Source organism: Oncorhynchus kisutch, linkage group LG24 (genome assembly GCF_002021735.2).
Source record: "Oncorhynchus kisutch isolate 150728-3 linkage group LG24, Okis_V2, whole genome shotgun sequence".
In the NCBI taxonomy this organism is placed as follows: domain Eukaryota; kingdom Metazoa; phylum Chordata; class Actinopteri; order Salmoniformes; family Salmonidae; genus Oncorhynchus; species Oncorhynchus kisutch.
This window is the reverse complement of record NC_034197.2, coordinates 23745822-23817910: the sequence shown is the minus strand read 5'-3', so window position 1 is coordinate 23817910 and position 72089 is coordinate 23745822. Positions and strand designations below refer to the sequence as shown.

General features: G+C 43.2%; 3 protein-coding genes and 1 long non-coding RNA gene across 5 annotated transcripts in view; 3 read left to right on the top strand and 1 right to left on the bottom strand.

Annotated features, from left to right (window-relative positions):
• LOC109869746 (voltage-dependent L-type calcium channel subunit alpha-1D) overlaps window positions 1-8913 on the top strand; it is a 103501-nt gene extending 94588 nt beyond the window's left edge. Inside the window, exons 45-49 of the mRNA XM_031804042.1 lie at window positions 2144-2304; window positions 2502-2626; window positions 2815-2949; window positions 3025-3210; window positions 3291-8913. Of these exons, the coding sequence (XP_031659902.1) occupies window positions 2144-2304; window positions 2502-2626; window positions 2815-2949; window positions 3025-3210; window positions 3291-3587 (904 nt within the window). The 3' untranslated portion in view covers window positions 3588-8913. The remainder of the gene's footprint in view (window positions 1-2143; window positions 2305-2501; window positions 2627-2814; window positions 2950-3024; window positions 3211-3290) is intronic.
• Window positions 8914-21417: 12504 nt separating this feature from the next.
• On the top strand, window positions 21418-29303 carry il17rb (interleukin 17 receptor B). Its single transcript, XM_020460091.2, has 9 exons — window positions 21418-21603; window positions 21681-21708; window positions 22031-22159; window positions 22256-22362; window positions 22523-22643; window positions 25801-25821; window positions 25913-25960; window positions 27670-27774; window positions 27868-29303. The coding sequence occupies exons 1-9, from the start codon at window positions 21541-21543 to the stop codon at window positions 28542-28544; spliced, it is 1299 nt and encodes a 432-aa protein (XP_020315680.1). The 5' UTR covers window positions 21418-21540; the 3' UTR covers window positions 28545-29303.
• Window positions 29304-38136: 8833 nt separating this feature from the next.
• Window positions 38137-40987, bottom strand: LOC109869308 (uncharacterized). Its single transcript, XR_002252013.2, has 3 exons — window positions 40861-40987; window positions 40249-40514; window positions 38137-38273 (listed from the first exon to the last, which is right to left on the bottom strand). It is a non-coding gene; the product is annotated as an uncharacterized LOC109869308 (long non-coding RNA).
• Window positions 39270-62698, top strand: actr8 (actin related protein 8). Of its 2 annotated transcripts, none has more exons than XM_020459375.2 (13): window positions 39270-39545; window positions 39902-40072; window positions 49050-49160; window positions 50201-50305; window positions 50467-50640; window positions 54713-54806; window positions 55970-56102; window positions 57810-57963; window positions 60859-60954; window positions 61099-61242; window positions 61367-61640; window positions 61885-62048; window positions 62217-62698. In XM_020459375.2, exons 1-13 carry the CDS (start codon window positions 39402-39404, stop codon window positions 62358-62360), a joined length of 1908 nt encoding a protein of 635 aa, XP_020314964.1. In that variant the 5' UTR covers window positions 39270-39401; the 3' UTR covers window positions 62361-62698. The 2 variants fall into 2 exon arrangements, with proteins under 2 accessions (XP_020314964.1, XP_020314965.1); XM_020459376.2 differs by having other exon boundaries at window positions 39273-39545; window positions 61099-61239.
• The last annotated feature ends 9391 nt before the right edge of the window (window positions 62699-72089 follow it).

The window sequence follows — 72089 nt, the reverse complement described above, 5'->3', positions numbered from 1 at the left end:
CACTGTCCTCTCCTCTCCTCTCCTCTACTGCACTGCACTGTCCTCTACTCTGCTCTCCTCTCCTCTCCTCTCCTCTCCTCTCCTCTCCTCTCCTCTCCTCTCCTCTCCTCTCCTCTCCTCTCCTCTCCTCTCCTCTCCTCTCCTCTCCTCTCCTCTCCTCTCCTCTCCTCTCCTCTCCTCTCCTCTACTCCACTGTCCTCTACTCTCCTCTACTGCACTGCACTGTCCTCTCCTCTCCTCTCCTCTCCTCTCCTCTCCTCTCCTCTCCTCTCCTCTCCTCTCCTCTCCTCTCCTCTCCTCTCCTCTCCTCTCCTCTCCTCTCCTCTCCTTTCCTCTCCTCTCCTCTCCTCTACTGCACTGTCCTCTATTCTGCTCTCCTCTACTCTAATGTCCTCTACTCTACTGTCCTCTACTCTACTACACTGTCCTCTACTCTCCTCTACTGCACTGCACTGTCCTCTACTCTGCTCTCCTCTCCTCTCCTCTACCCTACTCTACTCTACTGTCCTCTCCTCTCCTCTACTGTCCTCTACTCTACTGTCCTCTCCTCTCCTCTGCTCTCCTCTCCTCTATTCTACTGCACTGTCCTCTCCTCTCCTCTCCTCTCCTCTCCTCTCCTCTCCTCTCCTCTCCTCTCCTCTCCTCTCCTCTCCTCTACTGTCCTTTACTCTACTGTCCTCTACTCTATTCTACTCTATTCTACTCTCCTCTCCTCTACTGTCCTCTAGTACACTGTCCTCTCCTCTACTGCACTGTCCTCTACTCTGCTCTCCTCTACTCTCCTCTACTCTCCTCTACTGCACTGTCCTCTATTCTGCTCTCCTCTACTCCAATGTCATCTACTCTACTGACCTCTCCTCTACTGTCCTCTACTCTACTGTCCTCTACTGTAGTGTCCTCTACTCTCCTCTACTGTCCTCTCCTGTTCTCTCCTCTATTCTACTGTTCTCTCCTCTCCTCTATTCTCCTCTCCTGTTCTCTCCTCTACTCTACTGTACTCTCCTCTGTTCTCCTCTCCTCTATTCACCTTTCCTCTCCTCTATTCTCCTATCTTGTACTCTCATCTACTCTACTGTACTATCCATATTCTCCTCTCCTGTGCTCTCCTCTGTTCTCCTCTAATGTGCTCTCCTCTGTTCTCCTCTCCTCTATTCTCCTCTACTGTGCTCTCCTCTATTCTCCTATCTTGTACTCTCCTCTACTCTACTGTACTATCCATATTCTCCTCTATTCTCCTCTCCTGTGCTCTCCTCTAATGTGCTCTCCTCTGTTCTCCTCTCCTCTATTCTCCTCTACTGTGCTCTCCTCTATTCTCCTATCTTGTACTCTCCTCTACTCTACTGTACTATCCATATTCTCCTCTATTCTCCTCTCCTGTGCTCTCCTCTGTTCTCCTCTAATGTGCTCTCCTCTGTTCTCCTCTCCTCTATTCTCATCTACTGTGCTCTCCTCTATTCTCCTCTACTGTGCTTTCCTCTATTCTCCTCTACTGTGCTCTCCTCTATTCTCCTCTACTGTGCTCTACTCTATTCTCCTCTACTGTGCTCTCCTCTATTCTCCTCTACTGTGCTCTCCTCTATTCTCCTCTACTGAGCTCTCCTCTATTCTCCTCTACTGAGCTCTCCTCTATTCTCCTCTACTGTGCTCTCCTCTATTCTCCTCTACTGTGCTCTCCTCTATTGTGCTCTCCTCTATTCTCCTCTACTGTACTCTCCTCTATTCTCCTCTACTGTACTCTCCTCTATTCTCCTCTACTGTACTCTCCTCTATTCTCCTCTACTGAGCTCTCCTCTATTCTCCTCTACTGAGCTCTCCTCTATTCTCCTCTACTGTGCTCTCCTCTATTCTCCTCTACTGTACTCTCCTCTATTCTCCTCTACTGTACTCTCCTCTATTCTCCTCTACTGTACTCTCCTCTATTCTCCTCTACTGTACTCTCCTCTATTCTCCTCTACTGTACTCTCCTCTATTCTCCTCTACTGTACTCTCCTCTATTCTCCTCTACTGTACTCTCCTCTATTCTCCTCTACTGTACTCTCCTCTATTCTCCTCTACTGTACTCTACTCTATCAGTACCTGTCCAGATTTTGCTGCTGTTGACAAGGTGGTTGTTTACTGATGTTGTTGTCTGGTTGTTGCTCAGGATGCCCCATAGGGAGTTTCAAGACCTTCAAACTGACTTGGACACAAATGCATCGAGGGGTTACCATCAACCGGATAGTCTCTATGACGACGACCAACAACCCATTTACCAAGATGGTGGGCGGTCGCCAAAGCGATGGTTGTTCCCCTCTACACCCCAGGGTGAGGTCCCTTGGTTACCATAGTGATTCAATCAGAGGTGTCACTGATTGGCTGATAAAGATGATGATGGAACACTCAAAGGGCTTTACATTGTAATGAGATCCATAAATGTAAATGATAGGTGTCTCTCCTGTGTTTAAACCTCCAGCACCCCACAGACCCTCCTTCAACTGTCTCTCCTGTGTTTAAACCTCCAGCACCCCACAGACCCTCCTTCAACTTTGAGTGTCTGCGGAGACATAGCAGTCAGGATGATGACATCCCCTTGACCCCTTCCGTTCCCCATGGAACAGCTCTACCCCTGCATCTGATGCAGCAACAGGTGGGTACCACTGAACCAAACTGATGGCTACCCATATGCACTGAAAGACTTACACAATTAGCTTACAAAATATTGACACAACTCACTGCACATACACACAAACGTGTGAGTCTTAATTTAGGCAATGAATTAAAGGTATGTCTATGTGGTTTGACCTCCATGACCCCTCCTCTTCTCCTGTTCCCTAGGTGATGGCAGTGGCTGGCCTGGACTCCAGCAGAGTCCAGCGTCTCTCTCCATCACGCTCTCTACGTTCCTGGGCCACGCCCCCCACCTCCCCCATTAGCAGGGACCACTCCCCATACTACACCCCCCTCATCCAGGTACGTGTGTGTGTGTGCATTTCTGAATGTAAATGTGTTGATACATTTTGTGTGTGTGTGTTTGTGTGTATCCAGGTGGACTGGCGTGGTCCCGGCAGTGTGAGCAGCACCCCTGGCTCTGTGAGAAGAAGCTCCTGGTACACTGACGCCCCGGAAGCCCCTTTGAGCCTCACCTACTCCCCCTCACAGCTCCAGATCCCCCCAGAGTACCGCAGGCAGTACCACCAGAAGATAGGCAGTGCCAACAGCCTAGTAGAGGCCGTGAGTAGCCCTGACACACACACACACACAACACACACACTTTGATTGATTTAATGATTTCCCCCTTTTTCCTGTTTCAGGTGTTGATTTCAGAAGGACTGGGGAAATACGCCAAGGACCCCAAATTTGTGGCGGCGACGAAGCATGAGATCGCGGACGCCTGCGAGATGACCATCGATGAGATGGAGAGTGCCGCCAGCAACCTGCTGAATGGCAGTATGGGTAATGGAGCGGGGGCAACCGGGGCCACGGACAAAGTGACGGCCACGAACCTCAGGGACCGTAATCTCCATGACTACAGTGATGAGGAGCCGGACACAAGTGTGAAATGTGAAGAAGATCTGACTGATGAGATGATATGCATCAGCACCCTATAGCAGTCAGTCACATAGGCTGACATGGCACCCTATAGCAGTCAGTTACATAGGCTGACATGGCACCCTATAGCATTCAGTTACATAGGCTGACATGGCACCCTATAGCAGTCAGTCACATAGGCTGACATGGCACCCTATAGCAGTCAGTCACATAGGCTGACATGGCACCCTATAGCAGTCAGTCACATAGGCTGACATGGCACCCTATAGCAGTCAGTCACATAGGCTGACATGGCACCCTATAGCAGTCAGTCACATAGGCTGACATGGCACCCTATACCGTATGAAGTGCACTATATAGGGAGAGATGTGCCTTTTGGAGTGCCTTTCTTTCTATGGAATGAATAGGTGGATGGAAACACTGCCAGCTGGAGAGAACTGGAGGGATGGAGGGACACGCTAAGGCTCCAACTACAGTGGAGTGGAGGGACACACTAAGGATCCAACTACAGTGGAGTGGAGGGACACGCTAAGGATCCAACTACAGTGGATTGGAGGGATGGAGGGACACGCTAAGGATCCAACTACAGAGGAGTGGAGGGACACGCTAAGGCTCCAACTACAGTGGAGTGGAGGGATGGAGGGACACGCTAAGGATCCAACTACAGAGGAGTGGAGGGATGGAGGGACACGCTAAGGCTCCAACTACAGTGGAGTGGAGGGACACACTAAGGCTCCAACTACAGTGGAGTGGAGGGACACGCTAAGGCTCCAACTACAGTGGAGTGGAGGGACATGCTAAGGCTCCAACTACAGTGGAGTGGAGGGACACACTAAGGATCCAACTACAGTGGAGTGGAGGGATGGAGGGACATGCTAAGGATCCAACTACAGTGGAGTGGAGGGACACGCTAAGGCTCCAACTACAGTGGAGTGGAGGGATGGAGGGACACGCTAAGGCTCCAACTACAGTGGAGTGGAGGGATGGAGGGACATGCTAAGGATCCAACTACAGTGGAGTGGAGGGATGGAGGGACATGCTAAGGATCCAACTACAGTGGAGTGGAGGGATGGAGGGACACGCTAAGGATCCAACTACAGAGAACTGGAGGGATGGAGGGACACGCTAAGGCTCCAACTACAGTGGAGTGGAGGGACACACTAAGGCTCCAACTACAGTGGAGTGGAGGGACACGCTAAGGCTCCAACTACAGTGGAGTGGAGGGACATGCTAAGGCTCCAACTACAGTGGAGTGGAGGGACACACTAAGGATCCAACTACAGTGGAGTGGAGGGATGGAGGGACATGCTAAGGGTCCAACTACAGTGGAGTGGAGGGACACGCTAAGGATCCAACTACAGTGGAGTGGAGGGATGGAGGGACATGCTAAGGCTCCAACTACAGTGGAGTGGAGGGACACGCTAAGGCTCCAACTACAGTGGAGTGGAGGGACACGCTAAGGCTCCAACTACAGTGGAGTGGAGGGATGGAGGGACACGCTAAGGCTCCAACTACAGTGGAGTGGAGGGACACGCTAAGGATCCAACTACAGTGGAGTGGAGGGATGGAGGGACATGCTAAGGCTCCAACTACAGTGGAGTGGAGGGACACGCTAAGGATCCAACTACAGTGGAGTGGAGGGATGGAGGGACACGCTAAGGCTCCAACTACAGTGGAGTGGAGGGATGGAGGGAGGGACATGCTAAGGATCCAACTACAGTGGAGGGATGGAGGGACACGCTAAGGATCCAACTACAGAGGAGTGGAGGGATGGAGGGACACGCTAAGGCTCCAACTACATTGGAGTGGAGGGACACGCTAAGGATCCAACTACAGAGGAGTGGAGGGATGGAGGGACACGCTAAGAATCCAACTACAGTGGAGTGGAGGGATGGAGGGACACGCTAAGGATCCAACTACAGTGGAGTGGAGGGATGGAGGGACACGCTAAGGCTCCAACTACAGTGGAGTGGAGGGACACACTAAGGCTCCAACTACAGTGGAGTGGAGGGACACGCTAAGACTCCAACTACAGTGGAGTGGAGGGACATGCTAAGGCTCCAACTACAGTGGAGTGGAGGGACACACTAAGGATCCAACTACAGTGGAGTGGAGGGATGGAGGGACATGCTAAGGGTCCAACTACAGTGGAGTGGAGGGACACGCTAAGGATCCAACTACAGTGGAGTGGAGGGATGGAGGGACATGCTAAGGCTCCAACTACAGTGGAGTGGAGGGACACGCTAAGGATCCAACTACAGTGGAGTGGAGGGATGGAGGGACATGCTAAGGCTCCAACTACAGTGGAGTGGAGGGACACGCTAAGGCTCCAACTACAGTGGAGTGGAGGGACACGCTAAGGCTCCAACTACAGTGGAGTGGAGGGATGGAGGGACACGCTAAGGCTCCAACTACAGTGGAGTGGAGGGACACGCTAAGGATCCAACTACAGTGGAGTGGAGGGATGGAGGGACATGCTAAGGCTCCAACTACAGTGGAGTGGAGGGACACGCTAAGGATCCAACTACAGTGGAGTGGAGGGATGGAGGGACACGCTAAAGCTCCAACTACAGTGGAGTGGAGGGATGGAGGGAGGGACATGCTAAGGATCCAACTACAGTGGAGGGATGGAGGGACACGCTAAGGATCCAACTACAGAGGAGTGGAGGGATGGAGGGACACGCTAAGGCTCCAACTACAGTGGAGTGGAGGGACACGCTAAGGATCCAACTACAGTGGAGTGGAGGGACACGCTAAGGATCCAACTACAGAGGAGTGGAGGGATGGAGGGACACGCTAAGGCTACAACTACAGTGGAGTGGAGGGATGGAGGGACATGCTAAGGCTCCAACTACAGTGGAGTGGAGGGACACGCTAAGGATCCAACTACAGAGGAGTGGAGGGATGGAGGGACATGCTAAGGCTCCAACTACAGTGGAGTGGAGGGACACGCTAAGGCTACAACTACAGTGGAGTGGAGGGATGGAGGGACATGCTAAGGCTCCAACTACAGTGGAGTGGAGGGACACGCTAAGGATCCAACTACAGAGGAGTGGAGGAATGGAGGGACATGCTAAGGCTCCAACTACAGTGGAGTGGAGGGACACGCTAAGGATCCAACTACAGAGGAGTGGAGGGATGGAGGGACATGCTAAGGCTCCAACTACAGTGGAGTGGAGGGACACGCTAAGGATCCAACTACAGAGGAGTGGAGGGATGGAGGGACACGCTAAGAATCCAACTACAGTGGAGTGGAGGGATGGAGGGACACGCTAAGGATCCAACTACAGTGGAGTGGAGGGATGGAGGGACACGCTAAGGATCCAACTACAGTGGAGTGGAGGGACACGCTAAGGATCCAACTACAGAGGAGTGGAGGGATGGAGGGACACGCTAAGGATCCAACTACAGTGGAGGGACACGCTAAGGATCCAACTACAGTGGAGTGGAGGGATGGAGGGACACACTAAGGATCCAACTACAGTGGAGTGGAGGGATGGAGGGACACGCTAAGGATCCAACTACAGTGGAGTGGAGGAACACGCTAAGGATCCAACTACAGTGGAGTGGAGGGATGGAGGGACACGCTAAGGATCCAACTACAGTGGAGTGGAGGGACACGCTAAGGATCCAACTACAGTGGAGTGGAGGGATGGAGCGACACGCTAAGAATCCAACTACAGAGGAGTTTCACCCAACTTTCTTTCTCTCTGTCTGGCAACACCCAGTGAACCGAGAGATATAGGTAGGGGTTGTCCCTTAGGGGATGCAGTAATGCTAGGTTTGCAGTCCACTCAGGATGAGTAGGATTAGTGTCACCACGTCAATGACTTCATACAGAAATCACATATCAGTGACATCACGTTCCAATCCTCAGGCATATCCCCCCTGCCTCCCATTTGCCTTACCCTCTGCACAGAGATACTGAGAATAGTGAGTCATAGGTGTAGTGGTGGCCATTTTACAGAACACTTTTTGAAACTGTGAACAACCAACACACAAGAAAACAGTGTACTCAAATATCACACACTCATTCCTGCCCAACCAATCAATCTTCAGGGATGACAGGGTTCCGATCGATAGACACATATACAGGTACAGACACTAGAAGCCATGTTGTTTTAGTGAAAGGAAAAAGCTATTAAGTTGTAGATATTTTTTAAACCCTGTAAGAAAAATAAACTATAGAAAAGAGATGCTTTATATTTGGTTAATTATGAATCGTTACAGGTATAGCAATATCGTCCCCATGCCTATGTTTTATTTGTGAATTAATATGAAATTATATTTTATAATCTTGTCGCCTTTTTTTCCGCTAGAATGCATTATGTTTAAGCATAGCAGTTTAAGGAGGATAATATTGATGTAGAATGACTATGATGTCAAAAAGAGCTGCTTTCACTGAAGTGTACGTACAGTATGGCTGTACAGAAGGAGGGTTTACCATTTACCAGCTTAGCTCACTGCCAAAAGAAAGAAATAGTTTCAGGTTACATTGAGGACAACTGTTTTTCATTGTGTATTGTACAGCACTGGAGCAGTTTAACTGTTTACTGTGTTACTGTGCTTCTTCTTCAACTGGTTACTGTCATGGAAATGGGTTCATTTCCTGTTAACCTTTACAGTATGTGCAATGAAAGGGCTCCTTCAAAAAAATAAAAAATAAAAATAAAAGGGAAAATCTATGCTTTGAAGACACATAGCTGTGGCCAATAAGGCTGTATGACTAATATGCATTTTCCAAACGAGTAAAGTCAAGTTCAATATAAACGCATGTCATGTCAGGGATCTTTGTGAAATGGCGTCACGAAATGTAAATTCCTTAACAATGGAATATAGTGTTTACAACTACTAGGTTTTCCTCAGCATAACTACCATCTTTCTCTCGACACCAAACAATTCAACACATGAATGATGGCATAGTGATGGCATAGTGATGGCATAGTGATGGCCACTTTTATCTAGAAGGGATAATACAGCTTTGGTCCAAATGTACTTTTCATATAGCAGGTTAGGAGAAATAGGTTAAGGTTAGGAAAAGCGTTAAGGTTAGCTAAAAATAATTTTCAAAATTACTTTTGACGTCAATTTGACAAAAGTTGTATCCCATCTAGAAATGACCACTCAGTGAATGTTTCGAGAGTGGGGTTCAAATCCTGACATAATGGTATGCATGCATGCCTTCCAGGACCGGTAATGATAACTACTGCACCAGAGGTTATATCACTGGCTCACAATGTCTTTGAGATGGTGAGACTATACTTTTCCTGGGGCTATGTACAGTTGAACTCGGAAGTTTATATACACTTAGGTTGGAGTCATTAAAACTCATTTTTCAACCAATCCACAAATTTCTTGTTAACAAACTATAGTTTTGGCAAGTCGGTTATGCATGACACAAGTAATTTTTCCAACAATTGTTTACAAACAGAATATTTCACTTAATTCACTGTATCACAATTCCAGTGGGTTAGAAGTTTACAAACACTAAGTTGACTGTGCCTTTAAACAGCTTGAAAAATTCAAGAAAAATATGTAATGGCTTTAGAAGCTTCTGATAGGGTAATTGACATAATTTGCGTCAATTGGAGGTGTACTTGTGGATGTATTTCAAGTCCTACCTTCAAACTCAGTGCCTCTTTGCTTGACATCATGGGAAAATCTAAAGAAATCAGCCAAGACCTCAGAAAAATTATTGTAGACCTCCACAATTCTGGTTCATTCTTGGGAGCAATTTCCAAATACCTGAAGGTACCACGTTCATCTGTACAAACAATAGTACACAAGTATAAACACCATGGGACCAAGCAGCTGTCATACCGCTCAGGAAGGAGACACGTTCTGTCTCCTAGAGATTAACATGCTTTGGTGCGAAAAGTGCAAATCAATCCCAGAACAACAGCAAAGGACTTTGTGAAGATGCAGGTACAAAAGTATCTATATCCACAGTAAAACGAGTCCTATATCGGCATAACCTGAAAGGCCGCTCAGCAAGGAAGAAGCCACTGCTCCAAAACCACCATAAAAAGCCAGACTATGGTTTGCAACTGCACATGGGGACAAAGATCGTAATTTTTGGAGAAATGTCCTTTGGTCTGATGAAACAAAAATATAACTGTTTGGCCATAATGACCATTGTTATGTTTGGAGGGAAAAGGGGGAGGTTTGCAAGCCGAAGAACACTATCCCAACCGTGAAGCACAGGGGTGGCAGCATCATGTTGTGGGGGTGCTTTGCTACAGGAGGGACTGGTGCACTTCACAATATAGATCAAATGATGAAGAAGGATTATTATGTGGATATATTGAAGCAACATCTCAAGACATCAGTCAGGAAGTTAAAGCTTGGTCGCAAATGGGTCTTCCAAATGTACAATGACACCAAGCATACTTCCAAAGTTGTGGCAAAATGGCTTAAGGACAACAAAGTCAAGGTATTGGAGTGGCCATCACAAAGCCCTGACCTCAATCCTATAGAAAATGTGTGGGCAGAACTGAACAAGTCTGCGAGCAAGGAGGTCTACAAACCTGACCAGCTCTGTCAGGAGGAATGGGCCAAAATTCACCCAATTTATTGTGGGGAGCTTGTGGAAGGCTACCTGAAACATTTGAATCAAGTTAAACAATTTAAAGGCAATGCTACCAAATACTAATTGAGTATATGTAAACTTTTGACCCACTGGGAATGTGATGAAAGAAATCAAAACTGAAATAAATAATTCTCTCTACTATTATTCTGGCATTTCACATTCTTAAAATAATGTGCCGATCCTAACTGACCTAACACAGGGAAATTTTACTCTGATTAAATGTCAGGAATTGTGAAAAACTGAGTTTAAATGTATTTGGCTAAGGTGTATGTAAACTTCCGACTTCAACTGTATGTGATTACAGAGACCTTTGAGTCAGAGATCTGCCAAGTGATATGTGAAGGTAACTCCCACTAATTGAATCATCTTTATTTATACTGTTTGCAAGTGATAAAAACAAAAACTACTTTGAGAAACAAAAGGTTTGATATGCAGCTTGTGCAATTCACAGCTTAATTGTGTGTACTGCTTCTGTTGTGTAAGAAACTGTGCAGAATGTGAAGGTTAAAGTGATTCACTGTACTTGAAGAATCCTGCTTTCTACCCACTAACGTTACAGATGATTCCACTTTGTAGCAGATTAGTTTTACCTTCAGATTTTATACTGTTGAAACCCCTTTTTTTTGTACAGTTCCTTTATTCTTTTGAACATTTGCCTGGAATGCTGATGATTTTGTAACGATCACAACTGAATAAACTCTCTCCAAGTCACTCAAAGGCTCCAGATGACAGTATCTGTGTTATATGTACTCGGCGGCAGGAATTTGCCAAACAAAACATATGGACTCTACATATGATTAAAACAATTACCATCACAGCTGTTGGTGAGTGTGTAAAACGCAGGGTGCAAAGTGATGATGTAACATTCTTAATTTAAAACGTAGTCAGAAGCACTAACATGGTGGTTAATAATGCTGTACACGTGACTGTGAACGTGTAGAAACTAGAGGGTACGTTTGTGTGGGATCATTATGTCTTATCTAGGCTCAGCTGTACAGCTACAGGGAATTTCTTTAGAAATGTCATAAATGTGACTGGAACATTGCCCATTGCGACAGTTGGCTAGCTGGCAGCTGTTGATTAAGTACCAACATTTCCATAGAAATCATGGAGCTATAGATCCCGAGGAATTGAGATAGGCAAACAATGTGTTACCCCGATTCAAAACAATGGATTGGATTAGGAACAAAGACAGATAGAAAAGGTTCAGTAAAATGTAAGTGCTGGTGATATGCAGTACCAGTCAAAGGTTTGGACACACCTACTCATTCAAGGGTTTTTCTTTATTTTTACTATTTTTACCCTAAAACACTTCTGCGAGCAGGCCTTTCTAATCGACCTGGCCCGGGTATCCTGGAAGGATATTGACCTCATCCCGTCAGGAGAGGATGCCTGGTCTTCCTTTAAAAGTGCCTTCCACACCATCTTAAATAAGCATGCCCCTTTCAAAAAATGTAGAACCAGGAATAGATATAGCCCTTGGTTCTCTCCAGACCTAACTGCCCTTGACCAGCACAAAAACATCCTGTGGCGTTCTGCATTAGCATCGAATAGCCCCCGTGATATGCAGCTTTTCAGGGAAGTTAGGAACCAATATACACAGGCACATGCAGTAAGGAAAGCTAAGGCTAGCTTTTTCAAACAGAAATTTGCATCCTGTAGTACTAACTCAAAAAAGTTCTGGGACACTGTAAAGTCCATGGAGAATAAGAACACCTCCTCCCAGCTGCTCACTGCACTGAGGATAGGAAACACTGTCACCACCAATAAATCCACTATAATTGAGAATTTCAATAATAATTTTTCTGCGGCTGGCCATGATTTCCACCTAGCTACCCCTTCCCCGGTCAACAGCCCTGCACTCCCCACAACAACTCGCACAACCCTCCCCCATTTCTCCTTCACCCAAATCCAGATAGCTGATGTTCTGAAAGAGCTGCAAAATGTGGACCCCTACAAATCAGCCGGGCTAGACAATCTAGACCCTCTCTTTCTAAAATGATCTGCCGAAATTGTTGCAACCCCTATCACTCACCTGTTCAACCTTTGTTTCGTATCGTCTAAGATTCACAAAGATTGGAAAGCTGACGCAATCATCCCCCTCTTCAAGGGGGAGACACTCTAGACCCAAACTGCTACAGACCTATCTATCCTACCCTGCCTCTCTAAGGTCTTCGAAAGCCAAGTTAACAAACAGATTACTGTCCATTTACAATCCCACCGTACCTTCTCCGATATGCAATCTGGTTTCCGAGCTGGTCATGGGTGCACCTCAGCCACTCTCAAGGTCCTAAATGATATCATAACCGCCATCGATAAGAGACATTACTGTGCAGCTGTATTCATCGACCTGGCCAAGGCTTTTGACTCTGTCAATCACCACATTCTTATTGGCAGCCTCAACGGCCTTGGTTTCTCAAATGATTGCCTCGCCTGGTTATCCAACTACTTCTCTGATAGAGTTCAGTGTGTTAAATCGGAGGGCCTGTTATCCGGACCTCTGGCAGTCTCTATGGGGGTGCCACAGGGTTCAATTCTCGGGCCGACTCTTCTCTGTATACACCAAGGATGTCGCTCTTGCCTGGTGATTCTCTGATCCACCTCTACGCAGACGACACCATTCTGTATACTTCTGACCCTTCTTTTGACACCGTGTTAACTAACCTCCAGGTGAGTTTCTATGCCATACAACTCTCCTTCCGTGGCCTCCAACTGCTCTTAAATGCAAGTGAAACTAAATGCATGCTCTTCAACCGATCACTGCCCGCACCTGCCTACCTGTCCAGCATCACTACTCTGGACGGTTAGGACTTAGAATACGTGGACAACTACAAATACCTAGGTGTCTGGTTAGACTGTAAACTCTCCTTCCAGACTCACATAAGCATCTCCAATCCAAAATTAAATCTAGAATCAGCTTCCTATTTCGCAACAAAGCATCCTTCCCTCATGCTGCCAAACATACCCTCGTAAAACTGACCATCCTACCGATCCTCGACTTCTGCAATGTCATTTATAAAATAGCCTCCAACACTCTACTCAACAAATTGGATGCAGTCTATCACGGTGCTATCCGTTTTGTCACCAAAGCCCCATATACTACCCACCGCTGTGACCTGTACGCTCTTGTTGGCTGGCCCTCGCTTCATACTCGTCGCCAAACCCACTGGCTCCAGGTCATCTACAAGTCTCTGCTAGGTAAAGCCCCACCTTATCTCAGCTCACTGGTCACCATAGCAGCACCCACTCGTAGCACGTGCTCCAGCAGGTATATTTCACTGGTTACCCCCAAAGCCAATTCCTCCTTTGGCCGCCTTTCCTTTCCTGCCAATGACTGGAACGAACTGCAAAAATCACTGAAGCTGGAGACTCATATCTCCCTCACTAGCTTTAAGCACCAGCTGTCTGAGCAGCTCACAGATCACTGCACCTGTTCATAGCCCATCTGTAAACAGCCTATCCAACTACCTCATCCCCATACTGTATTTATTTATCTTGCTCCTTTGCACCCCAGTCTCTACTTGCACATTCATCTTCTGCACATCTACCATTTCAATGTTTAATTGCTATATTGTAATTTACTTCGCCACCATGGCCTATTTATTGCCTAGACTTTTTGTTCTCTTTTTTTCTACTGTATTATTGACTGTATGTTGTGTTTATTCCATGTGTAACTCTGTGTTGTTGTATGTGTCGAAATGCTATGCTTTATCTTGGCCAGGTCACTGTTGTAAATGATAACTTGTTCTCAGCTAGCCTCCCTGGTTAAATAAAGATGAAATAAAAAATCTCTGCTTGAAGCGTCACTACAGCCACCCTGGTTCAAATCCAGGCTGTATCACAACCGGCCGTTGGAAGTCCCATAGTGTGGCGCACAATTGGCCCACCGTCGTTCGGTTTTGGCCGGTGTAGGCCGTCATTGTAAATAATAATGTGTTCTTAACTCAAATTGAACACTATATTTATTTATTTTGTGTGTCGTTGAGCTTTGCTACAGCTGCTTTAATTTATTTCACTTGCTCACCTTTGTCGGCAGGTTTTATTTGTGAGCTTTTTTATAGCTTGCCCTTTATATTCCTTTTCTACTGAATAGTAAACTAGTGTTTGGGTTAAACTCGTAGCCCTTTACACTCCAGCCTGTATACGGTTGCGAATAGCAGATTTGGACACTGATAAGCACCTAAATTTGAACGCAGTGGCTGTATAGTAAAATGCTATACATGACATCAGAGCGTAGGGTCTCCGCTTTACAGCGCTGTATGGGATGGGATTCAACTGACAGTAGTTCTAAATGTGAGGACCAACCGCCAAAGGAAGCCTCATGTTTGTCGTATTGTGAAGAAAATGTGCTGCAGAACATGCACCTGAATGCACTAATGACTGTTCTCTGCACTCCAAAAGTACAGTACAATCTGTTTTTCCTGAAGTGCCTTGTGAAACTCTAATACTGTAAGATTGTATTTCAAACTTAGCTAGTCATGTTGGCAATAGAATATGCTTTCAAATGATGCCTGTCTGACCCAGATTGCGATTTGTAATGGACCGTTTGGGGGTTTTGTAAACAGCAACAGTAATTGTGTGATGGTGGGGGCGGAGGGCTGTGTCCAAACAAAACAACTACAAGTGCGGGTGCTTCATTTCCTCAGCAGCACAGCTACAAGCTCAAACAAGCACCTAATAGTTGAAGGCTCTTTCCTTAAGTCCTCAAAGTGCATTAAAATGACGTACGAACTGTGCACAATTTGGAGAGGTGTGTGGTCACTTGGAGACACCAGTTAGACCTCTCAGTCAAACACTTGTCATTGTTTGGTCTGTGCACCTACGCCAAATGTTCCATTAATATTCTTATTATGACACTGAATGTATCCAGAGTATTTTCAGATATCGTTGTCAACACATGCTGTGAAAAGTACAGAAAATATCAAATGCACATAAAATCAATGTTTGGGTTCAGTCTTGTGTTAGGTGAACTGTTGTGTCCTCACCTTTGGTCTGATAATTTCCTGATAATCTCCAAACTGTTCCCTTTCAATTGTTACCATGGTTATTGTTACGAATCCCTTTTGGCCCGACAGTCTAGGGGGGGGATGGTAATGAGACCCGTAACATAACTCATGCAAATTATAATTGTGACAAAGTAAAAAAGTGTGAACGAAATAACCAGGACAACTGAAATCTACCGTCAAACTCAGTTTATTTATAAACACACGGTAATGGGGGGAGCAGGAAAAGGGGCTGAGCTGGACCCAAGGAAAGAAACAATAAATATACAAAAACACCCTTAAGCTAGACTAGCCTACTTTAACAACAGCTAACTAACCAAAAATACAGTGGGTGGTCCGCCCAGTTCGAACTAGTGTATTTAACAAAGTTCACCTACGGGTAGTGTATGCCCATGGGCGACTTGTCTTGGTTTCCCCCTTTTCCCACCAGCAACAAACAAACACCATAACCAAAACAATACTCACAGGTGATGACAAAGTGCTATGGAGGTGCTCAAACAAAAGAGAGGTTTAAGACAGAGAGTGAAACACAGAGCTCTACATACATGGCATTTACAGAGAGATTGAGCTAGCTTTAGAGCAAACAAATGATGGGGTTTTTAAACCATGGGGAAGGAACTGTGATAGGGTAGGAAACAGGAGGAGGTGTGTCTTCTGATTGATGATTGATTGTTGACTGATTGGGGAGTGATGATTTTCACCTGTGAGGGGAGAAGGAGAGAAAAGAAACACACACACAGGATACACACACAGGATAACTGTATCCGTAACAGTTATGCATGTCATCACATCATCCAAGTGCAAGTTGGCTTTTTTTTTGCAATTTTTTTTTTGTTGCTTTTTTTCACACAGGAAAATACTACTTGAGTAAAAGTCTAATAAAAGTATTTGGTTTTAAATATACTTAAGTATCAAAAGTAAATGTAAATGCAAAAATATACTTAAGTATCAAAAGTCAAATTAAAAGTGTAAATAATTTCAAATTGCTCATATTAAGCAAACCAGGTGGCATGGATGTATGTAATGTATGGATAGCCAGGGGCACACTCCAACACTCAGACATCATTTACAAACAAAGCATGTGTGTTTCATGGATCCGAGGGAGTAGGGTTGACCAGGGATGTTCTGTTGTGTGAATTGGACCATTTTCCAGTCCTGCTCAGTATTCAAAATTGAACAAGTACTTTTGGGTGTCAGGGAAAATGTATGTAGTAAAAAGTACCTTATTTTCTTTAGGAATGTAGCGAAAAAATATAAATAGTAAAGTAAAGTAAAAAATTCCCAAACAACTACTTGAAAGTATTTTTTTACTTAAGTACTTTACACCACTGGTCATTGTCTTGTTGGAAGGTGAACCTTCGCCCCAGTCTGAGGTCCTGAGTGCTCTGGAGCAGGTTTTGGAGCACGCTGGGCCAATTGTGCACCACCCTATGGGACTCCCAATCATGGCCAGTTGTGATACAGCCTGGAATCAAACCAGGGTCTGCAGTGACGCATCTAGCACTGAGATGCAGTGCCTTAGACCGCTGCGCCACTTGGGAGCCCAGGTTCCTTCCAGACATGACACTTGGCATTCAGGCCAAAGAATTCAAGTTTGGTTTCATCAGACCAGATAATCTTGTTTCTCATGGTCTGAAAGTCCTTTAGGTGCCTTTTGGCAAACTATTATGTGCCTTTTACTGAGGAGTGGCTTCCATCTGGCCACTCTACCATAAAGGCCTGATTGGTGGAGTGTTGCAGAGATGATTGTTCTTCTTGAAGTTTCTCCCATCTCCACAGAGGAACTCTGGAGCTCTGTCAAAGTGACCATTGGGTTCTTGGTCACCTCCCTGACCAAGGCCCTTCTCCTCCGATTGATCATTTTGGACGGGTGGCCAGCTGTAGGAAGAGTCTTGGTAGTTCCAAACTTCTTCAATATATTAATGATGGAGGCCACTGTGTTCTTGGCAACCTTCAATGCTACAGAAATGTTTTGGTACCCTTCCCCAAATCTGTGCCTCGACACAATCCTGTCTTGGAGCTCTACGGACAATTCCTTCAACCTCGTGGCTTGGTTTTTGCTCTGACATCCACTATCAACTGTGGGAATTTTTTATGCAGATTTTTGAATATTCACATGAAAATCTGTCCCCAATTGGATGGAAACTTAGCTATTGATGTATTTAATCATAATTTTATTTCAGCGGGTTATCTTTTTGAAAGAGCGTCTAATGACCGATGTCCACCAGATGCATATGTGTTTTGTTTTGCCGGATGTCTAGTCCGCATTTTCTGTACTTGACACACATGTGCTTAGCTTTTCAACTAGCTAAAAGCTAGCTATTGGAGTCTGTGTGTACTTCCCTTTGTACCACAGCACGTTAAAGCAACTCACAAGTTGGAAATATTGAACACATGCAGTACACAGAACACACTGCAGCCTAGTGTGGCACCCCCAACGTAGCATTGTGGACATCTCCATTGACAATAAATTACTTTTGCCGGAACGCAAAGAGTTTGATGCATCTGGTAGACATGAGGCATAACCCTACTATCTTTAAGAGTGGGCTAAACACTGGTTCTGGAATTTTGGAGATTGACTCTGAAAATGTTAGTCAAGTTTTTGCATTTCGGCAATTCACCAAAAAATATGTCCTTGATGTCTTACTTGCTATAGATACCAAGATATCTACAGGGGCTGACCAATTGTAACCGGGTACGCTTGTCTTCGATACCTGGAGGTGGTCTTGTGAAGAGCCGTCCGGGCTCTCTTCCAGGTACAATGACAGCAACGGACAAACATCTGGGCCGAGGGTATGCTGACCTCTTCCACTTGCTCTGGGAAGAGTGAGGGCTGATAACCCAGGGAAAACTCAAAGGGCAAGAGACCCGTGGCAGAGCAAGGAAGGGTGTTGCGGGCATATTCGACCCACGCTAGTTGCTGGCTCCAGGTGGTGGGGTTGGCGGAGACCAGGCATTGAAGAGTCATGTCCAGGTCTTGGTTGGCTTGCTCCTACTGGCCATTGGACTGGCGGTGGCTGGCCGACGACCCAATATGTGTGCAGAACACCTTTCACAATCTGGACGAGAATTGAGGACCCCGGTTGGAGAACATGTCCACTGGGAGTCCATGGATCCAGAAGACATGCTGCACCATGAGCTGGGCTGTCTCTTTGGCAGAGGGTAGCTTGAGGAGAGGAATGAAGTGGGTCGCTTTTGAAAACCGGTCCACTTCTGTCAGGATGGCGGTGTTGCCATCAGACGGGGGGAGACCCATGACAAAGTCCAGGGATATGTGAGACCAAGGACAGTGAGGAACAGGCAGCGGTAGAAGGAGACTAGCTGGAGCTTGCTGGGGAGTCTTGTTCTGCGCACAGATCGTGCATGCGGCGATGAACGCGGAGACATCGGGAACGATGGTAGGCCACCAAAAGCGTTGTTGCACAAAGGCCTGGGTCCGACGGGAGCCCAGGTGGCAGGCCAGCTTAGAGGAGTGGGCCCACTCCAGCACCGAGGAGCGGACAGCGTCAGGAACAAACATCTGGTTATTTGGCTCGTCCTATTCTTCCCCCGATACTCCGTGCAGGAACATGTCGAACAGCGCTTCCGGGTTCCAGGAACTCTTAGCTGCCAAAGTGCAGAAATCCACCGCATAATCTGTCACACTGCGGGAGTCTTGCCGAAGCTGGAGTAACTTCTGGGCAGCCTCTCTCCCGGACAATGGAGCATCAAACTTTCTTCACCTCCGCCAGGAGGTAAGCGGGGTAGCCAGGGAGGCGGCGTTCCTAACAGCCGGGTTACTGAGGGGCTGGGAAGTTATCGTCGTGGTAGGCTGCCAAACAGACAACCTGTGGAATTGCTCCAGCAATGTGTTCAACGCTCTGTCATGGCATTCGGCCAAGGTCTGGAACCCTTCCATAAGACCACGAAGCAAGACCTCGTGCCTTCCAATGGTGGCTCCTTGGGAGGAGATGGCGTTGCGGAACTGGTCCGAGTCTGCTGGGTCAGTCAGGAGAAGACACAGATGCAAATAGTGTCGAAGTAACAAACTTTTATTACTAGAACAGAGGGCAGAACGACAGTTCAAGGGCGGCAGAGGTCAGAAAATCCATATCAGAGTCAATCAATTAATCAAATGTATTTATAAAGCCCTTTTTACAACCGCTGATGTCACAAAGTGCTGTACAGAAACCCGGCCTAAAACACCAAGCAATGCAGATGTAGAAGCACGGGAGCCCATAAGGTACAGAACGGCAGGCAGTCCTGGTTCAGGGCAGGCAGAAGTCAATAATCCAGGGTGGTGTGATAAGGTACATAATGGCAGGCAGGCTCAGGGCAGACAGAATGGTTAAAACCGGGTAAACTAGTAAACAGGAACTAGAAATAGATAGGAGAAAGGGGGAAAACGCTGGTAGTCTTGACGAACAAAACGAACTGGTTATAAACAAACAGAGAACACAGGTATAAATACACTGGGGATAATAGGGAATATGGGCAACACCTGGAGGGGGTGGAGACAAGCACAAAGACAGGTAAAACAGATCAGGGTGTGACAGTAATAAGCAACTTTGCTCTTTTTTTATCTGTGCATGGTATTTTGACATAAATCAATCTGGATTTAGGCCAGGGCACAACATTATCACAGCAACAACATTAGTTGTTAATTATGTTGTCAATGATTTAGATGCTAAAATGAATTGTGCTGCTTTGTTTGTGCATCTGTCAAAAGTGTTTGATACTGTTGATCATGCTATTTTATTGAACAAGTTGTCCTCAATTGGCCTAGGTTCTGACGCCTGCTCATGGTTTCATTGTTATTTTAGTGACAGAACTCAGGCCATTGTGATTGAAGGGGTTAAGTACGAATTTCTTGAAGTACATAAAGGTGTTCCGCAGGGGTTGATACTAGGACCTGCTCTTTTCACTATTCATATAAATGCTATTGGTTAATCTGTTAACATTTTTAACAGTATGTACACAATTTCCCCGACAGCTGATATGGATGTGACAAGGCTACAGTCCGATTTTGCAGCTGTGCAGGAAGCTCTTAGTGATTTATAACTCGTGCGTAATACGGGCAAAACGAAATACATGTTATTTTCAAGTTCTCGTAAGATTGTCTCACATGGATTACATCTTCACTCATCGGATGGTTCTATAATCGAACGAATCCCTGCATACAAATGCCTTGGTATTTGGATTGACAATGATTTAACATTTAAAAAACATAGAATGAGCTTGTTAAGTAGCTAACATTTAAAGGAGCCTTTTTTTTACATAAACAGATTGCCTCTTTCTAATTAGCATGTAGATCACATCATTACACTATTTTGTTAACTCAACTGTTAAAATGACGAGGGTTGGTTAACTCTGGAAACCAGAATTACTTGCACCCAATGTTTGAAATAATCTCCATGCTTTGGTATCCCTAGGGCAATTCAGACAGAGGATAGGATTTTTATAATGAAGAACGTGTTTGTTTTAATTGACAGTGTTTTGTATCTTAATGTGTATTTCATGTGTATATGTTGTGTATATTTTTGTATTTAGTTTATTTAACCTTTATTTAACTAGGCAAGTTTATACTTGTCTATTGATGTGTTTGTTTTCGTATTGTGCAGGACTCATTTGCAAGAGACTAGTCTCAATAGTTCTCTGTTGAAATTAAGGTAAATAAATATAGTAGCCTATCATTCTTTTCTAATCAAGGAGAATCATGTAGCCTATATGGACTATACTGGGAGGCGGCTATAAGGAGTGTCAACCGTCAACGCTTTCATTCTCGAGTTTCAGTTTCAACATATCAAACAATTTCAACTTTTTTTGAAAGCGAGAAATGTTTGCGACATCATCTATATTTTCTGTGATATTACATTTTTTACTTTTAAATTCACCTGTATATGAAAACACAGATAATGTGTCTGTTATGATTTTTTTAAATGCAGGCATTAACACGATGTAAAACTGGAGTGGGGTCACAGCAGGCAATGCAGAAAATGGCATAGTTCTTCGAACTGTGGTTAAAATTTCGAAACAATCAACTTCGATCCGATTATGTGGTTTTAAATAGAAATGACATCTTAAAAAACGGGTTTGCTTATCGCTATTCCTGATCGCATTGACCGATCTTTGAATTCTGTCACACACTGCAGAGACGAGGATGGCATGCCACCGGGCGCTGGATTTAGTTTGCAGTGGGCGCCGGGAGCAGCAGAGTGGGAGGAGTCCTACAATGATCTGTCCCACCATGACACCCTACAATCCAGCGCGCGGGGTGCCACGCGCACGTAGCCTATCCAACCTATATAACCAAGGGGTTCACAGAGTGATCGTCAGTAGGCGGACGGATTTGGTGTTCTCAATAGTTTCTTATATAACCCTTTCACGGGATATTTAGCCATTTTGCAACTACAGATGAATATGTGATCATTGTTTTCAGTCATGAGGACCTTGCTGTTGATTATATTCTCTAAATTACTTACTGCTCAGCCGTCACCCATAATTGTAAGTTTTTATTTATCCTATAAAAGTTGTTTAGTTGGGAGATGAATATTTTTAATTGTTCATTATGTTATCCACAGAGTGTTACATGTGAGGAATCAGAAGATGGTGAGTTAGCCCAGGGATGGTTCACTCAGATTACAATATTATTTATTTGTTTTCTTACCTTGAATTATGGTGACAAGGATAGACTGTAATCCACAAGCTGTCAAATCAGTCTACTAATCCATAGACTGCTTTCAGGGTGAGGAAATAATATTTTAATGACCTGTGCAAAGGTATGCTCATTGCAATCTTCCTTAAGAGGGTTACCTTATTCCTATTAAAGCAGTGGTTAGCAAGTCTGTGTTTTGTAGACATGCTGCTGTTCGCTACATTGGTGTCAGGAGTGGGATGCTGTCATTTATTGATGGGGTATTTTTTCCCCAAGAGATACCACCGGAATGGATAGAGATTCCTCAGGCCTGTCCTTCTCTTCTGCTCGCACTCAAAGTTGCTGTTCTGCCTGAAGACTTTGGGGCTATTCAGCTGAACATAAGTTGGGCCATCAACATCGACAGTAGGGGAAGCCTTATCGGAATTAATTGCATGTTAATAGAAATAGATTTGGAAAAATAACAGTGATGCATATAATACCAACACTTTTATTTTGCAGAAAGCATTTACTATCTCACAGGAACTTGGATCGATATAGATGGTGATACATACCGCTGTCAGTATGAACCACCTTTCGAAGAAGTTGACCTCAGGGGTCTCGAACAGGTGGGCTACTGTAGCCTATTCCTTTACAACAAACTTCAAATCCCAATCAGTGGCTATATTGCTGATAATTGCCATAGTTAAAAAAGGTATATTTGCTAATGTCTAACTCTTTTTGTATTATTCAGGTAAGGCTCATTGAGATAATGTCTTTTTCATACAGCTGTGGTTCTATTACCTTGCACCTGCAAAACCAGGGATCCATAAGATCATCACTGCTTACAATCTTCCGATTCCGGCAGAGGGCGAATTTTCTAAGTTTACGACATGTAATGTACCGTATGGTAAGTACGTTTTTTAAAATGAATTGATATGTTTTTATAGGGATATTAGTTAAATAAAAAAGAAGAAGAATACTAATAATTAGCATACCTTACTGAAATTTATACTCTAGTATATAAGACTATACCTACAGTGGCGTAGCACAGATTTGTTGGGCCCCGCAAGGTCAGAGCAAGGCCCCCCAACCCTTGGGGCAGAGAGAGTTGTATAGCTAAACTCATGCTATTTTACACATTTTGACATTAGGCTGAGAGAAAATGTTGCTGTTTTAGAGAACAGTCGTAACTTATTTTTCACAAATATTTGTCTTAATATTTAAAATATATATATTTTTTTGATAGACCAAAGTATCAACTTTACCATGTAAAGGAACAACTTTTTTTGTTTTGTTTTATAGCCCTATTCAATGCTCGTTTTTATCAATATTTAGCATATAAAATAAAATTTATAAAGCAAACATTACCCCTTAGGTCCAGCAAATACTTCAATTGTTTCAGCATATTTTGCAAAACAGTGATGCAAATATTTGTTCAGAATATTGACTAAACAAATCGATCATAAGGCGGCTAACATCAGTGACAGATATTACAAACCACTGACGGAGTTGACAACAGATACTCAAAACACATATTTTAGCCTCTAAAAATAAAAGTTCAATACAAATATTTGGAAAATTTGGAAAATGATTCATTTGAAAATCCCCAATAAAAACACAACATTCTATCAGATCTGTCAGCACTCTTACGGAGTTGACGTTAGCTGATGGAGTTTATGTTTAACGGAGTTGACAAAATTGGCATTTTTCTTCTTCATTCAAGTGGTATACATGGTAGCAATTGTGTTTTTCCTCATTTGCTTTATGACTCTAAAATCTAATATAGCATATTCTATCTTCATTTATCAGGCTGGTGAAGTTTATGGTTTATGGTTTTGACCATTGTCTGTTCCTTCCTGCATGTTTCCGAACATCTAAGTTCCTGTAGATTGTGAAAACAGGATGTCACATACTGCAGTCGCACGGCTCTTATCTGTATGCCCAGACTTATGACTAAATCACACAAGACAAGCCTGTACCAGCAAAATACTAACATATAATATCGAAGTAAAAACAACAAAGTAGGTCTAATTAAACAGTATAGTATGTAATGAATATTACATTTCCACCACAGTGCTAATGGTCGTTTGGGAGGTGAACCTTCACCCTAGTCTGATGCCCAGACTGCTCTGGAGCAGGTAATCATCAAGGATATCTCTGTACTTTGCTCCGTTCATCTTTCCCTCGATCCTGACTTGTCTCCCACTCCCTGCTGCTGAAAACATCCCCACATCATGATGCTGCCACCACCATGCTTCACCATAGGGATGGTGCCAGGTTTCCTCCAGACGTGAACTTTGGCATTCAGGCCAAAGACTTCAATCTTGCTTTCATCAGACCAGAAAATCTTGTTTGTCATGGTCTAAGAGTTCTTTAGGTGCCTTTTGGCAAACTCAAAGTGGGATGTCACGTCCCTTTTATTGAGGAGTGGCTTCCTTCTGGCAACTCGACCATAAAGGCCTTATTGGAGTAGTGCTGCAGAGATGGTTGTCCTTCTGGAAGGTTCTCTCATTTCCACAGAGGAACTCTGGAGCTCTGTCAGAGTGACCATTGGGTTCTTGGTCACCTCCCTGACCAAGGCCCTTCTCCCCGATTGCTCAGTTTGGCCGGGCGGCCAACTCCAGGAAGAGTCTTGGTGGTTCCAAACTTCTTCCATTTAAGAAAGGACAATCTTGTCTCGGAGCTCTACAGACAATTCCTTCAACCTCATGGCTTGGTTTTTGCTCTGAGATGCACTGTCAACTGTGGGACCTTATATAGACAGGTGTGTGCCTTTCCAAATCATGTTCAGTCAATTGAATTTACCACAGGTGGTCTCCAATCAAGTTGTAGAAACATCTCAAGGATGATTGTTGGAAACAGGATACACCTGAGCTCAATTTCGAGTGTCATAGCAAAGTGTCTGAATACTTATTTAAGGTATTTCTGTTTTTTATTTATAATATATTTGCAAAAATAAATAAACCTGTTTTCACTTTGTCATTATGGGGTATTGTGTGTAGATTGATGAGGGGGGAAAATATGAATACATTTTAGAATAAGGCTATCACATAACAAAATGGAAGGGGTCTGAATACTTTCCAAATGCACTGTATAAGAAAAATAAATACATACTTTTTATAATGGAATTACTCGTATACCTTTTATGTGGAAATGGCCTATTCCCTTCAATACATTTTTCACCAGGCACCAGGTTACCTTCAGACGAGTCCCGTGAAACTTGAGGGAGTCATGGAGCAAAACAGAGAATACCAACGTGTTCATGAGTCAAATCTTTCTGTAGAGAGGTCATATTAGTGTGTAGCAGAAACGGTTCGGACGCTACAGACTTTTTCGTGAGAACATCGATTTTCGGGATGTCTGATAAACACTGCTGTAGCTCTGCCACCTTCCACCGTTGTCACTAGTTAACACAGCCACAAAGTCCAAATTGGCTATGTCATAAAAACTCATGAAGACTAAAATTAGCTTTTTGGTATTTTTGGTTAGGGTTAGGCATAAGGTTAGCAGTCTGGTTAAGGTTAGGGTTAAGGTCAGGGTTAGGCTTAAAATCAGATTTTAAGTAGATCAATTGTAAAAAAAATCAAATTAAAAAAAGGCAGGGTTTAGCCATAAATATGATTTTGTGGCTGTGGTAACTAGTGACGACGGATTGACAACAAACAAACAAAAACAGAGTGGAGCATGGGGGGGCCTCGAGCGGAAATGATTGTTTTTCATGCCCAGCTCATGAGGCCCCTTGATAATGTGAAGCCTGAGGCAATTGTCTCTCCTGCCTATTTGTCTCTTCTGCCTGTGTGTTCATGGCTTATGATGTGTGCATATGCTATCTACAGGTCAACTTCAGGGGGAACCCCAATCCCCCCCCCCCTAAAAAAAAATGGGGGGGGTTGGGTGTCCCCATTGCAGGGGCTGCGGCTGTGTGTGCCACGACAGTGTAGACCTGAGATCATGGTGTTGAGATGTTTTTCTTTATAGCTAGCACCTCATGTTCAATCATTTCTATATTTGTTTATTAAAGTGTCTGGGCTTTGTTTAACCATTTCCATTCTATTTTATGCCAGCGACATCAAATGACGACACAGGTGAGCAATCTGATTAATTTGACACATATGATTTGAAGTGCAGGGATTCCTATGTATTTGATAGGTGGCATTTGTTTATTTTTCTTTTAAGCTGAGTTGGCCTGGCCTACTTCAAACCCCACTGTGATGCCCATATCTGGTAAGATCTTTAAGTCTTTTGAGTGTCTGAACATCTGTGATCTATTTGACATGCTGGTGCCTCCCACCACTCTGTGATGGCAACAATATTCCTGGTTGGACAAGCTTTGAATGTGTGCCCTGGACCAACTACCTTGCTTAGATTGTCATTCTGAATGTCCTCCCTGCCAGACAGTCAGGTTCCTCCCAGGCCTGCCTTGGAAGCTTTTCCTTGCTAGGTTTCTGTAACACTTTGTGACAAAGGTTATTAGCAAAATGGCTATGTCTATACAAACACAATTTCTATGATGTATCATAATGTATTTGACATGAACTGTGTTCCCTTTTAATATACCTCTCCAAGTAGATAAATAGGGAGATTCTGTCCATGAGATTGATTAGCATTTTGTGTTTTATTAGGATACACATTAGCTGCTGTTAAAGCAGTAGCCACTCTTCCTGGGGTCCACACAAAACTTAAAACATGACATAATACAGAACATTAATAGACAAGAACAGCTCAAGGACAGAAAAAAGTAAATGTAAAATTCTCTGATGTGAACATAGCAGTGTCTCATGAATCATGTAGAGTTATTGAAGCTCCCTCCTGGCTCAGCTCCCCTGACGTGAACATAGCAGTGTCTCATGAATCATGTAGAGTTATTGAAGCTCCCTCCTGGCTCAGCTCCCCTGACGTGAACATAGCAGTGTCTCATGAATCATGTAGAGTTATTGAAGCTCCCTCCTGGCTCAGCTCCCCTGACGTGAACATAGCAGTCTCTCATGAATCATGTAGAGTTATTGAAGCTCCCTCCTGGCTCAACTCCCCTGACGTGAACATAGCAGTGTCTCATGAATCATGTAGAGTTATTGAAGCTCCCTCCTGGCTCAGCTCCCCTGACGTGAACATAGCAGTGTCTCATGAATCATGTAGAGTTATTGAAGCTCCCTCCTGGCTCAGCTCCCCTGACGTGAACATAGCAGTGTCTCATGAATCATGTAGAGTTATTGATGCTCCCTCCTGGCTCAGCTCCCCTGACGTGAACATAGCAGTCTCTCATGAATCATGTAGAGTTATTGAAGCTCCCTCCTGGCTCAGCTCCCCTGACGTGAACATAGCAGTCTCTCATGAATCATGTAGAGTTATTGAAGCTCCCTCCTGGCTCAGCTCCCCTGACGTGAACATAGCAGTGTCTCATGAATCATGTAGAGTTATTGAAGCTCCCTCCTGGCTCAGCTCCCCTGACGTGAACATAGCAGTGTCTCATGAATCATGTAGAGTTACCCGTTACCCGTAATGGGTCTCCTGGGGTAAAATGTAGTCTTATTACAGCTTCCACCCGTAATGAGTCTCCTGGGGTAAAATGTAGGGTTATTACAGTTACCTCCCATAATGGGTGTCCTGGAGTAAAATGCAATGTTATTACAGTAACCACCCGTAATGGGTCTCCTGGGGTAAAATGCAGTGTTATTACAGTAACCACCCGTAATGGGTCTCCTGGGGTAAAATGCAGTGTTATTACAGTAACCACCCGTAATGGGTCTCCTGGGGTAAAATGCAGTGTTATTACAGTAACCACCCGTAATGGGTCTCCTGGGGTAAAATGCAGTGTTATTACAGTAACCACCCGTAATGGGTCTCCTGGGGTAAAATGCAGTGTTATTACAGTAACCACCCCTAATGGGTCTCCTGGGGTAAAATGTAATCTTCTGGAGTTTTTTGCATTACAGTTACCACCCGTAATGATGATGAGGTGAAACCAGCAAGCCTTCTAATAGTCTATCTTGGATGCTTAGCTGGGCTCGTGGCACTGGTGGCTTGCTCGCTCACTCTGTGTAAGCTAAACAGGATCTCTTTAAATTCAGGAATCAACATTGAACAAACTCTTTGTTTTGATGTAACTATCTCCTCTCTCATTTATTTTCCAGATCAAATGTATGGAAGGCACTCAAATTCCCACTTCACTGAGCTGCCGAAGGCAACTGAGGTCACTGTGTCGGTGCTGGTGGTGTACCCTGCAGAAAACCCTGTCTTCCAGAGAGCTGTGCTAGCTTTTGCTGAGTTCCTCCAGTGGCATGGTGACTGCCAGGTGGCTATCGACATGTGGCAGCGTGGCAGGCTGGCAGAGCAGGGCCCGATTCGCTGGCTAGCAGATCAAGCCAAATCCGTAGCCAGGGTGATGGTGGTAAGCCCGCAGCCCAACCACTGCCACACTGGCCCAGGGGAACACACAGTACCAGCCGCGGCTCATGACCTGTTTCCTCTGGTGCTCAACATGGTGGCAAGCTACGCTCAGTGCCCCAATGAGCTGGCCAAGTTCTGGTTGGTGCACCTAGGCAAGGCCCCGGAGAGGAGCGGCCTACCTGTGGAATTGACATCCTGTAGGGAATTTAGTCTGAACAGGGACTTGGAGAAACTGTGTAGACACTTGCATCAGCAGGGCCCCAAAAGACCAGGGTTAATGTTCAGATCAGGGTTGGCCTATGGGGAGAAGGCGACAGGGAAGCTGAAAGAGGCTGTGCAGCAGTTAGAGGCATGGCAATGCTCTCAGCCAGGAGGTGCAGGGGAGGCAGCTCCTTTGACCAAATTGATGGCTAGACTGTAAGAACCTGATGATGCTGGTGTGATGACAAATCCAGAGCTTAAATAGTCATATGAAAATAATCTAAGTAAAAACTCTCTTTTGACCACTTGTAGAACAGTGGGACTGCAAAAATGAGGGCATGCTAACTTTTCTCACTTAGCTTTAAGATTGCTTTTTAAATAGTTTAATATGTTATTTTTCATCAAATGTTTCTGTTTTGGAAATGAAACAAATATTCTATGGTGTTGACATTTTTTATATACTTATTGAATGTTTTGTTTATGTAAATAAATACTTGAATCTAATTGAATCTAAATGACAATAATTGACTAACTTCAATGAGTATACAATATTACACTGTATTTTCCTTTATAAAGCTCTGTAGTACCACATTTTGTATAAGATCTGTCACGCCCTGGTCTAAGTATTTTGTGTTTTTCTTCATGTATTGGGTCAGGCCAGGGTGTGGCATGGGGTTTTTGTATTGTGGTGTGTTTTGTCTTGGGGTTTTGGTGTGTATGTATTGGGATTGTAGCTAGTGGGGTTATCTAGCAAAGTCTATGGCTGTCTGGAGTGGTTCTCAATCAGAGGCAGGTGTTTATCGTTGTCTCTGATTGGGAACCATATTTAGGCAGCCATATTCTTTGAGTTTGTCGTGGGTGATTGTCCTTAGTGTCCTCTATGTTAGTTTGCACCAGTATAGGCTGTTTTGGTTTTCGTTACGTTCTTTGTTTTGTAGTATTTGTGTTGTACGTTGTTCATTAAACATGGATCGCAATCTACACGCTGCAGTTTGGTCCGACTCTCCTTCACACCTAGAAAACCGTAACAAGATGTGCATTTTCACATACTGAATTCAATGGAAAATCTTACTCAAAAACAACATGGATTTCAGATGCTTATAAATTTGTGTCTATAATTGTTTACTATGGAATTACTTTTCCCCTGATTTCTACTGAACAAAAATATAAATGCAGCATTCAACAATTTCAAAGATTTTACTAAGTTACAGGTCATATGAGGAAATCAGTCAATTGAAATAAATGTTTTTGTCACGTCTGCTCCCGCTCCCCCTCTCTGGCGCTCGAGGTCGCCAGGCTGTTTATCACACCTGTCACCATTGTTACGCCCATCAGCGCTTCATCGGACTCACCTGGACTCCATCACGTTATTAATTACCTCCCCTATATCTGTCACTGCCTCAGTTTCTTTCCAGAGTCAGCATTAATGTCGTTATGTCTCCCAGCGTCTGTCCTTACAGAATGCTGACTCCACAATTTGAAGCATCAGGGAGTTTTTTGTTTTTGTTGGTGACGCCGGTTCCGGATGCTGCTGCCGAAGCAACCGGGGATGCCTCAGCTGGCTCGAGAGGCTCCCATGCCTCAGCTGGCTCGAGAGGCTCCCATGCCTCAGCTGGTTCGAGAGGTTCACAAGCCTGGGTTGGCTCGGCAGGCTCCCACGCCATGCCTCAGCCGGCTCGTCAGGCTCCCGCGGCTCAGCCGGCCCATCATGCTCCCGAGGCTCAGCCGGCTCGTCATGCTCCCACGGCTCAGCCGGCTCGTCATGCTCCCGCGCCTCAGCCGGCTCATCATGCTCCCGAGGCTCAGCTGGCTCGTCATGCTCCCGAGGCTCAGCTGGCTCGTCATGCTCCCGCGGCTCAGCCGGCTCGTCATGCTCCCGCGCCTCAGCCGGCTCGTCAGGCTCTCCCAGGTGGGACGCCAGGTGGCGCCCCTGGGGGAGAGGGGTACTGTCACATCTGCTCCTGCTTCTCCTCTCTGGCACTCGAGGTCGCCAGGCTGCTGATCATTACGCACATCTGTCACCATCCTTACGCGCATCAGCACTTCATCGGACTCACCTGAACTCCATTACGTTATTAATAACCTCCCCTATATCCGTCACTGCCTCAGTTTCTTTCCCAAGCCAGCATTAATGTCGTTATGTGTCCCTTGTACAGACACTGTTCGTGTTATTTTTCCTGTCTGTTTATTCATTAAATATTGTCACGATCGTTTAGAGATTGATTGGACCAAGGTGCAGCGGGGTAGGCGTACATTTTTATTTTATTTAAATGACACCGGAAAAACAACAAAATACAAAAATTTACGTAAAGCTACATGCAGTGCAGAAAGCAACTACACACAAACAAGACCCCACAATCTAAGGTGGGAAAAAGGGCTGCCTAAGTATGATCCCCAAACAGAGACAACGATAAACAGCTGCCTCTGATTGGGAACCATACTAGGCCAACAAATAGAAACATAGATTTGCCCACCCAAGTCACACCCTGACCTAACCAAATAGAGAATAAAAAAGGCTCTCTAAGGTCAGGGCGTGACAAATATTCACTCCCTGTACTTGCTTCTCATCTCCCAGCATCTGTCCGTACAGTATTAGGGTATAATGTATGGATTTCATGACTGGGAATGCAGATATGCATCTGTTGGTCACAGATACCTTTAAAAAAACGGGCCTCAGGATTTTGTCACTGTATTTTTGTGCATTCAAACTGCCATCGATAAAATAAAATTGTGTTCATTGTCTGTAGCTTATGCCTGCCCATACCATAACCCCACCGCCACCATGGGGCACACTGTTCACAACGTTGACATCACCAAACCGCTCGCCCACACGACGCCATACACACGGTCTGCAGTTGTGAGGCCGTTTAGACATACTGCCAAATTCTCTAAAACAATGTTGGAGGTAGCTTATGGTAGAGAAATTAACATTGAATTCTCTGGCAACAGCTCTGGTGCCAGAGAATTAAATGTTCATTTCTCTATCATAAGCTGCCTCCAACATTGTTTGAGAAAATATGGCAGCATCCTCCCTCAACTTGAGACATCTGTGGCATTATGTTGTATGACAAAACGACTTATATTAGAGTGGCCATTTATAGCCCCCAACACAAGGTGCACCTATGTAATGATCATGGTGTTTAATCAGCTTCTTGATATGCCACGCCTGTCAGGTTGATGTATAATCTTGGAAAATGAGATTTTTGTGTGTATGGAACATTTCCGGGATCTTTTATTTCAGCTCATGATTACAACATGTTTACATGTTGCGTTTTTATTTTTGTTCAGTATACATACAGAACACCACTGTCATCTCTTTCTCTCTTTGTGATGTCATATGGTGTTGCTGTTTATGCACCAGGCCAGCTGAGTGCAGGTGGGCTCTCCATCAACACGAGGCTCATGCTGGTCCCACCCCAAGTACACACAGGTACACACATACACATGTACACACACAAACCACTACATTTCCAACAAGATGTCTGTGTGTGTGTTACAGGAGGAGTTGAAGGTGGAGCATGCCTCGTACCTGCGGCAACACCCAGAGCACCACGCCATGATGGGCGACTTCTTGCAGTTCCTGTTACTACGAAAACCGAGCGCCATCATCATGTTCACACAGCAGGACTTCTTCGCCTCCCGCCGACCCCCGGGGAGCACCTTCAACACCTCCTCACCTTAAGGAAACACACGGTGGCTGCGTCTGTGTCTCAATAGTCTAGTAGCTTCCTTTCACAGGCACTTTAGTGAAGACAAAACTATTCTGGTTAGCGCTTGTCACTAGTATGTACCGAGGCTCTCGAGATCTAGAGGTTAAAATATGAATGCTTTTATGGATGTTTTGTTTTTTATTTTGTGTTACTGTCTTGTTTGTATGAGGTGCACTGAACCAAATTCCAATCAACTCTGTTGATCGCAAGAGTTACAGTTATGTCAGTTGGTGTGAATGAAAATAATGTTTTATTTCATGTCTTGTATGTTTCCCATGCTTCCTTTCTGTTAACTTTACCCCCACTTTACCCTCTAGTGGGAATTCCAGTAACTGCTACTTTGCTTTGGCTCTGATGTGACCAACCCACACAATTTTTAAGAATAAAGTTATAAAATATAAAATGCCAGAAAGACAAAATGATAATTTATTGGAAGGCAGAGGACACATCTCAAACCATTTGAGTGCAAATGAAAAACAACATTTCATACATGTATGTACTGATGCACTGGAACTTCAATGCACTAAAGAGGCAGCGTTAACTCAGCGGGGACAGGTCAGGATGGTGAGCACACACCAGATACAGCATCATTACAATCTTGCACTTCAGTCTGGTTTTAGACCCCATCATAGCACTGAGACTGCACTTAAGAAGATGGTAAATTAGCTTTTAATGGCGTCAGGCCGAGGATCTGCATTTGTGCTCGTGCTCCTAGACCTTAGTGCTGCTTTTGATACCATCGATCACCGTATTCTTTTGGAGAGATCGGAAACCCATATTGGTCTACACGGACATGTTCTGGCCTGGTTTAGATCTTATCTGTCAGAAAGATATCAGTTTGTCTCTGAATGGTTTGTCCTCTGACAAATCAACTGTAAATTTCGGTGTTCCTCAAGGTTCCGTTTTAGGACCACTATTGTTTTCACTATATATTTTACCTCTTGTGGATGTCATTCATTAACATAATGTTAACTTTCACTGCTGTGAAGGACCTCGACGTTACTCTGGACCCGGATCTCTTTTTTGACGATCATATCAACACTGTTTCAAGGACAGCTTTTTTCCATCTAAGTAACATTGTAAAAATCAGAAACTTTCTGGACAAAAATGATGCAGAAAAATGTATCCAAGCTTTTCTTACTTCTAGGTAAGATTACTGCAATGTTCTACTTTCCGGCTACCCGGATAAAGCACAAAATAAACTTCAGTTAGTGCTAAATACGGCTGCTAGAATCCTGACTAGAACCAAATAATTTGATCATATTACTCCAGTGCTAGCCTCCCTACACTGGCTTCCTGTTAAGGCAAGGGCTGATTTCAAGGTTTTACTGCCAACCTATAAAGCATAACACGGGCTTGCTCCTACCTATCTTTACGATTTGGTCCTGGCGGAGATCTTTGTGGGCTATACTCGGCCTTGTCTCAGGATGGTAAGTTGGTGGTTGAAGATATCCCTCTTGTTGTGTGGGGGCTGTGCTTTGGCAAGACCCACTGGCTCCAGGTCATCTACAAGTCTATGCTAGGTAAAGCTCCGCCTTATCTCAGCTCACTGGTCACGATGGCAACACCCATCCGTAGCACGCGCTCCAGCAGGTGTATCTCACTGATCATCCCTAAAGCCAACACCTCATTTGGCCGCCTTTCGTTCCAGTACTCTGCTGCCTGTGACTGGAACGAATTGCAAAAATCGCTGAAGTTGGAGACTTTTATCTCCCTCACCAACTTCAAACATCAGCTATCTGAGCAGCTAACCGATCGCTGCAGCTGTACATAGTCTATTGGTAAATAGCCCACCCTTTTCACCTACCTCATCCCCATACTGTTTTTATTTATTTACTTTTCTGCTCTTCTGCACACCAATATCTCTACCTGTACATGACCATCTGATCTTTTATCACTCCAGTGTTAATCTGCAAAATTGTAATTATTTGCCTACCTCCTCATGCCTTTTGCACACATTGTATATAGACCCCCCCTTTGTTTTCTACTGTGTTATTGACTTGTTAATTGTTTACTCCATGTGTAACTCTTTGTTGTATGCTCACACTGCTATGCTTTATCTTGGCCAGGTCGCAGTTGCAAATGAGAACTTGTTCTCAACTAGCCTACCTGGTTAAATAAAGGTGTTATCAACTAGCCTACCTGGTTAAATAAAGGTGTTCTCAACTAGCCTACCTGGTTAAATAAAGGTGTTCTCAACTAGCCTACCTGGTTAAATAAAGGTGTTCTCAACTAGCCTACCTGGTTAAATAAAGGTGAAATAAATCAAATAAAAAAATAAAAAAATCACTGTCCATATCAGGCTTTTTGCCTCTGCCTTGCTCATTGAAACTACAACATCAACATCCGCATGACTAAGTGCTTGTTTAGCCAGTACAGTACTTCAACTGCCTCGTTCCCCTCCACTCCCACATGGGCTGTGACCCAAGTAACTCTTCTCTGTATACCCATTCGTCTAATCCTGGTGAAATAAAAAAAATAAAAAAAAAGTAGGTGGGGTTATATCCTGCCTGTTTGGCCCTGTCTGTGGGGTATCTTTGGATGGGGCCACAGTGTCTCCTGACCCCTCCTGCCTCAGCCTCCAGTATTTATGCTACAGTTGTTTGTGTCTGGGGGCTAGGGTCAGTCTGTTATATCTGGAGTACTTATCCTGTCTTATCCGGTGTCCTGTGTGAATTTAAGTATGCTCTCTCTAATTCTCTATTTCTCTCTCTCGGAGGACCTGAGCCCTAGGACCATGCCTCAGGACTACCTTGCATGATGACTCCTTGCTGTCCCCAGTCCACCTGGCCGTGCTGCTGCTCCAGTTTCAACTGTTCTGCCTGCTGCTATGGAACCCTGACCTGTTCACTGGACGTGCTACCTGTCCCAAACCTGCTGTTTTCAACTCTCTAGAGACAGCAGGAGCGGTAGAGATACTCTTAATGATCGGCTATGAAAAGCCAACTGACATGTACTCCTGAGGTGCTGACTTGTTGCAGCCTCGACAACTACTGTGATTATTATTATTTGACTATGCTGGTCATTTATGAACATTTCAATATCTTGGCCATGTTCTGTTATAATCTCCACCCGGTACAGCCAGAAGAGGACTGGCCACCCCTCATAGCCTGGTTCCTCTCTAGGTTTCTTCCTAGGGTTTGGCCTTTCTAGGGAGTTTTTCCTAGTCACTGTGCTTCAACACCTGCATTGCTTGCTGTTTGGGGTTTTAGGCTGGGTTTCTGTACAGCACTTTGAGATATCAGCTGATGTAAGAAGGGCTAGATAAATACATTTGATTTGATTTGATTTGCACTATATGTTTTCTACATGTTTTCTTTTCAGTTTTAGGGAACATATTATGGCCTAGAAAGAAACATGAGCCACTGGGAAGGGGACCTGAGTCAGAATTTACTGTAGCCTACACCAAAGACTGATGAACCACTGTCTTTTTTATTTGGTATAGTCTTCAACAACAAAATAATTGAAAATTAAAATACATTTGTGCTTTTGTGAAATAAGAGGATTACAGTTTCCAGAATACATCTGTTGTTACCAAGCTAAGGCTGCATCTCAATGGTCCAAAGTGGTTCATCAGACCTATCTACGTACCTGGTTGGACCGAGCTATCTGGACAGTTTGCTGGACCTACCTATCTGGTGCGCCGGCCGGACCAAGCTACCTGGCCAGCTGGCTGGACCGACCTACCTACCTAGTCGGACCTATCTATCTGGCACCCTTCCTACAGCGAGGCACGGTGGCGGCAGTATCATGCTGTGGGAATGTTTTTCAGCGGCAGGGACTGGTAGACAAGTCAGGATCGAGCAAAGTACAGAGAGATCCTTGATGAAAACCTGCTCCAGAGCACCCAGGACCTCAGACAGGGGTGAAGGTTCACCTTCCAACAGGACAACGACCCTAAGCACACAGCCAAGACAACGCAGGAGTGGCTTCCAGACAAGACTCTGAATGTCCTTGAGTGGCACAGCCAGAGCCCGGACTTGAACATTTCTGGAGAGGCCTGAAAATAGCTGTGCAGTGACGCTCTCCATCCAATCTGACAGAGCTTGAGAAGATCTGCAGAGAAGAATGGGAGAAACTCCCAAAATACAGGTATGCTGAGCTTGTAGAGTCATACCCAAGAAGACAAGATGCTGTAATCACTGCCAAAGGTGTTTTAACAAAGGAATTTCTTTCCTTCTTAATGCGTTTGAGACAATCAATTCTGTTGTGACAAGGTAGGGGTGTTATACAGAAGATAGTCCTATTTGGTAAAAGACCAAGTCCATATTATTCCAAGAACAGCTCAAATAAGCAAAGAGAAACGACAGTCCATCATTACTTTAAGACATGAAGGTCAGTCAATATGGAAAATCTCAAGAACTTTGAAAGTTTCTTCAAGCGCAGTCCCAAAAACTATCAAGCGCTATGATGAAACTGACTCTTATGAGGACGGCCACAGAGTTACCTCTGCTGCAGAGGATAAGTTCACTAGAGTTACCAGCCTCAGAAGTTGCAGCCCAAATAAATGCTTCACAGAGTTCAGGTAACATTCACATCTCAAAAGCAACTGTTCAGAGGAGACTGCATGAACCAGGCCTTTGTGATCGAATTTCTGCAAAGAAACCACTAGTAAAGGACACCAATCAGAAGAAGAGACTTGCTTGGGCCAAGAAACACGAGTCCTTTGACCAGTGGAAATCTGTCATTTGGTCTGATGAGTTCAAATTTGAGATTTTTGGTACAAACCGCCTTGTCTTTGTGAGACACAGAGAAGGTGAACGGATGATCTCTGCATGTGTTGTTCCCATCGTGAAGCATGGAGGAGGTGTGATGGTGTGGGGGTGCTTTGCTGGTGACACTGTCCGTGACTTATTTAGAATTCAAGGCACACTTAATCAGCATGGCTACCACTGCATTCTGCAGCAATACGCCATCAAATCTGGTTTGCGCTTAGTGGGGCTATCATTTGTTTTTCAATGACATAACACACCTCAGGCTGTGTAAGGGCTATTTCACCAAGAAGGAGAGTGATGAAGTGCTGCATTAGATGACCTGGCCTCCACACGTGCTCAGCATATGTGGGAACTCCTTCAAGACTGTTGGTAAAGCATTCCATGTGAAGCTGGTTGAGCGAATGCCAAGCATCTGCAGAGCTGTCATCAAGGCAAAGGATGGCTACTTTGAAGAATCTAACATTTTTTATTTGTTTAATACTTTTTTGATTCCTAGTTATTTCATAGTTTTGATGTTTTCACTATTATTCTACAATGTAGAAAATATTACAAATTAAGAAAATCCCTTGAATGAGTAGATGTGTCCAAATTTTTGGCTGGTAGTGTACGTAACCTTCGTGCCCGGGATCTGGCAAGCACAGTGCTTAATCGAAAGCTTGAAATATGATGGTAGCTAGTATGGTGAACCCGCTAGCAACCAATTTTACTGTATAATTTAGCTTGATCAACAAGTTTTGTCTTTTTCAAATTTTAAGAGGACTTGAGTGTGTAGTTAGTCCACTAAAAGCTGCTTGCTTACAACTAGTCATCTCTTCCACACATTTTACACCAATCAGAGTATCTCCACTGTGTGATCTCCAGAGATGGATGAAGCCCACTTGCTTGCTCTACCCCTCCAGTACTGGTACACTATGTACACCATATTTGCTTGACTCAATACATTTAAAGATACACCTTACTTCATATGGGTTCATTGATTTCTCATGACTGTGGCATACCAATTACTCTGAACATTTAACCATCACATGTGATATTGTTACCTGGGAACCTGTGACAGAGACATTGTCTAAAGCTTACACATTCATTCTTGTCCTACAATATTACTGGTGTTTAAGAAACAGGTTATAATTAGGTTTCTAGGTTTCCTTGAATACGGTTTCCAACATAAGATTGCCAGAACTTTACTGAAGAGCAAGTGCATTACTGTATTGTAATTATTTTTTACAGAATACATTATTCACCTTTGACTAGTGGCTGCAAACAAAGTAGCACTGGTGATTATGACTGAACAGTTTTAGCAGTATAGCAACAGCTTCAGTACACTTAGTTTCATTTAATTGGTTCAGGGTAGTACTGCATCAGTGAGAATGCAATGAAATCAAAGGGGTTCCAGTATTAGACATTTATTACACAGAAATACAGAGGCACATGAGGGGTTTGAATGGAGGGGTTGGAGTGGAGGCTTAGAAGTTGCTGTTTCAAATCCTGTAGGATAGTTTTGGTAGGTAGGAACGTTTGTGTTTCCTGGAAGGGAGATAAAAGTGCATATTAGGATATACATAATATAAAAAGTACATGAATTATAAAGTTGTGGCAAATATAGTGATTAATGTGTAGGGAGAGTGTCAGAACTGAGCATAACTGTAAAATAATGGACCCAAAGTGGGAATGAAGAGGATCGTAAATTGGTGGGAACAAATCCCTCTCTGGACGACCAACCAACGACATTGAGCCCAATGTTCAATGAAAAAGCATTGCATTGTATTTGCAGAGTCTGAACTATTTACAGTTTATTCTAGGTTTGATAGTCTGGACTTTAATACTGAGAAGGAAGAGCTGCTGAGTGAACTCATCATTAGCACAAGATGAAAATAGATTTTGTAACATTAAAAGGGGCTATAAGAAGTTACTACAATTTTTTTTTTACTTAGAATTGTTAAAATTTTTGTATCTATTTATTTAACAATTTAATTACGTTTTTTGCCGATGTTTACTGACACGGTCATATTCAACTGGTGTTGTGCATTTGTAAATTCATCAGTTATATGACACTCTCAGAGAAGAATGCTCTGAAATCAGAGTAGATAGACAAACGCACCCTAAATATTTAGATTTGTAGCTAACTTTAAAATCATTCACTGTGGGGATTGAACTTGATCATAATAAACTAATTGTGTTAATTTACATAGCTTTCTAGGGCAGCCTACCAGTGCTTTTGGCTGAGTTCTGAGTTCCAGGCGGCCTGGAACTAATAGGCAAATATCCACACTTGTAAACCATTTATAATTGTATATATATAATATATAGTATATAGTATACAGTATATATATATAAAATCCCACTTCTGACACCAGTGTAATGAAACAGGCAGGGAGCAGGTCTCGAACCCTCGACGTTCTAGCCCGAAGTCCAGCCTGCTATTGGCTCTGCGCTTATAAACCCAGGGTCATTACACTACATTGCTTCTTTCTTTGGTGTGCTAAGTGTAGATATTGGACGATCTTTTTCCTGTTACGTTTTGTGGTCGGCCACCCAATTAAAATCATGGGAATAGTCATGGTTGTCCAGCAAACTGATGTTATGTTAGTAGCTACTAATGTAGAAACTGTGATACAGATTTGGTTTTAGCTTTATTGCCCACGACACTCCACAATGACACAAGCGGAGAGAGAGCAAGAAAACGGCAAAGAGAAAGAAAAGGAAAAGGAGCGAGAGAAGGAGAAAGAGAAAGAAAAGGAACAGCGTGGTATCAAAAGACCAATCGCACCACCGGTTATCCCAGAGCCTCTCCAAGAAGTAAGTTGCAAAGCAGCGTTAAAAGGGCCAAGGATTGATACGAGATTCAAATACGAACATATTAAATAATTATATGGGAATAATGTTTAGTTTGTACAAAGACTGCTATCTATGGCAGCTACACATGGGCTAATGTTAGCTAGCTAGCAGCTTGCCGACTCAACGATTTACGAAGGCGCTACTAGCTGGCGGACTGAAACTCCGACGTCACATTTTTTAAAATAAAAAAACTGAACTCAGAACCCAAAGCCCACAATTACACACTACAATGTCAAGGTTACTCTGTCTTGTAGTCCCCGTACTGTTTGCTTCCTTGTTTATGAATACATATTGTGACCTTACATCTCCCTTCACAGCAAATTCAGAGCAACTTTATCGTTGTGTTACACCCTGGATCGAAAACATTGAGAATTGGTAGAGCAACCGACACGCTTCCTGCGACTGTCCCGCACGTCATAGCCCGCAGACATAAACAAACGTGCCAGCCCCGATATGAGGATGGATGGCTGGTGAGAGAAGGCCTGAATGTGAGTCAAAAATGACCAACATATATGGGGTCAATTTCACGCCATATGTATTGAATTTAAAATAGAATAAATAGTGAACATGAAAAATAATGTGGAGAATGTTAACATATTGTAGCGACCCGCACAGACAGCTGTGTGTTTTGTGTTAGGCTATTAGTTGGTTGTGTTGTACTTACCAGTACCCAGTGTTCGCAGGGTCCGACATGCCAATCAACCTGCTATCTGTCAATCACGGGAATGCCTGGAATGTTCTGATGCAGGGCATCCTGGTGGTTGGCAGAGTTACGTGGAGGGGGGTTGGGCAGGGGGATGGAGCATTGGAAGTTAAGACCAGGTTTAGCTATTGTTCTTCCTCTTATGTCTGTTCTTCACAAGAGAAGGTCACGGTTGGTTTGTAGGGCATCTTTCATTTATTTGGCGTGGGCTACGGCCAAACAGTAGCCTGTGTAAAGTTGGGTCAATAAACCGTCAATAAACCGTCAATTCGTTTACTCAGCCTCTGTCTGGACAATTGTTCCTTTATGATCTAGTTTGGTCATCACAATATTTTCAAGGACAGGTGAAATGGATGTTGAAATCAAAATCAAACAATTGAAAGCAAAATGTATAGAATTGTAAACAAAATACATCAAAACCTAAAAACGTAATCATTTTAAAGCGAGAGCAAAACTGACAATTATTAAAGGAAAATATTTGTAAACGAATGCAAAAATAGTTTTCGGTTCAACTTTCCCAGCAACCAATCCTATTGAATACATTTTGCCTACGCTCTTGCCTGCATGTACTACCTTTTGGTTACGCTACTCGTATCTTTGCTTTTGATGTCTGTTGCTTTGCTGTCCCTGCCAGTCTTTTCGATTGCGAGTTTTGGCATTATTTTTCCGTGAAGGGCGGGGTATAGAGGGAGGAGTAGACAATGAGTTTCCATTGGTCCGCTAGATTTGGAGTGACGGTTCATCTTAACCCAATCAATAATTTGATGTGTCACTGGCTCTGACCCTTCTAACTACTTAGGTAAACGTATGGATTAACTGTTGCATAACGTTCAGCGCAGGTGTTGATAACTGGTTCGCCATGTTCAGAACATGCGGGCACGCGTCTTTCTTTTCCCCAATGCAGTTCAGCCAAAATCACAACCCGTTATTCAGAGAGGCGTTCTTCAAGGCTTTGAGCGCTCTCCAAGTCCGGAAGTGAATATCACGTAGCGCGAAATTTCAGTCACTGATTAATAACGTTTGCCCTTGTATTACAACATTGAAAAATATAATAACAATGTCCCTAAAGCTCAAAGACAGATTCAATGGCTGTAGCATAGCGTATTCGACTGAATGATTAGCTAATAAATAGCGAAATTATGAATAATAAGCATCTGCTTTTACCTGATAATAGACTACTAATGTTAATATAACAACTTCATATACCGACCTAGTAACGTTAAGTCGCCTAGGTAAACTTTGTTGACCTTCAATTGAGGTAATTCAGCAGAGTTCTGAGACACTTTTACAAGTCATTGTAACTCTGAAAATATATGAATTGGCAAATGTTACCAAACATGATGATAATAATAGGCCTGCTTTACTGTATGAAGCTAATTGTTAAATTACACTTTCCATCTCTGCGCTGATCTCCTGTGAGTGAGACAACGCTAGCTAGCCAATGGGAGCATAGTAGAACGCCCCTCTGAATAACGGGGCGTGTTTTTGGCTTAATAGCGTTGGGAAAAAGAGCTGCTGCGGGCACGGGGGAAGATTTGGCGCGTAGTGTTGACGTCAGACCGTCTACTTAGACAGTTTTTTAAATTATTATTATTATTTATTTTTTCTTCTTTCTATTGCCAATCTTAGGTGCCAAGATGGCGGCTTGAACAGACGCTTTTTTACCGAGCTCCGTACCAAACTTCAGAAAGATTGTGAAAAAACAACAACTTTACAGTCATTACTATTTTTATTTGTTCAAGATATAAAGACCTTTCCTGTTACTGGAATGATAATTGGATCATTTATTTCGGCATGTCCATGCAAAGTCGTGACAAAAAAAAGAAAGGAAGAAGTTAGCCGTTCTATTGCTAATCAACAAGAGAGAAACGTGCTTATAGACAACTACGCTTGGCCTATGGAAAATATCATGCTGTTGAAGATGACGAATTCCCCTCTTTAAATCAAATCTAATTTATTTATATAGCCCTTCGTACATCAGCTGATATCTCAAAGTGCTGTACAGAAACCCAGCCTAACTCCGTGCAAACCTCCACCCTCCAAAAAACCCAACATGAACTCTGACATCGTGTCTACCCTCTCCTTACTCATCAACTCCAGGTGTGACGCCATTGAGAAAATGGTAGGCGCGAACACCATGGTTATCGAAGGCTTGACAAAGACTGTGGAGTTTGCATGTGGTGAAATCAAGGATGTGAAAACGAGAGTGGCAAAAGTTGAAAAAAATGTGGAAAGGGTGGAAAAGAATAACAATGTCTACCATAGACGTCTCACTGATCTGGAACAATACACAAGAAAATGGAACCTGAGACTCTACGGCTTGCCAGAGGTGGAGAATGAAGATGTGCGAGGAGAGGCTATCCGTATCTGCCAAGAAGTTTTGCCTGCAGAGAAGAACAAAGTTGGTGATACCATCGACGTTGTGGATCGCCTCGTCAAGAAGCAACAGCAAAACGATTCAAGACCTAGGGGTATCATCATCCTATTCACTACCAGATTCTACAGGGATGCTGTCTGGAAAGCTGCTAGGAAGAAGGCCTTCCTTCAGAGCCATGGTATGTGTTTCGCCGAGCATCTCAGCCCGGAAGACATAGAAAGAAGGGACAAGTTGTGGCCAACGACCAAGATTGCACGAAATGAGGGGAAGGCTGCCTACTTCGTTGGAGGACGAGGCTTCATCAACGGTTCAGAAATCCATATTCCTCCCTAAAATCTCACCAGAAGGAACAGGTTGATGGTTTCAGCCATGGTATTCTCATTTACCTTATGTTGTTTACCTAACAAGCATCAGGTGACTATTTTTCAGGAATACTCAGGTATTTCAATGTATTAGTTTGTTCTTGTATGACCAGAAGACCTATTTTGTTTACAAACTTACGAAGAAGATTGAAAGTTGTATTTATTTTTAATGTATACCGTAACTAAGATACTGTTTTAAAGGGCATACAGGTCTGCTCTGACTTTACACGGTTATTGTTCTATTTAGTTATTAATACTTATTTCCAAAAAAAGGTCTTAAGAACGTTTATATGTCAAACATTCTTTATTCAATTATTTTATGATCTGTTTTCATATGTACTTAAAATAGTAGGTACCCTTTTATTTAAATTATTATTTGTTGTTTTCTCAGAATAGTTCCTGATTACACTAAAGAGGGTTTTTAGTCTCTCTTACTACAATAACCCTTGGTTTGGTCTTGAACATAATTTCTGGTGTTGAAATTCAACCCAGTTAGGCTGGGTTTCAATTATTTTTTCAAGAGTCTCACTTAATTTTGGCTGATGCCAACTTCTGGAGGGTCACAAAGGGGCAACGATATTTTGGCTTTCCCATGGATCTGAACGCTCCGCCGGTGTTACTACAATGAAAAATACCTTTGGTGGTAATATTCTACACTCGGAATGTGACCCCTTTGGTCACTTTATTTGTCTTGTGATCAGTTACAATGACATTACGCTCATTACTGTAAACTTCTACGGGTACAACACCAAACATGAGAATGATGAGTTGCTTGAATCTATAGAGAAACATATACTTCATTGGTTATCTAAATTTCCCAATTCGTTATTATTGATAGGAGGGGACTTTAACATTACAATAGATAATTCAACTGATGGATGGCCCCCAGGTAGGCCAACCAATCAGAATTTGGGTTTAATACTTTTTATGGAAAAGTTTGATCTTACTGATATATGGAGAGAGAGGTTTCCGGCCGAAAGATCATTCACTTGGAGTAACAAAACAGGCTCCAGACAATCCAGAATAGAATTTTGGCTTATATACAAATGTATTTATAGTGAGTGTGTTACTACAAATATTTGTACTACTCCCCTCACAGACCATAGGGCTATTTTACATTGATATCAAAATATTTACCCCTGATACGAACCTTGGTAGAGCATCCTACTGGAAGCTAAATAGCTCATTGTTAAATAATGATATAGTTAAATAATGATATAGTTAAATTTGAGGTTAAAGATCTGTTCTCACACTTTTGGGAAAGGGCTTGTGAAGACAAATCTTATTGCAAGAACTGGGAGCTCTTTAAATTTGAGGTGTCCAAATACCTTAGAAAATATGGTAGTAATCTTGCTAAGACCAGAAGAGCTGAGGAGGAAAAGTTGATCATTAAGATAACTTCCCTTTCTCAGAGGTCCCCAGCTGACCTCTTGGGGGAGTCTCCTCCAGATGGAACTAATTGAGTTACAAAATAAACGGAATAATATACACTGCTCAAAAAAATAAAGGGAACACTAAAATAATCCATGAGGGATCTCCTCCCAGACCTGGACTAAAGCATCCGCCAACTCCTGGACAGTCTGTGGTGCAATGTGGCGTTGGTGGATGGAGCGAGACATGATGTCCCAGATGTGCTCAATTGGATTCAGGTCTGGGGAACGGGCGGGCCAGTCCATAGCATCAATGCCTTCCTCTTGCAGGAACTGCTGACACACATGAGGTCTAGCATTGTCTTGCATTAGGAGGAACCCAGGGCCAACCGCACCAGCATATGGTCTCACAAGGGGTCTGAGGCTCTCATCTCGGTACCTAATGGCAGTCATGCTACCTCTGGCGAGCACATGGAGGACTGTGCGGCCCCCCCCCCCAAAGAAATGCCACCCCACACCATGACTGACCCACCGCCAAACCGGTCATGCTGGAGGATGTTGCAGGCAGCAGAACGTTCTCCACGGCGTCTCCAGACTCTGTCACGTCTGTCACGTGCTCAGTGTGAACCTGCTTTCATCTGTGAAGAGCACAGGGCGCCAGTGGCGAATTTGCCAATCTTGGTGTTCTCTGAGAAATTTGTGGACTGCTGGAGGTAATTTTGCAGGGCTCTGGCAGTGCTCCTCCTGCTCCTCCTTGCACAAAGGCGGAGGTAGCGGTCCTGCTACTGGGTTGTTGCCCTCCTACGGCCTCCTCCACGTCTTCTGATGTACTGGCCTGTCTCCTGGTAGCGCCTCCATGCTCTGGACACTACACTGACAGACACAGCAAACCTTCTTGCCACAGCTCGCATTGATGTGCCATCCTGGATGAGCTGCACTACCTGAGCCACTTGTGTGGGTTGTAGACTCCGTCTCATGCTACCACTAGAGTGAAAGCACCGCCAGCATTCAAAAGTGACCAAAACATCAGCCAGGAAGCATAGGAATTGAGAAGTTGTCTGTGGTCACCACCCGCAGAACCACTCCTTTATTGGGGGTGTCTTGCTAATTGCATATAATTTCCACCTGTTGTCTATTCCATTTGCACAACAGCATGTGAAATGTATTGTCAATCAGTGTTGCTTCCTAAGTGGACAGTTTGATTTCACAGAAGTGTGATTAACTTGGAGTTACATTGTGTTGTTTAAGTGTTCCCTTTATTTTTTTGAGCAGTGTATATAAATTAAAAGCAGAAGGAGCCTTTATTAGATCTAGGAAAAAATGGAGTGAGGAGGGAGAACAGAATTCATCCTATTTCTTTAGACTTGAGAAATTTCACTCTAAAAATAACACTATCCATAAGTTAAACATTGATGGTGTTATTACAGATGACCAAAAAGTAATCGCTAAAATACTGAAGCAATTTTTACAGAAAATGGCATAGTTCTACGTACTGTCAGGAATCCACAGATATGTTTTTTTTAAACTCCGTGAATAATGTTCACTCTATCAGTGATATAGAATCTAAACAGTGTGATGAACCCATCAAAGTTGAAGAGATTATCGAGTCTATCAAACATCTAAAGAACAATAAATCACCAGGTGTTGATGGAATTACATCAGAATTTTACAAATGATTTAAAGTAGCTCCCTTCCTATTTGAAGTCTTTTTAGAGAGTATTAAAAACAATGTTCTCCCTCCTACAATGAGTCAGGGGTTAATAACACTGATACCTAAGCCTAAAAAAGAAGTGCTGCTCATCGATAACTGGCGTCCAATTTGTCTTCTTAAATAATGACTATAAGATATTAGCCTTACTACTTGCAAAAAGAATTAAAGAAGTCCTGGATGCAATCATTGATGAAACACAGTCTGGCTTCATGAGGAACAGCCATATTTCTAACAATGCCAGACTAGTATTAGACATACTTGACTACTCAGACCTAATAACTGAGGATAGCTTCATATTATTTTTAGATTTTTATAAAGCATTTGACACAGTAGAGCATCAGTTTCTCTTCCACTCCCTTGAGAGACTTGGCTTTGGGGATTCTTTCTGTAAGGCTATTAAGACTCTCTATGCAAATGGTAACAGCTCTATCAAACTGAAACAAGTCACCTCACATAGATTTGAGTTAGGACAACCTTGCCTAATTCCTCTCTCTCTCCGTACCTGTTTTTATTAATCACCCAACTTCTTGCAAATTCTTTAAATAATAGTCCTGTACAAGGTATTTCCATAGCTGGTAAAGAAATTATTATAAGCCAGCTGGCTGACGATACTACACTTTTTCTGAAAGACGCTAACCAAATTCCCATATCGATCAATGTGATACAATCCTTTTCCAAAGCGTCTGGTCTATATCTTAACATTAAGAAATGTGAACTCATGGCTGTCAAAGATTGTGTGACACCTTCATATTATGGTATTCCAGTAAAAGAAGAACTTCCATATTTAGGCAGAACCATTAAAGGATCAGAAGTCTAGAGGCTTACTAAATTTGAACCCTCTTATTAAAAAACCCCAGAAGAAACTAAATCAATGGCTACAGAGGGACTTATCTTTAAAAGGTAGAGTCCTAATAACCAAGGCTGAAGGTATCTCTAGACTAACATATGGTGCTCTATCTTTATATCTTGACAGTAAAATAAGCAAGGAGATAGACCAGATGCTTTTCAACTTTCTTTGGAGAAACCGTACCCATTACATTAGGAAAACTGTTGTAATGAACACTTATGAGAATGGTGGACTGAATTTTCTGGACTTTACTACTTTAAATAATACTTTTAAGATCAAGATCAAACAATTCATAAGAAGACTCACTTCTATCTGGAATTGTATTCCTCATCATGTCTTCTCTACTTTTGGTGGCCTTAACTTCATGTTGTTTTGCAATTATAATATTGACAAAGTTCCAGTGAAACTTTCTTGCTTTTCATCGGCAGGTTTTCTTGTCATGGTTCTTAATTTTTTAACACAATTTTTCTCCACACAGATATTATATATGGAATAATCGGGATATATTGTATAAAAATACCTCTCTGTTTTTAGAATATTGGTTCCGAAATAATATCCTATTGGTGAGCCAACTGGTAAATGCAGAGGGTCTTTTACTCAGTTATAAAGAATTCTTATCACTTTACAAGGTCCGTGTAACACCTAAAGATTTTGCAATTGTTTTAGACGCCATTCCCTCAGGTGTTGCTCTGTTATTCAGGAACGTGTCAAGACCTGACCCTCAGAGCCTACCTTCTATTGACCCTGTTGACTCATCAGTAGGAAAGATTTGTTTCTCTTTTGGTCCATTCAACAACAGAGCGATACGATCCTTGTTTCAGCAGGATGTTGTATCTATACCTTATGTCATGCCTTATTGGAATGGATTTATTGATAATATCTGTTGGAGAAAAGTTTGGATGTTGCCACACACATACCTACTTGTTAACAAAATTAAGGAAGTTTCCTTTAAAATTATTCATAAATATTGTCCTGCCAACCACTAAATGAAGAAGTTTAAGGAAAACATCAACTCAAATTGCTCCTTTTGTAATGACCACCCAGAAAAAGTGTTGCATCTTTTTTGGCATTGTATGCATGTAAGAAAACTGTGGCAAGACATCAGTAGGTTTATAATTGAACACATTTATGAAGATTTCACACTATTGTGGAGAGATGTACTGTTTGGGTTCTTTACATACAATAGAAATAAGCTGAAACATTTTTATGTAATTAATTTCATTATTCTTTTGGACAAATTTCATATACACAAATGTAAATTTACGAACAGAAAACCACATTTCCGTACCCTACAAAAATAAATTGAACTGTATTTTAAGACGGTTAAATGCTCTACTAACAAAAAAGCTGTTAGAATTGTAAGTATATGCATGTCCCTTAAGGTCCTTGTGTAATTGTAATGTGATATTGTACCCCCTAGCTCGATTGTCCATTGTTTGTAATCTATGTATGCTTGTGTTCCCTCATGTGCTTTATGTATTGATTTGTTGTTAATGAAAAAAATTAAAATATTTTTTGCCTATTGCCTACCGTACTTATCATATTCATTGATTGGATTAAGACAAACCGTCACTCCAAAACTAGCGGACCAATGGAGACTCATTGTCTACTCCTCCCTCTATACCCCACCCTTCACGGAAAAATTATGCCAAAACTCGCAATCGAAAAGACTGGCAGGGACAGCAAAGCAACAGACATCGAAAGCAAAGATACAAGTAGCGTAACGAAAAGGTAGTACATGCAGGCAAGAGCGTAGGCACAATGGTTTTCAAATATATAAAAAAAATCTATTTGTCATAGTTTTGCTCTCGCTTTTAAATGATTTGCTTACAAGTTTTGGGGTTTTGCTTTTGATGTCTTATTTTTTGTTTACAATTCTATACATTTTGCTTTCAAATGTTTGGTTTTTGATTTCAACATCATTATCTCACCCGTCCTCAAAAATATGTTTACATTCTCAACTTTATTTTTCATGTTCACAATTTATTTGATTTTTAATTCAATACATATGGTGTGAAATGGACCCCCTACCAACACACACATATACACACTGTCACCCTTATAATCCTATAATGTGTACTCTCTCTCAACAAAGAAACCAGAGAGTAATGAACAGAGGCAGAATGGTCTCAAAATGGTTGACCAGGCGATCTGGTCAAAGAAGATGTCCAATGGCGTGCGGAGGACGCCAGTGTCTGCTGAACAGGTGTGTGTAGTTGTATGTGCTGGGCTCTACGTATCTTTACCTATGTAGCCGGTGTGTATGTGTGCTCTGCAGCACAATCAGGTGACCACATGTCTCTGATTGTGCGGGACAGTCCCAGATTTTGTTCTACAAACAATAATTTCCTGCATTTTATCAACAAATTCAAACACCACTAATTTACAAAAAATATGTAGATTTGTTCCGTATTTCAGTCTGACATTACAACCTGTCTCTTATAGTCACTGCGCTGTTTCTGCGTCACCAAATTTGGCTCATGGCAAAAAGTAGGATAAGTGTGCTTCAATTAGCTTGTTCGGTGTAGTGCTTCCAGAACGTTGCTCCGACACTTTTCACAATGGTTCTCGTTTAGTAAAGTTAGACCAAAGCTAAATCAATTGCCTTGGAATTTCACATACAAATTATTTAGTGTTCTACACAACCCCAAAAAATAGCATAGTGTAACATTGTTACACCAAAACACCACCGTAGTCATTTATTTTTAGGATGGTTAGCAGAATATTCACATTGTTTTTCTTATGCGGCCAAAACTCAACAGTGCGCGGCACTAGGCTGAAATTGCTTGGATTGGAAACAAATACAGGAAGGTGGAGTAGTTTAACACTATATGCTCTAATTGACAAAAAAAAAAGTAATGGTAGAAGCTCAATGCATATTCCCATTAAACTGACTGAGATCAAATGTTTGGCATGCAGATGCAGGTTGAATGTTTCACAGGTAAAACCTGAAGAATTATCATCATTCACGATTGACTGTAGTGATGGCCTATTTTGAAAGTATGTATGCCTAACTGGGTATTAAAAATATAACATTTTTTTGAGACAATATGTGTGGGCAAAAATTGTAATTGGAGGATGTATATTCTGTAATGATATTCAATAAGCAACATATGTCGGTACAAACTTTGATCATTTATGACATTTTGTATTCATGTAGGCTATACTGTCCTGCCAAAATCATCCTGTTGTCTCGCAGCTCGTGAACGACGGTTTGATAGTCTGTTTGGGTGTGTTGTCTTGCAGGCCAGGTCTTATAACAGACTGATTCGACCAGCAGGTCTGGACACTAGCTCCAGGATGAAGTGGACCACCACAGCACACCATCCAGAGCACCTGGTGGGAGAGGAGGTGAGGGAGTACAGCACATCTGGACACAATACATGCATGTTAAAGAGCAGGTTACTTTCAGAAATAGTTTTTAGTATATAAGTCCTTTGTCGATTTTTGTCAATCATTGATTTCTCCCTCCTCTCTCGCTTTGTTTTCTCTCCCCTCTGTCCTAATGGCAGGCATTGTATGTAAACCCCACTGACTGTTACAACGTGCACTGGCCCATCAGCAGGGGGCAGCTCAACGTGCACGGCGGTGCAGGGGGTTCTCTGACTGCTGTCCTGGCCGATCTGGAGGCCATCTGGAGCCACGTCATCCAGAAACAACTGGAAATCCCCCTAAAAGACCTCAAGGTACAGGACAGACAATTGGCTCACTTCACACTACAGTGCCTGAATATTACCAGTCAAAAGTTTGGACACACCTACTCATTGAAGGGCATTGTAGAATAATAGTGACGACATCACAACTATGAAATAACACATATGGAATCATGTAGTAACACCATAAACGTGTTACACAAATCAAAATATATGTTTTATATTTGAGATTCTTCAAAGTAGCCACCCTTTGCCTTGCTGACAGCTTTGCACACTCTTGGCATTCTCTCAACCAGCTTCACCTGGAATGATATTCCAACAGTCTTAAAGGAGTTCCCATATATGCTGAGCACTTGTTGGCTACTTTTCCCTCACTCTGTGGTCCAACTCATCCCAAACCATCTCAATTGGGTTGAGGTCGGGTGATTGTGGAGGCCAGGTCATCTGGCTTACCCTATCACTCTCCTTCATGATCAAATAGCCCTTACACAGCCCGAGGTGTGTTGGGTAATTTTCCTGTTGTAAAATAAATGATTGTGCCACTAAGCGCAAACCAGATTGGATGGCGTATCGCTGCAGAATGCTGTGGTAGCCATGCTGGTTAAGTGTGCCATGAATTCTAAATAAATCACTGACAGTGTCACCAGCAAAGCACCATCACACCTCCTCCATGCTTCACGTTGGGAACCACAAATGCAGAGATCATCCGTTCACCTACTCTGCGTCTCACAAAGACACGCGCCGGTCGGAACCAAAAATCTCAAATTTGGTTTCATCAGACCAAAAGACAGATTTCCACCAGTCTGATGTCCATTGCTCGTGTTTCTGGCCCAAGCAAGTCTCTTCTTATTATTGGTGTCCTTTAGTTGTGGTTTCTTTGCCATAATTTGACCAGGAAGGCCTGATTCACGCAGTGTACTCTGAACAGTTCATGTTGAGATGCCTGTTACTTGAACTCTGTGAAGCATTTATTTGGGCTGCAATCTGAGACTGGTAACTCTAATGAACTTATCCTCTGCAGCAGAGGTAACTCTGGGTCTTCCTTTCCTATGGCGGCCCTCATTTTTAATAAAAAAAAAAAACTTTATTTAACCAGGAAGGGCTGATCATCCTGGCCAAGATAGGCAGCACTAAGTCATTACACAATTTCAGACAGACAACAAGAAAAACTACAGGTAATCTAGTAAAATACCATATCATTCACAAGAGTATAACAAAATCATAAAACAGCAAATTAACAACAATCGGCCTCAAAATCCTTCAATAATTATTTAAAAATACCAAGCGGGACAAGTTCTTCCAGTTTAAAAGTATTTTGTAAGGTGTTCCAAGCCGTTGGCGCAGAGTACATAAAAGCCCTTTTACCAAATTCAGTTCGGACATTTGTAACAGTTAGCAGGATAAAGTCCTGCGAATGAAGAGAGTACCCACCACATTTCTGAACAATAAAAATGCCCTAATGGTAGTAACCCCAAAATGGCTTTGTAAATAAAAGTGTACCAGAGTGAGCCTACGATTGACTAGAGAATGCCAGCCAACCCTGGTATATAAAGTGCAGTGGTGCGTAAGGATTTTGCAGTTTAAAATAAATCTCAACGCTCCATGGTAAAGGCTGTCAATTGATCTCAAACTCTGAGCGGAAGCATTCATATATAACATATGGCCATAGTTTAGTATAGGCATAAATGTAGCTGATACTAGCCTCCTTCTGGCTTCAAAAGAAAAATGCCTTATTCCTCAAATAAAATCCCAGCTTCAGTTAATTTTTTTTGTAAGTTGTTGAATATGCAATTTAAAAGAAGCCTTCGTCAATTAAAATTCCAAGATGATAAAATTCTAATCTCATTGCATGAGCAGGTAGTAATAGGTGAAAGGTTCAGAGGTCTATTTCTTGCTTTAGAAAACTCCATTAGTTTTGTTAGTATTGAGGATAAGCTTCAATTGAACAGTATAAAAAGCAGTTTGCAACTTCTGGAAATCTTTTGTGAAAGACAAAGCACAACAAATTACAGTATCATCAGCATAATGGAGAAGTTGCGCATTTTGCAATTTTTTTTCTAAATTATTTATATTAATACCAAGTATAGAGCCCTGGGGCACACCATTACAGACAGACAGTTTAACAGACATGAGCCCATCAAATTGAGTGCACTGAGTTCTATCATACAGATAGATGGCAAACCATGCAACTGCATGCGCCGAAAGACCGACGCCTGACAATCTCTGCCTCGGTATAGCATGATCAACTGTATCAAAAGCCTTAGAGAGAGCAATAAAAAGTGAAACACAGTGCTGTTTTTTGTCAAAGGCTTCAGTGATATCATTTAAAACCTTCATGGCTGCTTTAATTGTGCTATGCTTCTCCCTGAAGCCCGATTGGTACATTGATGAAATAGTTAGTATATAAAAACTCTTTTAGCTGTTCACTAACAAGAGTTTCATGTATTTTCACCAGGGGTGACCGCTTTGAGATTGACCTATAATTATTTAAGAGTTGATCTTCTCCTTTTAAAAGTGGTAGGACAAATGCTGATTTCTAGATCTTTGGAATTTCATTACATTCCAGAGTTAAATTGAACAGATATGTAAGTGGTTCAGCTATGCAATCACCTGCCAGTTAAAAAAAAATCAGTGATCAAGAAGATCAGGACCTGCAAGCTTTCTCTGATCTATGGATTTCAGGGCTTTTATGTACCACCTGCACTGAAAATGGCAAAAAGCAAAAAGTTTTACCAACTCTCACTGGTTCATCCACACGGGGTTGTACAAAGACCGAGGATACTGAATCAAACAGCCTACCAGATGATACAAAGTGCTCATTGAAACAATTCAGCATTTCAGTTTTGTCAAATACAGCAACAGAGTCCTTCAATACACATGACGGTAATTAATTAACATTACTGTTACCAGACAGACTTAATAGCCTTCTAAAACTTTCTAGGGTCATACAGGTTATCAGTGGTAAGAGACATAAAATATTCAGACTTGGTCTTCCTGAGAAGAAAATAACACTTGTTTTGTAGCTGCCTAAAAATAAGCCAATCAGCATCAGAACATGATTTTCTTGTTTGGTTCCTATTTGGGAAAAACATCATGAAAGAATTTCCATGCAGTTTCCACAGGAATAAGCTCAATCTTACTCCAGTCAAAATAAATCAAATCATGAAAGAAAGCCTGCTCATTAAACTCTTCAAATAAATGTCTCTTACAAATAAAGCGTGGGGTTGTCTTAGGAACTTTAGTATTTCTAACAGCAGGGGGGTCTATAACAGCCAATCACAGTTATAGAGAGACCCTTTGAAACCTCAAGATTCAAAGCAAGAAATTCCAACTGTTTACAAATTTTCACACTTTGCCACAGTTACAAGGATTTTAGTCTTCACGTATAGCCACACCCCCACCTTTCTTAACTTGATCAGTGCGATACACATTGTAACCATTTCTACAAATATCCTTATCATGAGAGCCAGTTTCATCATAGCGCTTGATGGTTTTTGCGGCTGCGCAGGAAGAAACTTTCAAAGTTATTGACATTTTCCGGATTGACTGACCTTCATGTCTTAAAGTAATGATGGAATGTTGTTTCTCTTTGCTTATTTGTGCTGTTCTTGCCATAAATAGGGCTATCTTCTGTATAACACCCCGACCTTGTCACAACAAAACTGATTGGCTAAAATGCATTAAGAATGAAAGAAATTCCACAAATTAACTTTTAACAAGGCACACCTGTTAATTAAAATCATTCCAGGTGACTACCTCATGAAGCTGGTTGAGAGAAAGCCAAAAGTGTGCAAAGCTGTCATCAAGGCAAAGGGTTGCTACTTTGAAGAATCTCAAATATAAATATATTTTGATTTGGTTACTACATGATTCCATATGTTGTATTTCATAGATTTGATGTCTTCACTATTATTCTACAATGTAGAAAATAGTAAAAATTAAGAAAAACCCTTGAATGGGTAGGTGTGTCCAAACTTTTGACTGGTACTGTATATATATTTTTTTACCTGACTAAACCTAACAAATCATAACATGTAGCAGAGACAATGTTGTTGTCAGTTTTATTTTGTACTCTGATCTAATCTTTTGTTTGTTGGGTTGGCAGTATTACAGATGTATCCTTTTAGTCCCTGACATCTATAACAGGCATCACATCAAGGAACTGGTCAACATGCTGCTGCTCAACATGGGCTTTTCAGGTACAATACACACTAAATGGCTACACGGACTACCTGAGTTGACCCTTGTATTATTCATGTTTTTTTGTTGTTGCACTGTCTATGCACACTTACAGGGCCCTTCACACATACACTCACTTCATCATTTGCTCACACACATAATATGCACATTTATACTGACTTTACACACACCCACTCATACAATCATCATATACACTGCTGTTTATCATATCCTGATGCCTAGTCACCTTTCCCTTATACATATTTACTTTTGCACTTTGTTTTACCCACGTACTCATATCCGTAAGTTGACATTTAATAGTCGGATCGGATGATACTCGTGATCTGAAAAAAATGAAGTGTTAAGTAGATGTTGGCAATTACCTCCCTGCACGTTCTCACTGCAAAAAAAGCTGTAGATTAGGAGCAGCGGGCAGAGAGGTGTGTCTGTGTACTCAACTTGCAACAGGCAGCCACGTTTGCTGTTACTCAGTCAGAATGCGCATCAGTGTTTCATTTTTTCTCTCCATACCCTTGCCTGCTTGTTAGATATTGTGCACATTGATAGCTTTATAGCAAATGTCCTTGCAATGTGATTTATCATAGTAGTAGCCATGCAGCAGCAATCTGAATGATCAGACCAAAAACATGCAAGGAAAATTGATCTGGTGAAATGATGAACCGAGTGGATGGAGAAATACAGCTCTTCACTCTTATCCAACCAGAGCAGCAGGATCAAAGTACAGCCCGCCCTTCTCTTTAAAGACAGCCAGTGGAGTTATTTAGACCATGTAGAACCTCTCACGTTACTGACTGACATGAGAAAGATGCGTGCTGTCACCAGAAAATATACATTTTTCTTCATCACGTATCATTACAAAAAATACTAGGACCGTAATTTTATCCAGAAATTTGCCCAGATCTGTTAGGATACTCGTTTTGTCTGGCTACTCGGCACACCCCTAGTAAATATGGTACTGGAACTGATCCTGTATATATAGCTTGTTTGCTTGCTTTTTTTGTAATTGTTATTTCTATTTCTTGTGTTTTTGTTCTACATTGTTATGTTTAGTATAACATTGTTATTGATTACTGCGTTGTTGGGTTTAGAGCTGGCCAGAAATGCATTTAGCTGTACTTGTGTATGTGACTTTGAAACTTGATTGTCGCTCCCTGGTCTGCAGCGATCGTAGTCCACCAGGAGTCTGTGTGTGCTACCTTCGGCAGTGGCCTGAGCAGTGCCTGTGTGGTGGACGTGGGCGACCAGAAGACCAGTCTGTGTTGTGTGGAGGACGGGGTGTCTCACCGCAACTCCAGGTGGGTATATTGCATCATGCATCTCATATGTATATACTGTATTCTATACTATCTTAGTCCAATGCCGCTCTGATATATATGTATATATATTCTTAATACATTCCTTACTTTGATTTACGTGTATTTTGCTTATATGTTGTGAAACTGTTAGATATTACTGCACTGTCGGAGCTGGAAGCACAAGCATTTCGCTACACCCGCAATAACATCTGCTAAACACGTGTATGTGACCAATAAAATTGAATTAATTGCAGTCCCTCTTTGCCATGCAAATGAACTGAATCCCCCAAAAAACATTTCCACCGCATTTCAGCCCTGCCACAAAAGGACCAGCTGACATCATGTCAGTGATTCTCTCGTTAGCACAGGTGTGAGTGTTGAGGAGGACAAGGCTGGAGATCTCTCTGTCATGCTGATTGAGTTCAAATAACAGACTAGAAGCTTCAAAAGGAGGGTGGTGCTTGGAATCATTGTTCTTCCTCTGTCAACCATGGTTACCTGCAAGGAAACACGTGCCGTCATCATTGCTTTGCACAAAAAGGGCTTCACCAGGCAAGGATATTGCTGCCAGTAAGATTGCACCTAAATCAACCATTTTATCAGATCATCAAGAACTTCAAGGAGAGCGGTTCAATTGTTGTGAAGAAGGCTTCAGGACACCCAAGAAAGTCCAGCAAGGTCCAGGACCGACTCCTAAAGTTGATTCAGCTGCGGGATCGGGGCACCACCAGTACAGAGCTTGCTCAGGAATGGCAGCAGGCAGGTGTGAGTGCATCTGCACACACAGTGAGGTGAAGACTTTTGGAGGATGGCCTGGTGTCAAGAAGGGCAGCAAAGAAGCCACTTCTCTCCAGGCAAAACATCAGGGCCAGACTGATATTCTGCAAAAGGTACAGGGATTGGACTGCTGAGGACTGGGGTAAAGTCATTTTTTCTGATGAATCCCCTTTCTGATTGTTTGAGGCATCTGGAAAAAAGCTTGTCCGGAGAAGACAAGGTGAGCGCTATACCATCAGTCCTGTGTCATGCCAACAGGAAAAAGCATCCTGAGACCATTCATGTGTGGGGTTGCTTTTCAGCCAAGGGAGTGGGCTCACTCACAATTTTGCCTAAGAACACAGCCATGAATAAAGAATGGTACCAACACATTCTCCGAGAGCAACTTCTCCCAACCATCCATCCAGGAACAGTTTGGTGACGAACAATGCCTTTTCCAGCATGATGGAGCACCTTGGCAAAAGTGATAACTAAGTGGCTCTGGGAACAAAACATTGATATTTTGGGTCCATGGCCAGGAAACTCCCCAGACCTTAATCCCATTGAGAACTTGTGGTCAATCCTCAAGAGGCGGATGGACAAACAAAAACCCACAAATTCTGACAAACTCCAAGCATTGATTATTCAAGAATGGGCTGCCATCAGTCAGGATGTGGACCAGAAGTTAATTGACAGCATGTCAGGGCGGATTGCAGAGCTCTTGAAAAAGGGGTCAACACTGCAAATATTGACTCTTTGCATCAACTTCATGTTATTGTCTATAAAAGCCTTTTGTTACTTATGAAATGTTTGTAATTATTACTTCAGTATTCCATAGTAACATCTGACAAAAATATCTAAAGACACTGAGGCAGCAGACTTTGTGAAAATGTATATTTGTGTCATTCTCAAAACTTTTGGCCACGACTGTACATGTCTGTCCTCCTGCAGGCTGTGTCTGGCATACGGAGGCGCTGATGTCACCCGCTGTTTCTTCTGGCTCCTGCAGAGGGCAGGCTTCCCCTACAGGGAGTGTCAGCTCTCCAACAGGTTGGACTGCATCCTGCTGCAGCAGCTCAAAGAGACCTTCTGCCACCTTGACCAGGTACTTAAACATAAAATTCACAAGGCATCAATCGGAAGAAAACAGCCTGAAATAGGGAGGAGCTTCTTTAACTTGTCCATTTTAAGAAACAGTTATTTTCACAAAATTTCTATCAACATGTTAAATGTGCAACCAGAGGTTAAAAAATACCACCTCCACACACAGAGACGTGTACAAAGCTCTCCCTCGCCCTCCATTTGGCAAATCTGACCATAACTCTATCCTCCTGATTCCTGCTTACAAGAAAAAATTAAAGCAGGAAGCACCAGTGAATCAGTCTATAAAAAAGTGGTCAGATGAAGCAGATGATAAACTACAGGACTGTTTTGCTATCACAGACTGGAACATGTTCCGGGATTCTTCCAATGGCATTGAGGAATACACCATATCAGTCCCTGGCTTTATCAATAAGTGCATCGAGGACATCGTCCCCACAGTGACTGTACTTACATACCCCAACCAGAAGCCATGGATTACAGGCAACATTCGCACTGAGCTAAAGGGTAGAGCTGCCACTTTCAAGGAGTGGGACTCTAACCCGGAAGCGTATAAGTTTATGCCCTCCGACGAACTATCAAACAGGCAAAGTGTCAATACAGGACTGAGATTGAGTCGTACTACACTGGCTCTGATGCTCGTCGGATGTGGCAGTGCTTGCAAACTATTACAGACTACAAAGGGAAGCACAGCCGAGAGCTGCCCAGTGACACAAGCCTACCAGACGAGCTAAATAACTTCTAAGCTCGCTTCGAGGCAAGTAGCACTGAAACATGCATGAGACCATCAGCTGTTCCGGACAACTGTGTGATCACGCTCTCCACAGCCGATGTGAGTAAGACCTTTAAACAGGTCAACATTCACAAGGCTGCTGGGCCAGACGGATTACCAGGATGTCTACTCCGAGCATGCACTGACCAACTGGCAAGTATCTTCACTGACATTTTCAACCTGTCCCTGTCTGAGTCTGTAATACCAAAATGTTTCAAGCATACCACCATTGTCCAAGAACAGTAAGGTAACTTGCCTAAATGACTACCGACCCGTAGTACTCAAGTCTGTAGCCAAGAAATGCTTTGAAAGGCTGGTCATGGCTCACATCAACACCATTATCCCAGAAACCCTAGACCCACTCCAGTTTGCATACCGCATACTGCACCAACAGATCCACAGATGATGCAATCTCTATTGCACTCCACACTGCCTTTTCCCACCTGGACAAAAGGAACACCTATGTGTGAATGCTATTCATTGACTAAAGCTCAGCGTTCAACACCATATAGTGCCCCCAAAGCTCATCACTAAGCTAAGGACCCTGGGACTAAACAGCTCCCTCTGCAACTGGATCCCAGACTTCCTGACCCCCCCCCCCCCCCCCCAGGTAGTAAGGGTAGGTAACAACACATCCGCCATGCTGACCCTCAACACGGGGGCCCCTCGTGTTGAGGGTGTGAATTTGGTGTGAATTTGACCCCTTTTTCTCCCCAATTTCGTGGTATCCAATTGTTGTAGTAGCTACTATCTTGTCTCATCTCTACAACTCCCGTACGGGCTCGGGAGAGACGAAGGTTGAAAGTCATGCGTCCTCCTCCCAACCAAGCCGCACGGCTTCTTAACACAGCGCCATCCAACCCGGAAGTCAACCACACCATTGTGTCGGAGGAAACACCTCGGTTAGCCAATTGTGCGTCGCCCCACGGACCACCCGGTTGCGGCCGGTTACGACAGAGCCTGGGCGTGAACCCAGAGTCTCTGGTGGCGCGGCTGGCGCTGCAGTACAGCGCCTTTAACCACTGGGAGGCCCTTAGTAGTGGAGCAGGTTGAGCGTTTCAAGTTCCTTGGTGTCCATATCACGAACAAACTAACATGGTCCAAGCACACCAAGACAGTCGTGAAGAGGGAACAACAAAACCTATTCCCCCTCATTAGACTGAAAATATTTGGCATGGGTCCTCAGATCCCCAAAAGGTTCTACAGCTGCACCATCGAAAGCATCCTGACGAGTTGCATCACTGCCTGGTATGGCAACTGCTCGGCCTCTGACCGCAAGGCACTACAAAGGGTAGTGCGTACGGCCCAGTACACCGGGGCCAAGCTTCCTGCCATCTAGGACTTCTATACCAGGCGGTGTCAGAGGAAAGGCCCTAAATATCATCGGACTCCAGCCACCCTAGTCAAAGACTGTTCTCTCTGCTACCGCACGGCAAGGGGTACCAGAGCGCCAAGTTTAGGTCCAAAAGGCTTCTAAACAGCTTCTACCCCCAAGCCATAAGACTCCCAAACAGCTAATCAAATGGCTACCCGGACTATTTGCCCCCCCTGCTACTACTCTCTGTTTATTTTCTAAAACTTAAACAAACCTACCTGCATGTACATATTATCTCAATTACCTTGACATCGGTGCCACTGCACAATGACACATTGACTCTGTACTAGTGCACCCTGTATATAGCCGCGCTATTGTTATTTTACTGCTGCTCTTTAATTACTTGTTTTTCTTATCGCTTATTTTTTAGGTATTTTTTTTAACTGCATCTTTGGTTAAGGGCTTGTACTTAAGCATTTCACTGTAAGGTCTACACCTGTTGTATTCGGCACATGTGACATTCAAATTTGATTTAGTTTCTTCTATGTTGTGCTCTAATAACTAAGTCCCTGGTGCACTTTTCAATGTAAGGACTCTCCAACCCTGGTCTTGAAGTGCGAACTGTATGGTTATGGCTTTTATTTCATTACATCACAACATGGCCGTTTCAAATGGCCAACTAATGAATCATGGTCTTCCGTCTGGGCTATAAGGCCGTAGCTGAAATAAGGTGCGTTACTGAAGAACGGGGCGTAGGAATAAAAGGGGATACCCCTTTTCTACATGCTCAGCTCTTTCCCCTTTTTCTCCAGGACATCTCTGGGCTTCAAGACCACGAGTTCCGCACCCGTTTCCCAGAGTCCCCTGCACTTCTTTACCAGGTTCGACTTGGGGATGAGAAACTGCAGGTATGTATACACACCCAGTCAGGGAAGGGCTGTCAGTGGTAAAGCGGATGATTGTGGTTTTGAAGCCCAATTTTGATATTGAAGATGACTATAATAAATATGACATAATAAATGCTGTCACAATGTGTCGTTTGTGTACCTCAGGCTCCTATGGCCCTGTTCTACCCCACCACGTTTGGAATAGTGGGCCAGAAGATGACCTCCTTGCAGCACAGATCTCAGGGTGACCCAGAGGACCCACATGATGAACACTACCTACTGGGAACCCAGAGCAAGCAGGACCAGGTAGTCTAGGAACACCTGACTCGATCCTATTAGAACTATCTGATTGGCTGATACTTCCTCTCTCTGTTTCCACCTCTCCCTTCCTCCTCTCTCCATCTCATCCTCCCTCTCCCATTATTATGCTCAGTCCTCTAAAGCCTCAGCGGAGCGTAAATCCCTTCCCAAGCCGCCTGGGTTCGAGGGGGAGTTGAGCAGCCAGGGTGGGGACCCCTCAGAACGTGGAGGTGGGGCCCATGGGCAGGATGTGGAGCTGGGACACTCCCAGAACGACTGCCTGATGGGGGGAGCAGAGATGGAGGAGCCTCCCTCAGCACTCCTCTCCAGGAAGACTGCCATGACCCAGTTTGAGGGCAAAGCGCTAGGCTTGGACAAAGCCATCCTACACAGCATCGATTGCTGTGGTAAGCAAAATACCCTGCTTCAAAACTCTGTCCTATAATACAGTATCTTGTTTTATTCTACCATAAACACGAGGTAACATACACAAAATAATAAACATAAGATATAGATAAAACATAATTGGACATGATATTCATTATTCTGTTATGAAGTGAGGGTAAATTGCGAATTCTAAGCAGTGGTTTCCAATGTTGGATGTTTTGATAGGGGAATGTTAGGTTTTGTGTGTATTTTGTTTGTGCCCAGCATCTGACGAGACCAAGAGGAAGATGTACAGCTCCATCCTGGTGGTGGGGGGAGGCCTGCTGTTTCATAGGGCCCAGGAGTTCCTGCAGCACCGCATCCTCAACAAGATGCCCCCTTCCTTCCGCAGGGTGGTGGAGAGCGTGGAGGTCATCACACGACCCAAGGTACACTGGCTTCTACGTACACTGGCTTTACAGTGGACTAACATGGTCTTGAGGCATGCAGAAGACCAGGTGTTTATATCTAGTCTAACACAGTGGGTATAAAATGCAATCTTGCAGGAGTTTGTGTATCGCTCCAAGCAGAGGTGTTTTAATGGCTGTGTTTTCCAGGATATGGACCCTCGCCTGATCTCGTGGAAGGGGGGAGCGGTGCTGGCCTGCCTGGACACCACCCAGGAGATGTGGATCCACCAGAGGGAGTGGCAGCGTTTTGGTGTGCGCATGCTGAGGGAGAGGGCTGCGTTTGTCTGGTGAACCACCTCAGACTACATCCCACTGGAACAAGGGAGCACAGAGGGAGAAGCCCATTAATTTAGACAGTAAAACACTGGCACAGGTACTACTCACAGAGAAAGACTGTCGGACACACAATATAAGGCAAATACTTAACCTGGGCACTGTCCCTCGTAGGCTTCAAACATCTCTCTCTTAGTACCTTATATTGTGTAGTGTAACGTGTACTGCATGTCTTTCTGACAGTTTAACTGGTGCCTGTGTGGTAGATTGTTTAAATAGCTGTTTTGTTCACAGTTTCTTTCTTCTGGCATTATGGATGTTAAATTTGATTAAAAACATACTTATTTCTTGAAGGACTTACTGTTTTGACATTTCTTATAGACCTTATGTAGGTTGGAAGAAATTAGATTTGAGGCATATTATGAACGTGGCCGCCCGGGTGCTAGCTGTGCCACCAGAGACCCTGGGTTCGAGCCCAGGCTCTGTCGCAGCCAGCCGCGACCGGGCAGTCCGTGGGGTGACGCACATTTGGCCTAGCGTCGTCCGGGTTAGTGAGGGTTTGGCCGGTAGGGATATCCTTGTCTCATCGCGCACTAGTGACTCCTGTGGCGGGCCAGGCGCAGTGCACGCTGACCAGGTCGCCAGGTGTACGGTGTTTCCTCCATTGGTGCGGCTGGCTTCCGGGTTGGATGCGCGCTGTTTTAAGAAGCATTGCGGCTTGGTTGGGTTGTGTATCGGAGAACGCATAGGTTGAAAGTTATGTCTCTCCCGAGCCCGTACGGGAGTTGTAGCGATGAGACAAGACAGTAACTACTAACAATTGGATACCACGAAATCGGGGAGAAAAAGGGGGTAAAATAACAAAACAAAAAATGTTATGAACGTGTACCTATTCTACTTCACAATTACCTAAGACCTTAAGTGTTATTACATACAACCGGGAAGAAATATTGTCTATCAGAGAGACGTCAACTTACCAGCACAACCAGCACTACGACCAGGATTACGACTTTCCCAAAGCAGATCCTTTGTCTGCACCTCCCAGGGCATTTGAACTGATTCCAGAGTCCAACCCAAAACAACGCCGCCGGAGATCAGGGCAAGAGTTGCTTTCCAAAGAGATATCTGGGATTGTAACATACTATGTCTCAAGGAAACATGGCTAGCTGGGAACATGCTGTCGGAGTCCATACAGGTAACGGGATTTTCAGTGCATTGCGCCAACAGGAATAAACATCTCTTGTATGAAGAAGGGCGGGGGTGTTATGTTTCATGATTAACGACTCATGGTGTAATTGTAGCAACATACAGGAATTCAAGTCCTTTTGTTCACCTTCCTCACAATCAAATGCCGACCGTATTACCTCCCAAGAGAACTCGTCTCGGTTATCGTCACAGCCGTGTATATCCCCACGCAAGTGGATACCAAGACGACCATCAATGAACTTTACGCAAACTGGAAACCATATACAGTTGATGTCGGACGTTTACATAGACTTAGGTAGGAGTCATTAAAACTTGTTTTTCAACCACAAATTTCTCGTTAACAAACTGTATTTTTGGCAAGTCGGTTGCCAATTGTTTCCAAAAATTGTTTACAGACAGATTATTTCACTTACAATTCACTGTATCACAATTCCAGTGGGTCAAAAGTTTACATACACTAAGTTGACTGTGCCTATTAAACAGCTTGGAAAATTCCATAAAATGATGTTATGGCTTTAGAAGCTTCTGATAGGTTAATTGACATAATTTGAGTCAATTGTAGGTGTACCTGTGGATGTATTTCAAGGCCTACCTTCAAACTCAGTGCCTCTTTGCTTGACATCATGGGAATATCAAAATAAATCAGCCAATCAGCTCATCCTTGGGAGCAATTTCCAAATTCCTGAAGGTACCACGTTCATCTGTACAAACAATAGTACACAAGTGTAAACACCATGGGACCACGCAGCCGTCATACCGCTCAGGAAGGAGATGTGTTCTGTCTCCTAGAGATGAACGTCCTTTGGTGCGAAAAGTGCAAATCAATCCCAGAACAACAGCAAAGGACCTTGTGAAGATGCTGGAGGAAACAGGTACAAAAATATCTATATCCACAGTAAAACGAGTCCTATATCAACAAAACCTGAAAGGCTGCTCAGCAAGGAAGAAACCACTGCTCCAAAACCTCCATAAAAAAGCCAGGCTACGGTTTGCAATTGCACATGGGGACAAATATTGTTGTTTTTGGAGAAATGTCCTCTGGTCCGATGAAACAAAAATGTAACTGTTTGGCCATAATGATCATCATTATGTTTGGAGGAAAAAGGGGGAGGCTTGAACACCATCCCAACCATGATGCACGGGGTGGCAGCATCATGTTGTGGAGGTTCTTTGCTGCAGGAGGGACTGGTGCACTTCACAAAATAGATGGCATCACGAGGTAGAAAAATCATGTGGATATATTGAAGCAACCTCTCAAGACATCAGTCAGGAAGTTAAAGCTTGGTCGCAAATGGGTCTTCCAAATGGACAATGACACCAAGCATACTTCCAAAGTTGTGGCAAAACGGCTTAAGGACAACAAAGTTAAGGTATTGGAGTGGCCATCACAAAGCCCTGACCTCAATACCATAGCAAATCTGTGGGCAGAATTGAAAAAGTGTGTGTGAGCAAGGAGGCCTACAAACCTGACTCAGTTACACCAGCTCTGTCAGGAGGAATGGGCCAAAATTCACACAACTTATTGTTGGGAAGCTTGTGGAAGGCTACCCAAAACGTTTGACCCAAGTTGAAATTTTTTAAAGGCAATGCTACCAAATACTAATTGAGTGCATGTAAACTTCTGACCCACTGGGAATGTGATGAAAGAAATAAAAGCTGAAATAAATAATTCTCTACTATTATTTATTCTGACATTTCACATTATTAAAATAAAGTGGTGATCCTAACTTACCTAAAACAGGGAATTTTTACTAGGACTTAATGTCAGGAATTGTGAAAACGGAGTTAAATGTATTTGTCTAAGGGGTGTAACACGCTTGACTATTGCTACTCTAACTTCCGCGATGCGTTCAAGGCCCTGCCCCACTCTCCTTTTGGCAAATATAACAATTACTCCATCTTGTTGCTCCTGTCCTATAGGCAGAAACTAAAACTGGAAGCGCCCGTGCTTCGGTCTATCCAACAAGGGTCTGACCAATCGGATTCCACGCTTCATGATTGCTTTGATCATGTGGACTGGGATATGTTCCGGGTAGCCTCAGATAATAACATTGACGTATGCGCTGACTCGGTGAGCGAGTTAACCTCTTGAAACTAGGGGGCACTATTTTTATTTTTGGAAAAATAGCGGTCACGACCACGGCGGGAAAAAAATCTGAATTATATCCATAATATCGACAGAAACATCCTCAAGGTGTTTTTCAAATATCTATTCGATAATATATCAACCAAGACTATTGGCTTTTCAGTAGGAGCGAGGGGAAAAATGACTACCTCTGTCTTTTACGCAAGAATCACTGAGAGCCCTCAGCTGGCCACTTACGCAATGTAGTCGTTTACGCTCATTTTTCAACATAAAGGCGTGAAACTACGTCTAAAGGCTGTAGGCACCTTAGAGAATACATAGAAAATGAATCTGGTTGATATCCCTTTCAATGGCCAATAGGGATGCATAGGAACACAAAGGTTTCAAAATAGAAGCCACTTCCTGGCTTACACTCAACACGTTAACCCTAACCCTAGGACCTAGCTGCGTCCTCAGGGCATGCATGGGCCAGCTGGCTGGTGTGTTTCCGGACATTTTCAATCAATCCCTATCCCAGTCTGCTGTCCCCACATGCTTCAAGATGGCCACCATTGTTCCTGTTCCAAAGAAAGCTAAGGTAACTGAACTAAATGACTATCACCCCATGGCACTCACTTCTGTCATCATGAAGTGCTTTGAGAGACTATTCAAGGATCATATCACCACCCCCCTACCTGACACCCTAGACCCACTTCAATTTGCTTACCGCCCCAATAGGTCCACAGACGATGTAATCGCCATCACACTGCGCTATCCCATCTGGACAAGAGGAATACCTATGTATGAATGCTGTTCATTGACTACAGCTCAGCATTCAACACCATAGTACCTTCCAAACTCATCATTAAGCTTGAGACCCTGGGTCTCGACCCGCCCTGTGCAACTGGGTCTTGGAAAATAACATCTCCACTCTGCTGGTCCTCAATACTGGGGCCCCAGTGAGAGCAAAATTGCAAGATTATGTTATAATACTTTTATTGCATCAAATTGTTGTTTTATGCAACAGAATATAGGGTTCTTATAACTCTATTGTGTGAACTGAAAACTGAAAGTGGGCCTCTAGGAGATAACACTGACAGGAGATTTACAATGTCTTTTGGGTGATCAAACCTAAAGAGACGGCATTCCAGAGCATGAGTTAATGTTTCTGTTCTATAAGTTACCAGGGAGAGATGACCCCCAGGGCCAGTCCTTGGTCTCTACACGAAGAGAACAGTTTTCACAGCAGATACTTATAATTCACAGCAGACAGTATCTTTCATACAAATCTAAACCTTGTGATCCATTCCATACATCTGTTGTTCGTCGTGTAGACTGAAGGGGGTGTATCTTGGCTATAAAATACCTTTGTACTTTTGTCTTGGGGCTCTCAACGAATCATCTGTGGGTGATTTGTCGACAAGCCATCATTATTGTAGAGCATTCGATCAATTCACTTTATATGTGTGTGTTGTATTGACCTGTACCCTTATTAAAAAGTGAATAAAGATTTAGTGTAAGTCTATGATTTGTGTGATTAGTTTCTCTCATTTGATAGTAAAGAAATTAACCACCACACACCACAAGGGTTTCGTTCTCAGGACTCTCCTGTGCTCCCTGTTCACCCACGACTGCGTGGCCATGCACGCCTCCAACTCAATCATCAAGTTTGCAGACAACACAACAGTGGTAGGCTTGATTACCAACAACAACGAGACGGTCTACAATGAGGAGGTGAGGGCCTTCGGAGTGTGGTGTCAGGAAAATAACATCTCACTCAATGTCAGCAAAACAAAAGAGTGCAGTCTTCATCTGTACTACAGATGGCTGGAACAGTGTTTGGAACCTGAAAAAAATTAAGAGTAGATTTCTATACAATGCTTAAAATGGACTTTCTAATGATAAGCCTGGCAGCAACAAGCAATGCTAGTGCCATGCCAAAGCAGAATGCACCGAGGCCTCTGAATGCTGACTTCAAGCCAAGAACTCCACGGCACTCCGGAAGAGATGAGTGAGGAATGACAATCGCCATGGAGACTATGTCCTGTTGCCCAGAACCTGACCTAAAGAGTGGGAACACGTGTTAGTGATGGTTTTAACCAAACTACAAAGCCTGGAACTAACGTCTTGGTCCATCAGCCAGTTTGACTGACTGGTGTATGAACCCTCCCACCTCCCAACCAGCATTTGACAGGTGCTAATTTCAAGCCCTGCATTGAGGAACAAAGAGGCTGTGTTTCACTTGCATTACATTAGTTACCTCCCAAATATCAAATGGAGAGATAAACACACAAGAAACATAGCTAGCTATGTTGCCAGGCTCAATTGAATTATCCACTCTACAGCACACAGAGGGCCAAAACTTTCAAACACCGTAATATTTAATAATAGTTATTGCTGTCTATGGTAACTAGCTAGCATTATTTCGCATTTCTGTCAAAAGGTGAAGACATTGGGAGACCGCAGCGATGAATGCTACGATTTGTATGGCAATTAGCGACTCGAATAAAACAATAAACAAATACAAACACATACAGTTGTAAAAGATTAACGGTTAGATGAATACACCATTTTTGCAGCTTCCACTGATTTGTTTAGTGCTGCAGTGCAGCATCCGGTGTACTACTTTGAGGTTTATTGGCAGACAGTCATAAGGAGTATTGCCACCAGCTACTATACGAGGTAGGAAAAAAATCCCCCAAAACAAAAACTGTTTTGGATTAACAAATTTATACTAACTGCCAAAAACAAAAAACACTAACCAAAATTCACTCTACTACCATAAATAAAACGGTATTCCTTCAGTCGTATTTAAATGTCTATTCAGGTCCCTACACATGCTCAGGAACCTCTTCATTCAGTACTCCCTGTAACATTTTGGCTGTAAAGTCCTGGAGATCCAGGAATATATTTGCCACCTTCACAATGACATTTAGCTTCTTTTGATTGTTTTATTAGCGCAATTGATCACAACGAATGCCACCTTCACTGTTTGTGTATGTCATTCACTGCAGACTGTGGGACATATACTACCATCTCATCTCTAATCACACCTTCAGATATTTTCACTGCCTCCACATAGGTGACCTGCTGGATAAACCTGATCCTAGAGCCCTTACAGGACTCTGAGAACTTTGGAATGGGATTCCCATCACAATTACTGCAGCAAGTTAGTTTTCTTAACCTTTATTTAACTAGGCAAGCCAGTTAAGACATTTTTATTTATTTACATTGTTGGCCTACACCGGCCAAACCCTGACGACGCTGGGACAATTGTGCGCCACCCTATGGGACTCCCAATTATGGACAGTTGTGATACAGTCTGGATTTGAACCATGGTGTCTCTAGTGACCCCTCTAGCACTGAGATGCAGTGCCATAGACCGCTGCACCACTCGGGAGCCTGAGGAGTGCAGCGGTCTGTTTCATCTGACTCTTCAACTAATACATATTTATTATTTCGTCAAACACTTGCCACGTGTCCAAAGTTTTTACAATTGTAACACTACAGCGGCTTCTGTACATACGGTCTAACCGCATATCTCACATACCCAAGTTCTACATAAGTCGGGAGAACCGCTTCAGCATACTTCTTCTTCGGTGGTGTTTATTGGCGGTTGGCATGCAACGTTATGGTGCATTACCGCCACCTACTGGACTGGAGTGTACCAGCTCCGTTTCTCTTAAAAAAGACAACAAAAAATATTTGAGACTGTATCTAACGACGTTCTACTCAATATACTCTTTAAACTAATTTTCTGTATACACTCCCTCATACTAGGTCTCAGCCTCTTTCCTTCTCATATTGCACACACTGTATCAATACATGCCCCACTATCTCTGTTTCCTGGCAATAATCACACTTTCCTGTTGGAAGCTTTCCTATCACATTTAAAGTCTTATTCAATCTGGCAAAAATAGCCTCCTCTCTTCTGTCCCTTCCTGCCGTCCTCCCCTCCCAGACTTTCCTCTGTACTTCGAATAAATTCTTAGTATCTCTATTCCACTGCTTCTGCCATCTCTGCACCACATTGTATATAGACTCCCCCTTTGTTTTCTACTGTGTTATTGACTTGTTAATTGTTTACTCCATGTGTAACTCTTTGTTGTCTGCTCACACTGCTATGCTTTATCTTGGCCAGGTCGCAGTTGTAAATGAGAACTTGTTCTCAACTAGCCTACCTGGTTAAATAAAGGTGTTATCAACTAGCCTACCTGGTTAAATAAAGGTGTTCTCAACTAGCCTACCTGGTTAAATAAAGGTGTTCTCAACTAGCCTACCTGGTTAAATAAAGGTGTTCTCAACTAGCCTACCTGGTTAAATAAAGGTGAAATAAATCAAATAAAAAAATAAAAAAATCACTGTCCATATCAGGCTTTTTGCCTCTGCCTTGCTCATTGAAACTACAACATCAACATCCGCATGACTAAGTGCTTGTTTAGCCAGTACAGTACTTCAACTGCCTCGTTCCCCTCCACTCCCACATGGGCTGTGACCCAAGTAACTCTTCTCTGTATACCCATTCGTCTAATCCTGCCATGGGTTTGTAGTACATCATGAGCTAAAGGACTGCAGACTCATCAACCCTGCACATGAATCAGAGCAAATAAGTACTCTGTCTGGCTTGACTTTCTCCGCCCACTGGAAGGCCAACAGTGTGGCCATCAGCTCCGCTGTATATACAGCCAGATTATTTGGAATATGTTTCCTGACGGTCACTCTCCGTTCCTGCACTACCAATGCTGACCCAGTACGTCCTGTCCGTGGGTCTATTGAACCATCTGTGTAAATGGATCAACACCCTTCCTATCTTCCGTAGTCTCTCCAACACTTCTAGATCAACTACTGGAGGCAGGAGTAGCCATGGTGGGTTTACAGGAATAGCTACTGTTGAACTACACTCCCTTCCATACAGTCCCATCTCCCTCGTCTGAGTATTACGCACCCGCCCAAAACATGTGTTGTGTCCTTGCTCATGTTCCCAGCATGCCTGTAAAATCCCTTTCGCAGGATGAGACACCCCATGTCCCTGTAGGTTGATCCAATAATGATTTGCCAGCTGCTGTCTCGTAATCTGCAATGGCATATCCCCCATCTCCACCTGTAGTGCAGCTACTGGGGAGGTCCGAAAAGCCCCATTACATGTTCTGAGTCCTTGACCCTGTATGACATCTAGCCTTTCCAATGAGGTCCGGGCTGCTGAATCCCCACCACTCTACCTCAGTTGCTTCCTGTACCTTCCTGACTATGTATGTAGGGAACATTTCTTCCCCTTGTTGCGTTCTGAGAATAGGAAATGTACTTATTCATGTCACTGAAGGAGAGAGGGTAATGTATAATGTTTACATTATGTCAGGATATGTTATTGTTAACCATCAGGGATCCTCTGGGAGGAGAAGAGAGACAGTCCAGATATCACTAAAGGTTCTGTCTAGCAACAGAGATGCATTGGCTGTTCAGATGTGTAGGAGGAGACACAGCATAGGAGAAAGGGTTAAATACTAGTGCTCATGTGAATATGTTTTTATCGATTCAGCTGTTCAACTCTTAGGGAAGAATAAACTTGGTTTAAGCTTTCACAGTGTCCATCGAGTTCTTACTCTAATAATTAGAACCTAACACCCCATCATCTGCAAATAACAACCTCCCAATATCCGTCCGAACCTGAGAGTAAACATCATTGATCATGATTGAGAACAACAGAGGACTAATCATGCTCCCATGCGGTGTACAAATATCCACCAGGTAGCTGTCTGTGCATGCTTCAAGTGGTAGAAATCGGAAAGCACTACCAGCACTTTGAAAAGTTGATGTAATTACACTTTCCTGTGGATATATTGTCTCACATTCCTACCTGAAAAAGGACTAACCACGCGGACAAACGATAAAGTAAGTTAAAATGTAATTTTATTAAACATTTTGGCTTCTAGAGGTTGTGAGGAATTTTTCAAAATAAATGTATAGCATTAATCTCAGACTGTGAACCAGAGCTATCACAGTCTGTTTGTCAGGCAATGATTAGGCATGATCTTAAATGTCTCTTTTTGTGGTGTATATTTCGTGTCAGACTATGATACATTCTATATAGAATCATAGATATGTTTTCTGAATTTATTATACGTTTTTTGAACCTGAATAGGCCTACCTTCATGTCCTCACTTTGCACCACTGTCTGTAAGTCACATGGTACCGTATTCACGTCATTGCTTGTTGCACTGTTGTTAAAGGTCCCCTACTTACAAGTGAGACATTTGTATTTGCACAGAAGGTTGTGGATTTTTAGATTGTTTTAAAAAGCCTTTGTCAACAAAGGCTTTCATATTATAATTTGAATGTTTCTCACATTCCTATACCCATTTGGTGAAGTAACCTATGGCTGTCCATGTCCAGTAGTGGCAGTCCATGTCCAGTAGATGGCAGTCCATGTCCAGTAGATGGCTGTCCATGTCCAGTAGATGGCAGTCCATGCCCAGTAG

Coding starts and splice junctions, on each gene's coding strand:
- il17rb (XM_020460091.2), top strand. CDS start 21,541: ATGAGGACCTTGCTGTTGATTATATTCTCTAAATTACTTACTGCTCAG. Junction 21,604..21,680: donor CTCAGCCGTCACCCATAATT/GTAAGTTTTTAT, acceptor TGTTATCCACAG/AGTGTTACATGTGAGGAATC. Junction 21,709..22,030: donor ATGTGAGGAATCAGAAGATG/GTGAGTTAGCCC, acceptor TTTTTCCCCAAG/AGATACCACCGGAATGGATA.
- actr8 (XM_020459375.2), top strand. CDS start 39,402: ATGACACAAGCGGAGAGAGAGCAAGAAAACGGCAAAGAGAAAGAAAAG. Junction 56,103..57,809: donor GTGTCTCACCGCAACTCCAG/GTGGGTATATTG, acceptor GTCCTCCTGCAG/GCTGTGTCTGGCATACGGAG. Junction 62,049..62,216: donor AGGTCATCACACGACCCAAG/GTACACTGGCTT, acceptor TGTGTTTTCCAG/GATATGGACCCTCGCCTGAT.